The 66,591-nt window shown below is 35.5% G+C and overlaps 2 protein-coding genes across 3 annotated transcripts in view; both read right to left on the reverse strand.

Annotated features, from left to right (window-relative positions):
• LOC147406230 (TCP-1/cpn60 chaperonin family protein) overlaps positions 1-1,866 on the reverse strand; it is a 1,868-nt gene extending 2 nt beyond the window's left edge. Inside the window, exon 1 of the mRNA XM_086434198.1 lies at positions 1-1,866. This exon is cut by the window's left edge and continues 2 nt beyond it. Coding sequence (XP_086290324.1) covers positions 136-1,740 — 1,605 coding nt within the window. The 5' untranslated portion in view covers positions 1,741-1,866 and the 3' untranslated portion in view covers positions 1-135.
• Positions 1,867-12,665: 10,799 nt separating this feature from the next.
• On the reverse strand, positions 12,666-38,135 carry ORC4 (origin recognition complex subunit 4). 2 transcript variants are annotated; one of them, XM_086434200.1, is made up of 16 exons: positions 37,977-38,135; positions 37,743-37,833; positions 36,361-36,417; positions 36,131-36,178; positions 21,374-21,424; positions 21,246-21,289; positions 20,096-20,159; positions 19,817-19,888; positions 19,250-19,341; positions 19,085-19,166; positions 17,787-17,872; positions 17,581-17,690; positions 16,160-16,252; positions 16,008-16,072; positions 15,772-15,915; positions 12,666-13,086 (listed from the first exon to the last, which is right to left on the reverse strand). In XM_086434200.1, exons 1-16 carry the CDS (start codon positions 38,081-38,083, stop codon positions 13,060-13,062), a joined length of 1,233 nt encoding a protein of 410 aa, XP_086290326.1. In that variant the 5' UTR covers positions 38,084-38,135; the 3' UTR covers positions 12,666-13,059. The 2 variants fall into 2 exon arrangements, with proteins under 2 accessions (XP_086290326.1, XP_086290325.1); XM_086434199.1 differs by having other exon boundaries at positions 19,802-19,888.
• Between the last annotated feature and the right edge of the window lie 28,456 nt (positions 38,136-66,591).

Raw genomic sequence — 66,591 nt, forward strand, 5'->3', positions numbered from 1 at the left:
AAAATAGTTCTACCATAAACACTCCAAAATAGAGAAATAACAACAAAACCACTAACGAATTCAGTGAGCACACAAAACCAACAGATAAAACCCAAATACTCTCATTGTCCAAAAGAAAGTGTGTTCTAATCAAAACTACCTCACCGTAATTATGTCATCAATCTTCAGAATCATCCTCACACACTCTGTCGCAAGTGTAATTGCACTAGTACTCACTAGCAATGGCTGCACCACGTTCTCCTCCAATATATTTGTGATCTGCCCTTTTCTCACATTGATCCCCGTATTGATCTCACCTTGCGCGTGTCGATTCCTAAGCTCTGTAACAATAGTTATAGGATTCAAACCTGCATTTTCCGCTAAAGTATACGGAATAACTTCAAGCGCCTCTGCAAATGACCGAATACAGTAACTCTCCATTCCTTGCAAGACCTTTGCCCAAGCACCGAGCTGCCTAGAAAGCTCAATCTCTGGTGCACCACCACCCGCAATCAAAAACCTCTTGTTCACCAAACAGCGGATAACGCACAATGCATCATGCAAACTCCTCTCGGCTTCATCTAAAACCAACTGATTTGAACCACGAACAAGCACTGTTGTCGTCTTCCCCATATCCTTAATCCCCGTAATTTTCACAATTTTTCCACCATCACCGAGTGAAACTTCCTCAACACAATCCGCACGGCCCAACTTCTCCTCACGAAAATGCTCGATATTCGCAATAGGTAAGCAATTCAAGGTCTTGGTGATGAACTCAATCTCATCTCGTTCAACATCCTTAACCACCAAAATCTTTGCTTTAGCAAGATAATGCAAGGACAAATCTGTCACCGCATCCCTCAAAATGCTCTTCTGAATCAACAAAACATTACAACCGGTCGCTTTAATCTTCTTAATCATACCTAGAATATAGTTCCGCTCCTCCTTCAAGATCCGATCCATCTGAGTATAATCAGAAACAACAATGCTCTGTTCTATATCAGTCTTTGGTGGGGAAATCTGAAACTGAATCACGGCGATCTTGGCATTTTCCACTCGAGTCAATCCACCAGAAGAATGACTCACTTTCTTATCGAACACCAATCCTTTAACAAGCTCTGTATCATCGACCGTTCCACCAAGCATTTTAACGATCTTTACGTCTCGGAGATCAACAAGATCTGGTTTTTTCGGGTCGACGACTGACAAAACAGCATCAACAGCCAACGGAGCCAACAAAGTCGAGTATTGACTAACAACTTTGCTGTTTAACGAAGTACTCGCAGATTTCACGAGTGATTCTCGATCCGAAAGCTCGACTGGTACGGCCATGGCGGTTAAAATATCTACCGATTTTTGAGAAACTTTATGGAGAGAATCGGAGATAACGGTAGGATGGATGCCGTTATTGAGGAGAGTTAGACATTGTTTGAGGAGAGCACCAGCGATAACAACGACGGTTGTAGTTCCGTCTCCTGCAACTATGTCTTGAGATTTGGACAGTTCGACAAGCATCTTCGCTGCAGGTTGAAGAACTTCCATCTTGTTAAGGATTGTGGCTCCATCGTTGGTGATGATTACTTCACCTGAAGCAGTTGAGATCATCTTGTCCATTCCTTTGGGACCTAAACTTGTACGGACAGCATCTGCGACCGATCGAGCGGCTATGATATTGGCTTGGCGGATATCATCTTTCCTTTTGTTGTCTACGTAGCTCTCGGTCTTGGAGGATGATCGAGGTTGGATAGCTGCAGTCGCCATGGGAACGATATTGAAGCTAAAACCCTAACCCTAGGGCTTTTGTTACGTTTCTGACGAAGAGTAAATGAAGAACTGAGGAAGAAAGAGAGGAGAAAACAAAAACCCTAACATGAAAAAATGGTTTCGTTTTTATTTGATTTCGATACGTTTGAGAAGGGTAACTATAAAAGCACCCCACGAATTAGTAAGGGCAACCCAGCCATAGCCGATTTATTTTGTCTTATATGACCTGATAGTTTTGAGCTGATTTCTAGAGAGGATGATCTATGACGAGGGAGATCATCCTCTCAAAATATCTGCCTATTTCTAACTTCTAATTTCATTAAAATTAGTTTACAAAATAAAATAGATAATTTACAATTTTTGAACTTGTTTTGATGGGGTTAGAAATTTCGAAATGGATTAATTGGTGAGGATGATCTCCTCATCATATAGATCATCCTTATCCAAAATTAATTCATTCTAAAACTTTTAACGCATATAAAACAAAACAATTCGATTATGATGTGAGTTGCCCTTATTAATTCTTAGGGTACTTTTATAATTATCCTTATGAGAACTTACAAGTTTGGGAATCAAATGGACCACCAAAAGGTTCGGTAAAAGCTTTCCATGTCAAATAATTAAAAATATTCAAATTCTAAATAATTATGTAAATAAAATTGAGAGTTGATATTGGCACCTCAACTTTTACTTATTAAAATCTCAATTAAAAAATAAGAGAAGGAAAAGGTGAATATGCATTTCGTACACTGAACATAATGAAGTTCCAAGTGTGGTACACTGTTCATTTTAATTCCTAAAACATGCATTCATCATTTTATAACCTTTTTTTTTTCTTTTCGTACCAACCACAATGCACAAGACAACAATTAAATATAACCATTTTTATGTGAAAGAACATATAAAGATTCGAAGGTGTGACCCGAAGAGCACACCCAGCCACCATCATTTTTATAACCTACGAACTCGTGACTTCATGACTTTTAATATCTATGAATTCATAGATATACTAATGTATTCATTGATTATAAAAGTGACAAACTCACTCGAAATGCATGTTTTGGGATTTAAAATGAATAATATACTAAAACCAAAATTTAGACATAAGTTGACCCCAAAAAGGAAATATGTGAATGGTTGATAATAAGTAAAAGTTGGGTTGCCAATAGAAGTTCTCTCAAATTTTTTTGGTAGATTTCTCCTTTTTGGGTTTAGGATGTTATATAAACCTAACCATAATTGTAAACAATTGAAATTGTTTGGACAAGTTGTTTTGTGATGTTGAGATTATAATGCGAGCCAAACCTTGGAAATGTTTGAAGAGTGTGTATTAATCTTTAATTGGGGTGTGATATATAATTAAAGAAATTGGGATGTAACAAGTAAAAGTTGGGGTGCCAATTGCAACTCTCATTTTAAATATTTTTATAAATAAAATTGAGAGTGGCTATTGGCACCCCCAACTCGTACTTATTAGAACCCAATTACAAAAAAAGGTAAAATAAATGAATAGCTGCACATAAGTAAAAGTTGCAAGCCAATAGAAACTCTCTCGCTTTTTCTTCGCAAGATTTTTATTTTTTGGTGATTAAGATTTTATATGGGTTTAATCATAACTGTAAACAACAATTGAAATTGTTTGAACAAATGTTATAATATTTTGTAATGTTGTGCTATAATTTGAGCCAAATCATTGTTATTTTGCAGTGTTCTTTAATCTATAATTGGGGTGTGATAAATAATTTAAGAAATTAGGGTGTAATAAGTAAAAATTGAGGTGCCAATATGACTCATAAAGTTTATAATGAAAACTATATTAATTTATTTTGTAATATAAAAATAATTATATATATGCCAAGTAGTAGGTGGGATGTGCAAACTAACATGTATTACTAAAGTTAAGATTATGCATTATTTAATTTTTATAATTACTTTAAAAAATTATTTCACAAATATCTAACTTTGCATTTATATTTTATCAATTAATAGATTGTAAAGAGCTTTTTGTAATTTAAAATTATAAGGCGATTATAAAAATGATGTAACAACAATATTTTTATGCAATTTTTTAAAATTAACTAATATGATTGTATTATGAAGGCTTTTTTGTAAATTAAAATATTAACAAAAGTGATTTTGTAGATTTTTAAAGAATTAAAAACTAACTAGTTGTGGTGATAGGGGAGTGTGATTGTGATTTTATTTTATTTTTGACAAAAATGACCTAGATATGCTAAACGTAAACGTGGGAGAATTCTTAATCTTCCAAATATTGGTGTAAACAAACACATATTCAACCTTCTTTCATTATGATAGATTTATTTAAAAATATTTTAATTTAATTTTCCATGATACGAGAAATCGAATTTGAAAACCATGAAGATAGAGTAGAGACAAAAGATGCAATGTGTATCTGAAAATTGCTTTTTCGATAACTACAGGTTGGCAACTCATGCGAGTTGATAAACATTGTGCATTTGGAAGATTTATCTCATGCGTATTGGCAACTTGTCAACTCTTGAACTTGTTAAAAGTAGAGTGTTTCAACCTCTCTCTCTCTCTCTCTCTCTCTCTCTCTCTCATTCTTCTTCTTCCTATTGTTTTTTCTGGGTTTGAAAATAGGAGTTTGTGGTTTTTCCTCTTCTTCTTTCATTTTTTTTCCTAGTTTTGAATGCGAATGTTTCTTCTTCTTTTCCTTTTATTTTTTCCTTCCTAATTTTGAAAAGAGGGATTTCTTTTTCTTGTTTTTTTTTTATTAATTTTTTTTAATGATTTTTGTAAAATTTCAAAGAATTATAGAAGAGAAGCATATTTTCTCATTGATACATATGGCATCTATACACCCAATACATTCATTAATTGTGTGAGAAAGAAAATAAAAACTATCCCATAATACATCTTGTGAAATATCTTTAAATGATAGAAAGTGAAATGACACATGTTTGTCTATCAATATAGTCATTTACAAATACACATAAACCCTAACAAAAAGAAATGACATATGATTGTCTATCTACAAGATCTTTTGCAAGATATACACAAAATTCCTAACACTCCCCCTCAAGTTGGCATGTGAAGGTTTAGAACACATAACTTGCGACTTTTGAAGCTTGAATTGATCTTGACCCAACAGTTTTGTAAACATATCAACAATTTGCAGAGACTTTGGTTTGCGTCACAAAAAATGATTTCACATGAGATTTTTTGATAGCTGCAAACAATAATAAATTTTCATCACAAACATTCATATTGTATAACATTTGCAAATGCAAATGATTTGGTGTACCAAGCTGGGACATAAACTTTTGTGAAGTAAATAAATATCAATGAGACAATTATTTCAAATTGAGGTTGTAGATACGTGATTTATTTAATTTTGAATATTATCCACTTTGGGGATTTTGGAGTCACCATTATTCATATTTGAAATGGGTGTGAATGGTCACCCGGATTGCATTTTTTTTTAAAAAAAACATGTTTTTTGACATTTGATGACTCTCGTATGGATATGACTCATTTGGTCAAACTTTTAATTCAAGGTAAGGGGGTCTATTTTATGAAGTAGGAAATGCGTTAAGCACTCTACTCCATCCACCATTGGTGGTAACCTCGAACTCAGTCCATCTTGAAAATAAAAATAAAATTAAAAAAAGAATTAAAAAATCTGATATGTGTCCTCAAGTATGAGGGGCTTTGATGTTGGTTCAACCCATTGAAGGCACCCTTATTGAAAAAGGGACCCTTTGATGGTTCAAACCATGGTGGTGTGTGTGAAGGTGTGTAGAAAGGGATAAGTAGAATAAGGGAGTTGGAAGGGGTGTTCTTTTGTCCAAACCCATATTACTTCTTTGTTGACTTTCTTTGCCTTTTCTTGATGAATCCCTTTGACCTTCTTGGATTTGCTTGAGAAGAAGTTGAGAATTGAGAATTGAGGGTAATAGAGGTGAGTTGAGAGTTGAGAGTAGTGAGGTGAGTTGAGAGTTTTTTTTAGAGAGTATTTTTCTCAAATTTTCATTAAACTTGAGAATGAGAGAGGTTTTATAGAGTTTGGGAGTTATTTTTAGGGGTATGATGGGGTGAAATGAAGAGAAGTAGTAGAATGGTGTGGGGTTTAAGAAAAAGGTGTGGGTAAATTATAGATGATTGAAGGTCATTTGTGTAAGAAGGGTAAATGGGTTGGATCTTTCAATCCATTTGGGTTGAGTATTAGATGGAATAAAATAAATGAGAGTGGTTGAGAGGATGGGATTGTGTAAGAGGGTAATTAATTGGTGAAGTGAGTTGAGGGGATGAGATTTTAATTAAAAGAAGGGTTGTGTAAGAGCGTGGTTGATGATATTTTGGGAGGGTGTGGGATATGATGCCATGCGTTAAAATGGGTGGAAATGAATAGTTGAGATGAATTGATGAGAGTATGAGTGTTTAATTTGAGAGGAGGGGTGTGGGTTTATATTGTAGGTATGTGTTTTGTAAGGAATGATTAGGGTAGATTGGGGGGAGGTATAAGTTAGGGGTGTGGGTAGATTAAATTTTTTTAGAGAAAAGGTGATAAGTTGATGTGAGTAGATTATGAGTAGGTATAGGTTAGGGGTGTGGGTAGATGATATTTAGAGAAAAGGTGATGGTATAGGTTGGGGATGAGGGAGGTGAGTTGGGGTGGTAACATGTGTCCCACCTTGATGATTGTGGTGATTGGTTATGATGTTGGGTTGGGTTGAGAATTGGGCTTGGGTAGAGTGTTGGGTAGGTATAGTGTTGGATTAGGCTTAGGTTGTGGGTCGAATATGAATGGATTTGAGTTGAATGGGTTTGGGTAATGGGTAGAATAAGAATGAGTTTGGGTTTATGTTGGATTGAGTTGAAGAGTGTAGAAGGGTGATGAGGAATTGGGGTCCATGGGCTACGTGGGAAGCCTTAGGCCATTTATTGAAAGAAATAGAGGGCTTTTGGAGGTATGGGCTTTGAGGGCTCAATCCATTTTTTACTATCTTTTTGGGTATTTTGCGTCGAGCGCCCGGTCAAATTTGAGTGTCTACAGAGGTGTTCATACATTGTTGTCCAATCACATGAAAATCCCTTGAGCATTATTAACCTCAAACAACATTTGAGATAAAGCATCAAACACGTGACGAAGATGAAAGCTAAAAGACTAAGCTTAATAATAACACATGGCCAATATTTTTTATTATTATCAATGAAGAGAATACTATATATTTCCCAAGAATATAGAACTTCTTAATGTTTGAACAAATATAATAGTATCTCAAATTGGTGGTGTTGTCTTTTCGCTTTCCCTGATTTTATCATCTTTTTTTTTCTCATTTCCTTTTGAATTGGCCTCTTCAAAACCTGAAGTTTTGAATTCCATGCCTTTCACCATTCAAATTCTTAAAAATGAGATTCATCATTTTGGAGATATATAAAATATATATATATATATATATATATATATATATGGGTCCCGTTCGGCACCCTAAGTTTTACCACACACTTTAACAAACGCGTTTTGTCTTACATGGGTTAGAAGTTTCGGAATGGACTGATTTTTGGTGAGGATGATCTCTATGGTGAGGAGATCATCCTCACCAAAAATCAGCTCATTCCAAAACTTCTAACCCCATAAAAAATGATTTACAAAAAATGGACGGTCCACGATTTTTCAACTTGTAAACATGGGGCTAGACATTTCGGAATGGGCTGATTTTTGGGGAGGATGATCTTCTAATCATAGAGATCATCCTCACCAAAAATCAGCCCATTCCAAAACTTCTAACCCATGTAGGACAAAAAACGTTTGTTAAAGTGTGTGGTAAAACTTAGGGTGCTGAACATTTCCCTATATATATATATATATATATATATATATATATATATATATATATATATATTAAGCACATTACTAGAAATCATAATCATAAATTCTTCAAAAAATTTCAAATATTTGTAACATCCTCTGAATAAAGGTGTGGACATGGGAATTATTCATCTTTGAATATCTTTACCACTTTGGGGGAGGTTTTGGAGTCGCCACCATTCATATTGAAAAAGGGTGTGATAATCACCCGTAATGTACTTTTTTGAAAAATCCATTTATTTTGGCGTTCAGTGACTCTCGTACGGATAAGGCTTATCGGTCCAATTTTTGATATAGGTAAGGAGGTCCATATTTAGGAGTAGGAAAGGTGTTAGGCACCCTACTTCCTCTACCGTTGGTGGTAATTTCGAATTCTATCATTTTTTGAAAATAAAATGAAAAGAATCGAAAAGATTCGATATGTGCCCTCAAGTATGAAGGACTTTTGATGTCAGTTTAAATCATTAAGAGTACCTTTATTGAAAAATGGGCCCTTTGATAGTTCAAGTCATTGGTGGTGTGTGCATAGGTGTAGAGAAAGGGGGGAAGTAAAAGAAGGAAAGTTGGAGGGGTGAGAGGGGGTGCTTTGTCCAAAGCCCACCTTGATCATGACTTTATCTTCTTTAATTCTTCAAAGGATGAGTCTTTCTTGACTTTCCTTGACTTGCTTGGGAGAAAGTTGAGAGTTAAAGGTTGAGGGTAGTGAGGTGAGTAAAGAGTTGAGAGTTGAGAGTGAAAAGGGTTATAATTTTTTAAAGGGTACTTTTCTCAAATTTTCATTAGTTTCCATTTGTATTGAGGATGGGGGGATTTTATAAAGTTTTGAGGGTTATTTTAGGGGTAAAATGTGATGAATTAATAAAAATGAGTAGAATGATTAAGGGTTTGAGAGAGAGGGTATGTAAATTGAGGGTGATGGAATGACATTTATTTAAGAGGGGTTAAATTGATTATTTGTAACCCAAATGAGTTGGATCTTTCAACCCATTTGAATTGAGTGTTAGGTAGAATGAAATAAATAATATTTGATTGAGATAATGAGGGTGTAAGACGGTTGTTGATTAATTGAGTGTTTGGTTAGTTGAGAGGAACGAGTTTTAATTAAAAAGAATGGGTTATGTAATAAAGCAATTGATTAGATTTTGCGAGGATGAGGAAAATGGTGGCATGTGTCAAGATGTGTGGAGATTAGAGTTCTAGATGAGTTGATGTGAGTGAATGAGTGTTTGATTTGAGATAAGAGGTATGGGTTTGTAGGGAATGATGATAGTAGGTTAAGAGGAGGTATGAGTTTGTAGAGAATGATGATGGTAGGTTAGGAGAGGGGTGATGGATTGATATGATTTTTAGAGAAAATGTAATGGGGGTAGGTTGTTGGATGAAGGAGGTGAGTGGAGGTAGTGACATGTGTCCCACCTTAATGATCTTGGGTGATTGATTGTGATGTTGGGCTTGGGTTTGGGTAGATTGATTGGGCTTGGGTAGGTAATTGGGTATTGGGTTAAATAGTAATGGTAATGGCTTGGGTTTGAGTAGAATCATTGAGCTTGAGTAGGTAAGTTTTAGGTTGAGTTGATTTGAATTAGGGTAAGGATCCAATGGGCTTGGGTGATGGGTTAAATAGGAATGGATTTGGGCTTATGTTGAATGGGTTGAGGAGTGTAGAAGGGTGATGAGGAATTTGGATCCATGGGCCACGTGAGTAGGGCCTTGGATCATTTATTGAAAGAAATAGAGATTTTGTGAAGGTTTGAGCTTTGAGAGTCAATTTCGATTTTTATAAATTTTAGGCATTTTACGTCAAGGGCCCGATCAAATTTGAGTGTCTACAAAAGGATTAGCCTATTAAATTGGTGAATCGGTGATTCATTCATTAATAATAGTATATGATAAAAAAAAATTACCCTTAACATTATAAAATTATATTTTCTCCAATGTTCAAATGTTAAGAATAAGATGAGATTTTTTTTTATGAGGTTGAAGATGATGAATTTTGGTAAGAAACCCAATACATCATAGGTATTTTTATTTTATTTTTTTATAAAAAAAGTCCTGATTTTTTTACTAAATTTTCATAATTAATTAAACTAAACCTCCAAATAATGATCGAATCAAAACTTTTTAGTATGCTAGAAAAATCATCGCATTTCACCCAACAGTTTGATGGTCAACCTTCAACACTTTTTTTTTTTAAATGGGTAAGCTGGACTTAATCCAAAATCTCAAAGTTGCAAGATAAAATATCAACCAACCGAGCTATGAGTGGATGACTCACATGTTGCCCCCATCTTGGTAGACTACCCAATTCAATCCAAATTATAGAAATTAAATTATCAAATATTAGGATTTTCTCACCTTGTCTCAGAAAGAATATTTTCTCGTAAAGTAGAAAATTTTATGAACGAAAATAATTTTTCACATGAAAATGCACAATAATTCAAATGAAAATTGTATTTTCTAATTTTCTACTCACATGAAAAATCTCATCCTTACAATTCATCTTGCCAAGTAATAGATTATATCTACTCTCTCAACTAAGCTTCAAGTTATTGCCAGAAATACTACTGAAAACTTTTCCTAAGCTTACTCCTTTTTCAAAGTTGGTGTCCACTGCCTTTTTATCATATAAAAGAACTATGTAACCTCAAGGGGTGCCTAGTGGCAAGTCAAACCTTGATAAGCTCGTTTGGAAGAATACGTCAAGTGTTCGAAACCCACCAATCCCTTGGGGCTATCCTCAACTCAATCAGTTGCATCTAGGAATTTCCGAGGGGGCGGTGTGTGTAACCGTGGGATTAGTCTCACCCTATGAGTGGATATACCCAAAATGTCACATGGGATGATCTCTATGACTGATTTGCAAATAACTCCCTCAATCTTTTCTTTTATCAAAACTTATTACAACATCCTTTTATCTCTCCCGAGTCTCTTTCTCTTCACATTACAGAGGGGAAAACCCTCTCTTCTCTTTAACAATTTCTCTTATCCCCATCATTTTATCTCTACAAAAAATCCTAAAATAAAACCCATTGAAGCTCTCTCTTCCCTCTCGACTCTCTCCACAGCCATTAGAGCTCAAAACCCTAACATCGTGAAGATCCAACCATTGAAGAAGGGTTACAAAACATTGTTCGATTCGAAACCCTAACATCTTTCACTTGCGAAGTTCTTCTTTACTCTGGACTGAAGCTGCATTCGAAGAAGTCGCAATCTCCTCTCTCTCTTGGCTTCAAAGATCTCGAACAGTTTGGGCTCTCACTAAAACTCTACTGAAACCAAACTCGAAAGAAGATCAATCTCGCTCAAAACCCTACGATAACCCTTCTAAACTCTGATTCCCTAACCATTGTTTGATTTTAGCTCACCAAACTCTTCGACCTTAGGTTTGAAATGACTATCTCCTTAATCTTTGTAATGAGAGGGCTTGAATGCAAATGATTGGAGACGATGAAGATAGCTATTGTTCTGTGTTTTTTATCTATCAATGTGGGTTTGAATGCAAATTGAATTTTTTTTATTGGATTTAAATTTTAATACTTAAAGTATGAAATGCTTGTTATTCATGTAAAAATAAGATTTTGTGACAGAAAAATTCAATTTGAATTCAAACCCACGTGATAGATCAAATACTAAGAATAATAGCTAAGTCCATCGTCCCCAATCACATTGACACTCCTATAAAAAGAAATTTAAATCCAATATAAAAATTCAATTTGCATTCAAATCCACATTGATAGATCAAATACATAGAACAATTGTCATGTTCATCATCCCCAATCATTTGCAATCAAATTCACATTGACAAGTATCAGCTCCATCGTAAAGATTAAGAAGATAGTGATTTCAATCCTAAGGTCAAAGAACTTGGTGAGGGTTCAAATCGAACAATGGTTAGGAGATTAGAATTTAAAATGTTTACCATAGGATTTTGGGCGAGATTGATCTTCTTTCAAGTCTGGTTTCAATAGAGTTTCAATGAGAGCCCAAACCGTTCGGGTTCTTTGAAGCCGAGAGAGAGAGAGGAGATTGCGACTTGTTCAAATGCAACTTCAATCTAGAGTGAAGAACTGCACAAGTGAGAGAGATGTTAAGATTTCAAATCGAACAATGTTTTGTAACCCTTCTTCAACGGCTAGATCTTCGCGAGATTAGGGTTTCGAACTCCAACGGTTAGGGTTTTCTATAGAGAGAGACTCATGAGGGAAGATAGAGCTTCAATGGATTTTATTGCACTCAAAAGTTTGAAAATAAATATGTGATCCAGCTGGAATGCATGAGATCTCTCCAAAAGGGGATCTGTCCGTTGAAATGCGCCAGATCCAACAGCTTCAGCCCATCATTTTTTACCATTTTTTCGAGTCTGTCCATTGAACCCTTCCTATATATATCTAAAAGAACTATGTGGATCTCCTTCCATTTTCGATTCGCAGGACAGAAGAGTCTCCAAGAGAGTAGATAAAGTCATAATCAACATTTGGGGATAGTTCTATTAGTGCAAGTTGTATGAAATCTTTAGAGGCTTTTTATGAGGATTTTAAAGTTTAGGTGAGATTCTTCATGTAGTTATGAAGTATAAAGGTTGGGCAATTTTTGGTTCGCTTTATTTTCTATTTCCTTTTTTCTTTCATGGCTGCAACAAAGAGATTATTTGGTGATAATATTCAGGAAGCAATTTTTAAGGTCTATAGGCACTTCTAAAATAATCTAAAAAGCAACTTCTGCATTCTAGATTGTGTAGAATAAAGATGAGACGAGAGAGCCTAGAAATGGGTATTTTCCTCATTAACTGAAAAGTGAGGACAATTTCACCCAAATCCCAATAATTCTCATCCCATGCAACTTTCAACAAAAGTGAAATACCAAAACCAGCTTCAACTTCTATTCCTATTTTGATTTATGACTATTGCAAATGTTTAAAATTCAAGTGCCCAGCAAACATGCTTTTGACTATAAAAAATACACTTTTAATGGGCAGGAAAGTTATAATCCAGCCCCAAATGCTGCGTCAAACACTACCTAATCATTCAAGTTTCTTTTACTACACAAGATGCATTCTAACTACGTAGTGTAGGGGTCAAAACAACTAATTAAAACAAAGTTACAGAGAGACCAATGTTTTAAATGGAAGAACAAGATTGGTTTAGCCAAATCCAAATGTTTGGGAAAAGGCTTTGATGATGATGAGTTCCAGAGACAGAGCAGTGTTTTGCATTTATATAGCTTTTCTTCAAAAGAAGGCCAGGAGTCTTCCATATAGTAATGGGAAAAAAAATGAAATGAGTCAATAAGCAGACATGACAAAATCTTACTTTTTCAACGTTTAGCCAGCTTTTCATGATCATGAATGTGTAGAACTGCACCTATGGAAAAAAGAAAGGTGTAGAACTACAGCATGGTATTACTATCTTCAACCTGCATATTGTAATAGCTTTCGAGTCCGCATCCATTTTCTACTTCAGCTTTCACGATATTAATTTCTGAATAAGTGCCTACCAATATCAACAACAACAAAAAAATCATTAAGAAATGAACATCAAATCCCTTTTCATAGATATCATTCTTAGTTAGAGAAATATCTTAAACCAATTTAATGACCAGGAAACCTCAAAATCCTTGGAACCTCATATTTCATACAATAATTGTGTAAGATTTCAAGCAGTACCAGATAATCTTCAACAAGATACAGATCATGGTCAACGTATAGTGTGTGTGTGTGTGGGTGGGTGGAATACTAAATGGTACATGATCATGACTCACATGGAGATGATTCAATAGATGATTTTTTGGGGACCATCTTCACCAAAAGACAACTAATTCCAGCATTCTAGCCTTATAAAAAAGTAGATTACAAATTGAAAAGATGTTGGACTATCCATTTCATAGTTAAACACTATTTGACAAGAGTATAAGTTTCAAAAAGGATGATTTCTTGCAATTATGATAACCATGGTCAACAAAAAATTGGCCCTTGTCTCATAATATATTGAAATTATGATCACCGAAAACATGCCCATCTTGACATTTTTAGCCTTTTTAAAACACTGGATTAGAAGTTACAAAGATTCCAAACCATTTTGTTTGTTAATATCTACATGTGATGGTATTAGGTATACACTAGAAAAGGGTTGGGGATTTCAGAAGGGACCCTCTTTCTGAGATGGTATCCATTGAGATCATCTTCACAAAAAATCAGCCATGACTCATCTTATGTGGGCTCCATGAAGGTGTCAGTGTATCAACTGATCCCAACCTAGTGCAGGCACACTTGATTAGAAAGTCATGGGATTGCATTTCCCATAGTGCAACCCTGCATAGGAGATTCCCAGTTGTAACTTGTAAATTCCTTTGCAACCTATGCATTGCATGTTATTGCAACCAACAAAAATCACTCTAATGCATTTAGTGATCTTGCTCCTAGGGTGGAATAGTTTGAAATATTTTTTAGCACAAACTCGTAAAACTCACATGAAGATGGATCAAGGGATTTTTTTGGATAATCATCTCATCATACATATCATCCTCAGTAAAATCAGTCTTTCTCGAGACTTCTATCCCAATCAAAGTATCGAATGAGGTGTTCAAAGTAACAGTGAAACAGTGGTATAGAATATTTTCAACTTGTAATCCACCTTTGGCAAGGGTAGAAATGTCAGAACGTATTGTTAGAAACTTGATAATGATGACTAAGAAAAAGTGAGTGAAGAAGACAGAGACAACTCTTAGATTTCGTGATGAATGTATGGAATGCAGATACTTATCTAATTGAATGGTTGAGGCATGTAGAAATGCATTTTTCTAAAGCGAAAATTCGCCCATAGATCTGTAGATGTATGCTCTCCAAGACACAACAACCCACACTCCAAAGGGGTACTCTTGTTGGAACATCACAACGAACTTTGACACAATTGAGTGTTCTCCAAAGCATAGTAATAGTAAATCGATAACATCGAGTAGATGTTGTACTTGAGATGAAGAACCAAGAAATTTAAATAGGAGAGGAAGTGGTTTTCCAAACGCTCATCAAACCCCAAGTTCGAGTTCACGTCTATCTTGAGCGCTGGTTTAGAACAGACATAAAGAGAGAGAGAGCAACAGACAGAAAATGGTCATAAAACAGTTGTTGAAGTTGGTTTTTCAAAAACAAAACTGAGTGAAAATGGTAGGCAGTTAAGGCCCAAGTTCAAGACCGACCGACACGGCCTGGCGCGTGTGTATAGTGTTTTGCGTGAGATGTGCAATGCCAGCGCACTCACACTAAGGATTTTCGAAACTTTGGACCCAAACCACACGTGGAACTTTTGGATTTCCCTCATAGGCCCCCATGTGCACGTAAGCACATCTATAACCTCTTTTATGCTTTTAAGGTCAGTAGGAACAACTTCAATCTATAAGTTGGTTCCTAACTCTCTTCCTTTCCAATGTGGGACTAAACCAAATAAGAGAACAAAACAAGAAAACCCATTGTAAATGGCAAAACAAGAGTTTTATATATTCACTCTCAAGAAACATATAACCTTATGTATTTCCAACACATATTTTGGTCAGAATGGTTCCAATGGGGTAAAGGTCATTTCACCAAAAGAAACACGAATCGGAGTTTGAAGAAGGGGAAGGCAAAGGAACCCTCGACCCGCAACAAATAAAGGAGGACTTATTCAATCACATAGTTTGATATCCTAGACTATGGTACCCTTGTGGAAATTTATTTGAGTGTATTGAAATGCCCAATGAACCGCATTGGGCCAAGTCATTTAGGGGCAAGCAGATATTTCTAATCCTAAATGGAATGTAACAACGTAGAAATCCATATGTAAACATAGTATCTATTTACATACACTTGAATGATCCCTTCTCATAATGAGAATGTACATAACCCTACTTTGGTTTGGTCTGGTATGGAATGAGCCTATAATCATGGAATCGACTCAATCATTAGATTATAACTTTATAATCCCAGTCCCTTCCCATTATGGGTGGAAAGGGGTCAGCCATAACTAGAAGCTAAAAAAGGGTATCAGCCCATAACTAATCTCCATAAGGGTCTTCTTATGAAAGTGTCAAAACAACCTATCACAACCCACATATACGTACATATATCATTAATTGCACTTTTAATAATTGAGCATCGTAGTGCTCTTCCACTGCTATAATATTATTTACTTCAAGCCACTTACCGGACAACAAGGATTTGCTTTTAATCCCTGATAAAGTTCGTGGAATGAGATTAGTAGCTTCACTGGACGAAATTCAACAGACTGACTCTGTCCTTTGTTGTCCATAAAACAGATTAGTTCACATTGTAGAAGATGTTCAAAGGCCTGCAAAAAATAAGCAACATTTTGAATTTATCTTGGAAGCACTTGGAAAGAATACCTACTTCAGATTCATCTTAGCATATTACTTTACACACCCGCAAGCAAACATTCCGTGCATAATAATCAGAGGTATGATAAGAATCATGTATGCCTTTGTACTCTGCCATATTTTACAACCAATCAGTCCAAGAACACTGAAAATAAAATAACTATAGAATAAGAACATTAAATAAAACTAAAACCTGACCTTTCATGATAGAATTGAAGTTGTATGAGTTTTGCTCTTTAACTTCCAATCTCTTCATGCATACCAGAATATAGAGTTCTAAAACGGAACAACCTGCTCAAACAAGTCCAACTTGCAGTTAGAACCCACTAACATTTCCAAAGTAAAATGTCCATCCAGTTATTCTCATGCATTCTGTAAGGTAAATTCTAATTTACATAAATCATCAAAGGAAGCATTCCATCAGAAGTTGTATTTGGAAGAAATTTTATCTCTGCGGTGAACTTCAGATTGTGAGGTCACAAATGATCCAGAAGCCCTTGGAGCTCAACAATCCTTCAGATTGGATAGTTGAAGCTTCAACCTACATGGGGAGACTGGGAGAGAGGGTATTGGAAATCATTCTTTAGACAACTCTGCTAGAATTAATCTATTTTAAAGGCATAGTGGTATTGGAATCAATGAGGATCCCACTGAGGTGCCATTGATTTGTGGAAAACATATCACTTGGACACCTTTGCCAAAGAGTTGCGATTATCATGTAAGGGTGGCACAAGAGAAACATCGGGGCTCGTCAAAATTATTGGTGACAAGAACATAGGTGCTAGGAACACTCTTGAAATTCAAGAACCAAATCTAGTACAGGGTGGTAAAATAGTAGATGTTCCAAGAGAGATGAAAACCATTTGTAGATTAATGGGGGAGACAACAACAATTGTGGCAGTGGAGAACACATTAAAGAGAAATTGTAGTGCTCTCCGCTCCCCCCCAACCCACCAAAAAAAATACTCTCAAGGTATGAAAGCACATCTGGCGATTTAGACAAATTATTACATATCCCTTCTTAAGATGTTGGTTTCAATGGCCAATCACTAAAAGTATATCTAAAGAGATGTCTAATAGAATTGGACATTGATGCAGAAGGGTGTGCAAATGATTGCAGAGGTTGGGGGCATTGGGCAATGGACATCAGTCCTTATGGAGGAAGATTGTTGTTTGAAAAAAAATGGAATATTTCCTAGACAGTGGGATAGAAAGGAGATAAAGTTGTTAAAAGGAGTTGCTGTGTGGAAGGGGATTATGGAGGTGTGTGAGGATATCTCAAGGGTGTTTCCTTTAAGGTAGGAAATGGGGTCAAGATCACATAGTAGGTGATGTTGGTGGGTAAGTTATGTGGAGTTTTCCTTAGGATCTAAAGAGTACAGACTATTCCCTAGTGAAGGCCTTTTCGTGGGAAGATATTTTTGTATAAGAAATATTGACATTATGTGATGCCTTTCCCACATAATGGATGCAATAGACAATACCAGCTAATCAAACAATCATTCAACAAAAAAACAAAAGACCTGTACAAGTAGGATTAATGGATGCAGTAACAAAAAACTAAAAAGCACCCCAAAAGCAGAAAATGTAACATTCAGAAAATCTAGACATCCATGAACCTTGTAGATTTTCAAACTTGGGCTGCCTCTGGATCCTCAAAACTGCAGTCTTGAAGTTCTCAAGAGATAGGAAACCGGACTCCAAATCCATATCAGAAATAGCCCGAAATCTGGCAACACAGTTCCCACTTGTTAAGCTTAGCATAGAACAGTACAATTAGACCTCAATGCATAATGAGTGTCCAGATGCAGCAAAATAGACTTACAGAAATCTCATCAAATTCTTGACACTGGAATCAGCATCTATCAATGTATTAAGAATTTCCGTGAATCTTCGATCACCTAATATACTCTGTAAATATGTCAAGGACTAACTAATAAATTTAAAAGGATAGATCCTTTAAGATCCATCAGTGAAAGGATGAGTGTACCTCAGCAACTCCTACGGTGCCACAACAACTAACATTTTCGGGTAAGATGAGAAAAAAATTAGTCGGATTGTTCCCTAATAGGATAGAAGTTTACATCTACAGCTTCTTTTCAAAAGAGTACACAATATATTCAGTACATATACTTGTCAATAAGGACACGAGGTGTCAGAGATGGCAACCCTGCCTGACATGCTGACATGTCTACAGAATTCTACAATAATTTGAAATATATGCTATAGTATAAATATCATTTTGAGAAACATAAGATATTGAAAAATGCAAATCAAGATACAAACTTATACATAGATAGTCAATATTGCCAGGAGCATTAAATGCATTGTAAAATAATTTAGTGAAGAACAATAAAAAAGAAAAAGTGAAATCAAATTACGATACATTTATCTCCTTACCAAATAGAACTAGATTTATAATATCAAACAATATAGTTGCACATAACAACAACAAAAATATGTGCGTGGAGGATGGAACAGACCAATCAGAAGTCCTTTCTTTACAGTTTATAGAATCTTTAAAATATAGGGTAACATGGTATTCTGTGTCATGATTTGTGTTGGGATGTGTAAACACCTAACATGTTCGATACAGCAAAAAACCCTCAAACTTTAAACTCCTTTTACACGTGTGTGTGTGTGGGGGGGAGGGGTGGCGCATGTCTTTGCAAGAGGGTTTTACAACAGTGCCTGGGGTCATACCTGTCATAATAAAACTATAACTTGCCCCTAATATGGCAATAGATATTCTATCAATTTTAGGAAAACTGTTTAACATTTAAATATTATTTTGATATTTTTCAAAATTAAGTGTAATGTACATCAGGATTTTATAAAAAATATATTGAAAATGTAACTAGAAATTAGAAAAAGTATGCAATCAAGGTCCACCATCTTTAGTCCAAGGATTAATGTTATTTCAAACCTTGGTTTTCAACACTTCGGAGTATCATCTTTCTTTGTTGGCATTTTCATAAATATTTATAATTACATTAAAAAAACATCTGACCAGAATGTTCAATTTGAACAAAACTCCAAACGTATGTAGAAGCAATTCAGACATGAAAAGAGAAGTGTCTATGGAAAAACAGTCATTCTAAGGAAAAGCAAAGGAAAGGATACATGAAGCCGTTCATTGAACTCAAGTACATACTCATGAGGAAAATTTGAGTCTGCTGGCAAAGTTAATATGTATTCCAACAATCTGCATAACAATTAGGCAGAACATCAAGATACAACCGTACAAATCAACAATTACTAGGTCAAAATAAAGAAAAAAAAAAGTACCTCTGTATGTCTCCCTTCGTAGGAGGAAGAAACAAAAGCTTCCTGTGTGAAAAACGAGATCGTACTCTCTTTTCTAAGAGCTGATCTGCATCCTGCACCATATGCAGCCTGCTTCCTCAGAAAATACAAGGACACAAAATTATAAAAAACATTCAGACCATTTATTATTCCCAAAAAGAGATCTGCAGCTCATATCATTCATTAAATGTTATGCACATACAATCTAGGTATGAGGGTTGTCAATTTCGACTTCAGTTGATCCAAGTCAATTTTTGACTTAAGTGTTTCAAAACGATTGATAACAATCTAGGCCGATTCATCACCATGAAGTAACCAGTTCTATCATGCTGCAATGACAAATATCCCCCATCCTTACAATTAATGTGATAAACTACTTGAAAACCATTGGGAAGTATTGCGCTCTATAAATTCGATTTTAAATGAATGGTCTCTATCAAATCGGATTACTTAAATTTTTATGTTGTTCCATGTAGGACTCAAATTAAATCTTATAACTTAAATCATATCCCGCCAAGTTTTGAAGTACTGTACCAAGCGACAACTCACACCAATGACTACAGCTTGTGATGTTACAGATTGCATTGCATCTAGCAAGCTATAAAGTAAACGCTGCTTTCCCTGAAGAAAAAAAAATAAATATCAAACGGTAAGTGTAAATATCTTAACAAGATATTTTCATATTCATGATATTGGTAATTTCAGAATTTTCCCACAATTCCAAAAAGAGGTCATTGCTCAGGAAATAAAACAAATGATATAGTGTCAAAATTTCAGTGTCCGATAGCCACAAAGGGAATTTGAACAGAATTGCATATTAAGGTATACCTGAGCGAAGAGATCAAACTTATCCAGTATAAAGATGATAGTCTTATGAGCTAATCCACACTCTCTGGCAAAAAGAAAGGTGATTTCAAACAAGTCGCAAGAGAAACATGATCAGCCATATACTTAAATAAAAAAGGGTAAATGATGACAGTGATGAGTAATTGTAACCATCCACTACACATGGTCATTAGAAACCATTTAAAACACCCGACTCTCCACAACACACATCTTGTAACAAATGCATATTAACTTTATTTACATGAAAAAAAATATCAAGCGAAATAATCGCTTGAGCATTTATAATTTCACCACGGTACTAGATCCATGGTCGACACCGATCTGTTCGGCCATGGTCTCGGGCTATGCTTACCGAAATCCTCTCATTTTCTTTCCTTAACTCCCTCTTGCAATGACTCTCCCTCGTGCCTTCTATAAAATCTCTCTGTATGCATATATATAAATATATAATACCTCTTCAATGAGGTTCTTTGGTCAAACTGCAAGGTCCTACTTCGTATGTTGCTGGAAGACATCAAGACAGACCTGATCTGGTAGACTAGCAAGTCTCGGGCCTATTCCTCATTGTGTAGTGCCCATGCAGCACTCAAGCTAATCTCCTCGATATACCTTAAGTCAACCTTACCCAATATGTCCCAAGGAGTTACCCAAATTCACTTAGGTACTCACACAGACTCAAGAAAATGCATACAGTTTTGGAACTCTTGGAAGCTTGAAAAGTATGAGTGCCTGCTCAAACTCAAAAAAATAAGGGGATGCAATAGTGATGAATTTCACAGGTAGTTGGTGACCACCAGCAAGGCGATTGGATGTTTTTGGTCATCAATCAGCATTTCAATATATGAGATGGAGGAATATATTAAATGTAACAAATCGCACATCCCTAATTCCAAGGAACATGTGATTGAGGGAGGTGACAGAGGATAAGTTATTGTAACTGTCCATCACATATGGTTACTGAAACAATTTAAAGCTCCCCACTCTGCACAACCCACATCTAGTAACCAATGCATTTTAACTTTATTTAAATGAAAATCCTCAAGGGAAATGATCCCTCAAGGATTCAGAAATAGAACTCATAATGCAAAAATAGTAGACAAAGATTACATTTACCATAATTATTCCCACTCACCGCAACATGGCTATCACAAACTGGGTGTTATCATCAGCTGAGGCCTGCACAAGCATAAATTCTCCTAAAGATTCAGTTCCATATCTAAAATGTGCATTAGAAGTACCAAAAGAAGCCTATGTGCTTACCACTTTTGAGAATAACAATTGATGTTCCGAGCATAGTCGACTAGCAATCACCTAGAAGATTCATATGCATTTAAAAGAATTTATTTCCTGGAGGATAAACAAAAACAATAAATCTTTTCTAAAATTTGAGGAGAAGCTCATCAACAACTTCACAGAATTGAAATTAAAACCTAAGTTTCTTCAATATATAAATATATGTCAGTGCATTTTTGTTAAAGTGTCAGATTTTTTGTGAATATCAAGCATTAAGACATTTTGAAAAGATGGGTAGTATTTTAGGAATTTGAAAAATAAATACTCTTTTACAAAATTGACAAATTGGAATAGTCCAAAATTTTCAAGAGGGGTCAATTTTCAAGAGAGTTAAGTTGAACTACACTCCTCCTTGATAGCCTCCTACATTACCATGCCAACTCCATCATCCTTGGCTTCCATGATCCATTATGTTTGTTCTTTTTACTCCTGTAGTATCAAGATTGTAACTGTACTTGTTCATTTTTCATTCTTGTCATAGATGTATAGATGATATTATTTTTCAATCTTGCAAAGCCAATAGCCATTGCTTGATAGTGCCAAACAGTCATTATATTTTAGTTTTCTTTTTTCCTTTTTTCTTTTTCTGGGATGAGTACCCCCATTATTTGTCAAGTTCGTACGTATTTCTGGGTAGGTGGGCTCTAGAACAATAAATAGATATGTTCTTGGCTAGGGTTTTCACACTTGGCAGCAAAGATTGTGAAACTAAAAAGGGTTGATTATTTGGACCACCTCACCACTCTTGATAGATCTATTACTACTTTTGGTAAGGTATCCTGCCAATATAGATAATTTAAGGAACTGAAACCACTAAAGTATCATAGGTTTTTGCCTTCCATGAAATTTTTTGTTAGAGATAACAAACCAAGTATTTTAGTGCATATATGGCATATGTAGACAACTAGATATGTATTGGTGCACATGGCTAAATCCACATGGTAGGTGGATACACACGCATGGCATATTGGTGGCTTTCAATAGCATTTTGTACTATTCATGTTCAACATTACTACTTCAATAAATAGCTAGAGGCTGAAAAAGAAGACAAAGGATCTTTCCTTGGTCCTCCAATCATCTAAATAAGAAGACCATCAATTGATGATCCTTTACAAAGAGACATGTAGGGATTTATGATTTCTCAAGTGAAATACATTTACACAAGATAAGCATGCCCCGAAATTCCTATTTTCACAAATAATTCTACAAATAACCATCCGTCGATTGCATCAATTCAAACCCATCATCTTCACTACTGCAAACAACCATCTTAGCATTGTGACAACCATGCTGGTTTAAAATCTTATTTCATCATGTTGTTTCGATTTTATGAAAAACTAAAAGAATATTGAAACATTGGCAGAGACATCACTGAAACATTTTGCGGCATTTGATACATTCTGAGACATTAATTTTATCATTTAAAGAAGTTTTCTAGAGGAAACCAAGGTCAAGGGGGGCATGTCATTCGTTTGAAGACACATGGGTATCTCAAATATTTACAGAAACACAAAGGACATTTGGTAAAGAATAATGCTGAAGTAACCTCAGGCTAGAACCTCATATCTCACTTCTTGACGTGAAAGTGTATGGGAACCATAGATGCTTTTCATTGAGATACGAGTGAGAAAGCATCTATGATTCTTATCCACTTTCACATCAAGAAGTGCGATATGAGGTTCCAACTTGAGGTCACTCCAGCACGACTCTTGTCTAAATGGCCCAACCTTCCGCAGGAGATCGAGGTCAAGGGAATGTCATCACTTTGAAAACACACTATGATATGAAAACCAACGATGAGAGAAAGAGAAAGGAGATGAAGAATAATGATTTAGGGAAGGTGGAAGAGAAAGTAGTTGCCCTTGAACTCTGACGATCCAAATACCTCTCTCTCTCTCTCTCTAATGAAATCAAATCAGGCAAAATTGAAACCTAAATGTATCCATTTCGTACTCTTATCGTCTCGGATTGGTAACACATGTGGAATGTTATTCCCATGTCCCAGGTTCAAATCCCCTTGAACCCAACTTCACTTGTGAACCAAACCTATTAAAAAGAGGGGAAAAAAAGAACGAAATAAAAATCGAGACGTCTCGGCTGATACATTTAAAAAGAAAAAGAGATTTTGAATCACGTTGACAACCACAACAAAACACATACATTCATACATATTTTTAACTCTCCCCTTCTTTAGTTTTGGTCTATTCTATGGTATAATTCACCAATCTTTCACAAGAAGCTCATACACAAAATCTTATGTCTGAAAGCTAACTTGAATTTATTTCTCAATCTAAGTTTCTTGTGCTTGATCTAAAGCCAAAGTAATACACATCATTGTTGGGTTGATCATAGCCAAAAACGTGTTGCAGCCACAATATATCAAGTGCATCCTGACAATGTCAACCAGATCAACTCTCCCCCTTTATGCCTATGAAAAAAATGACTTAGTCATTCAACAAGTCCAACACTCTGTGTAGGCAATACACGCTCAATACCGTGAGTTGCTCATATGGGGACCAGAGACCAAGCACTCATTATGTTATGCATCATATCATAAACACTTTGTTAAAATTATCATAGATAACGTGGATGTCAATTCCTCAAGTACCTATGGCCCATATCATACTCACCCCATTTGGGAAATCATGACACTGACTGTGTCGATCACACTAAAATGAATTGCACGCAGGGCGGATTTACAGTGAGGGCAGTTGCCCCAACAAGACTTTATAAAACCTTAAGGAGTAATTAGCAATTTATAATGAAAATTTGATTTCCTAAGAGTTTGCCCCCACAAAAGTTTTTAAAATCTCTTATTGCCCCCACAAGAATTTTAAAAACCTCCATAGGTTATTAATAATTTAAAATAATTTCTTAAGAGTTCGCCCATACAGAAATTTCTAAAATTTAAGACTTTTGAATAATTAAAAAAAAAAAATTGAAGAGATCTTTACTTGGCAAACCCATCTGTTGCACTTTTATTACAAAAACTCCCTTCATCAAGTTTGTTAGTGAACAAGCCATCCTTTGTGAATTAGGCTAGCATGACTAATTTAGTAAGATTTTAAATCTTACTAAGGGTTGTTGGGCCTGTATGGATTATCAAATTTGCAATCCAACACCACAATCTTCTAGATTTCATGGAAAACATCGATTCAAAAGAAAAAAAAAATTGAGCCTAATCAAATGTGTTAAAATAGATGGTTACCAAACTCCCAAATTTCAAACTAAAATTCAACAGTAAAAATTAACATTTTTTCAAAGTTTTTAGAATTTTTTCCTTTATAACCCTGTGGCAATATATCATGTTTTTGGATGCCACAAATTGATGTAGTTAGGATCCACTCCACGGTATGTTATTGACACATAGCATTTATACAAAATGTTAACATTGTTTCCACACAAAAAAAAACAATCACTAATCTAGTAAAAATTAACATTTTTTCAAAGTTTTTAGAAAATTTTCCTTTATAACCCTGTGGCAACAGATCATTTTTTGGATGCCACAAATTGATGCAGTTAGGATCCACTCCACGGTATGTTATTGACACATGGCATTTATACAAAATGTTAACATTGTTTCCACACAAAAAAAAAAAAAACAATCACTAATCTATATGCATAAGTTTTCACAATTGTTTCTAATGAGTTCTCATATTTTGATCACAAGTCAGTGGTAACCAAATCTTGGAATGGGGATCCATGTCATAAAATTATTGCAAATACATATAGTAGAAGTTGATTTTGGTAGATTTTATAAAATAAAATTTAATATTATTAATAAGTTCTTAGTTGCCCCCACATAGACAAAATCCTAGCTCTGCCCCTAATTGCACACACAAGCACCCATGACCCTAAACCTATTATGCATACACAACTACACAAATAGGATGAAATTATTGAACATTAGGGTCTGTTTGATTGCATGGAAAATGTGTTTCATGGATTTCCAAGTCTTTGGGAAAATACTAGGTGGATGGTGGAAACCCTTGAAAAATGGATTCCATTGCTTATTCCTAAGAAAATAACATGGGAAGAATGATCAGAGAGGGGCCGAACGAAGACAGACGTGGAGTTGGGCAGAGGCGTAGTACAGGTGTAGAAAAGTGAGGAGGAAAAAGAAAAAGAAGAGAGACATAAATAAGGAGGAGCGGAGGTGGAGAGAGGATGAGAAGGAGAATTAAGAAGATACGGAGAGAGGTGGCTAGCGACGTTGACGTTTGATTGTGGTTACAGTGGTGGTGATGGGAAAAAAAAAGATGAGGAGATAAAGGTTTTGATTTGGGGTTGGATTTTATTTTCCCATGGGGATAAGTGGGAAATGAGCCTTTGTTGGATTTTTAGATTAGGGTTAAAAATCATTTTCCATGGAGTAAGTACAAGCCTTTGTTGGATTGTTATTTCCCATGGAAAATCATTTTCCCTCCCCTTGCCTTATTTTGAGCATCACTTATTTTATACACATATCCTGATTAAATGCTACATGTAACATGACATCACAACTCCAACGTGTTATATTATTTATTTTAAAACATTTACTTTTGTTGTTTTATTATTTTTTTAAGACCAAGAATTGTACAAGTATGCGATGCCATGTAAATAAGTCGATGTGGTAGAGATGGGGACTACATAAAAAATTTGTAAAAAGACGATCACCATGGAAAATACGTACAATGTGTGCCCCCCCATCCCGGTAAATTATTTTTCTTTTGGGTTCTTAGGAGCAATCACAAAAGATTCTCTTGTGGGATTCCCCTATTGTATGTTACCTTCTAATATTCTCATTTTTGTGCTACCTTTAGTTGCAAATTTAACAAACCACAATGTCAACACTAAGTCGTCTGCAAGCACAAGATGAAGGATAAGCTTAAAGGATGCCTATGCCATTCATATTTAGACACCCAACAAAGGCATATTATCTGACACCTTGTTGGCTCCACAATAGTCAAAGCAAGACCCTCTCAATGGAATAGTGTAAATATATATGAAACAAGGTTGTAAATCAATGCTAACGATTATGGCACTTTGGGAATATTTCACGAATGATTGGGGAACATCAGATGTGGCTGTCATTCACTTTTGATTTTCAACTTGTGAAATTACATAATCAACATGACCCTGGTCCTTAGATTGTTGCATTGACATAAATGGTGCTTCATCAACTCAGGTTCCATTTTGAGATAGCCATTTTGCTACACATGGAACTCGATATGGATCCACCCTTAGATTGCTATAATCCTTGTACATATTGTTTATTCAAATAAGGGTTTCACTGGAGATCACTACCTTGACATAGCAACTCTTGATCGATAAAGGCTATGCCATAATATCACCATATAATCATACACAACACTTTCATTTATCATTGGGCTAATTTGCTAAGACATAATTTTCCCTGCTTTCCTTTTTGAAGACATCCCTTTTCAATAGGTAGCTTACTATATGCCACAAGCCACAACTTTTTATGTATCCATTTTCTTTCCGAGACAGTATTCCAACCTAAGGAGAATGGCAGACACATTACCACTCAACATATTTTCAACGTTTACCATCTTGCGTCAAGGTCTTATGACTCCAGGCCTGAATTTAAATGTTGAAGTGAAGTAAAATGCCACACCTTTTACACCTTAATAAATTCCTCCTACATGCAATACCGCCTTGGGGCAAAGCCGCATTTTGGCAGAATTCTACCTTAGGGTGACATCACTTTGTGGCCAAGGATCCTCAAAGCAAAAACTACTCTTATGATACCATTTTGCCTCAGAACGAAGGCTACTACTGTAGCACTATTCCACATTTGGGAGGAGTCATCCTTATGACACCTTTGCTTTAGGTGCTTAACAATCCTGTGGCATACTAAGCTCAAAAAAATTGGCCAATTCACCCAAATGTCAATGATATCACTCACTCCTAAATTTTCCATGCTTCAAGAGAATTTCCACTCTTCCACTAAAACAACCTCCTTACTCTAGTGATGTAGGACATCTACAATTTTAGTTGGGAAGTCTTTAAGTATTTTCATAATTCTAGTAGGATTTATTTCTATTTTGTAGTTCTAGTAGGATTTCTATTTTTTAATTCTAGTGGGATTTCTATTTCAACTTTAGGAAATTTCTATTTTGTCTAGTTTCTAATTTTTTTTTCAAGTTTCTATTTTTGTCTAAATTCGTTTTTATTGTTAGAATATAATTTAGAAGTGCTTAGAATTGTCCAAATTGAGTTATTATTCAAACTGAAACTGAAATGGGTTAAGAATAGGGTGTTCGAGGTCATTGAAAGGGGTAAATGTGGTGTTTCGTCCATGCTGTTAAAAAGAAAAGAGGAATCATGGCTCTGCAATGCTCTCGAGAGAGCATGTGTTTCCACAAAGGAAAAACGTCTTTGAAATCTACTTTGGAAGGTCAGAGTCTTCTTGCTCTGGGAGATCATAATGAAGCTGGTAGGTTTGTAAGGATCCATGTCTGCTCTGCAAAAGTTTGGGAGAGGTCAATAGTAATTCCATAAGGCTTTGAAGGTAACAGTGGGTTGAAACTGGCTTCTGATCTCCGAGATTTGCTGGGTCCAACAAAAAGCATTGAAAGAGAAGGTAAAAAGGGACTCGATAATTCTCAGATTGTTAAAGTTAAGGCTAGGCCTTTTTCTAAAGATCTACTACCAAAAGGAGTTATATCTACCAAATGTTTCGGTGATTGGAAGTGAACTGTGATTTGCGATGTCGTGGTTCATCTTTTTACTAGAAGTACTTGGACAAAAACTTTAGAAGATTTGTTGGCCTACAATTGAAAGTGGTCAATCTTACAATGGGGCTCGAGGTGTGTAGTGGTCACTGATGGCTTGGATTCAGTTCAAGCTCTTTATAGAATGAAATCCTTCAAGATAAATGGGCTAGAAATCTCCTTCACTCAGTGGTTTGCTAGCATTAACCAACTACCTCTGGTTGAAAGGTGGTACGTGGATCTCCATTGTAGGGCTTTTGTTTCATATGTGGACCACTTAGGTCTTCAAGGAGCTCGGAGGTTAGTTGGGAGGTCTCTTTGAGGTTGATAGTAACTTTTTAAAGCTCAAAGACTTAAGATTCGCCAAAATCAAAGTGGGCTTTTGTAGAAAGAAGATACCCATGAGCTTGAAGGTATCCAACGATGGGTTTGAGTTTCGGGTTGGCCTGTTAGTTGAAGGAGAAAGAAGGTTGGAGGAGAATTTCTCTTCGTTGTATGCAGATGCGGGTCCTTGTGAAGGGAAAAATTGATTTTCAGGCAAGGTTTCCTGACGGAAGCTTTGATCTACAGGCCCTCAAAAGGGAAGGAGAAGGTTGGAGAAGACAAGCCTGGGTGTAGCATTTTCGACTTGACAAAATCAAAAGCTCTTCTTTTCGAAATTCAAAATTCAAACTTAACTTTTTCTCCGAGTCGTTTGGATTTTCGGGCAGACCTTTTGGCACGTGGAACTGAAAGTTTAAGGATTGTTCCCATGTGGCGGACTCGTTGGAGCCTTTGGAAACTTGTACTGATATGGTGGTAAACTTCATCGAACATTTAGTGGTTGTAGGTGTTAAATACTGGGACTGCACCTAGGCTTGGGTTGAGTATATTACCGGAAGAACAATATCATGTTAACTTGGTTCCCGTTTGGGAGGGGCCCAACAGGCACCAACTTTCTGCATCCACCCGATCACATCTTCCTCAACCCAACTCTTTGGAGGCCCAAGAGGCTTTGTTGAAGACAAGGAGACTTTGTTGGAAGTCGAACTGGGCCAGGTTTTTCAGTTCTTCTCTCAATCCTTCAAACTATCGATGCCCAGCCCATTTCTCTTCAAGTTCTCAATTCTTCTGAAACAGAAAGTTCATTCAATGTGGGGGATGCTGGAGATTCTCTTCTAAGGAGATCAGTGGACATAACGATTGTAATATTTTCAACTTCACTTGAGAGTAGACTTGGTCACTCTCTCGTGAGTAGTTTTGGTTTGCAGTCAGAAAGGTTGACTTTCCTTATCTTCTTCTCACTTTGCTTCACCGAAACTTGGGTTCCTAGGCACATGTTTAGATGGGATGCTGATCCATTTAGCTTGGTATTTGCTAGAGGTGTAGAGGGTAAGGAAATTAGGGATAAAGGAGGTGAAACCTTTTCCATGCCATCTCTGGCTAAAACCGTGAGTTCTAGCTTCAAGGGTGGATTGTGCAATGGGACAGATGTTTTAGATTTCGATAAGTGGGCTTTGGTTCCAAGGGAAAATAAAGAAGATGAGGAAAGTAATAGTCAGCTAGCTGAGTTAACAAAAGACTTTCTCCAAAATATGCTAGAATCTAGGCTGGAAGTGCGCATGTCTATAGAAAGGTGGGGGAACGAAGATGTTTTGTTGTTGGAGGTGGCTTTTCGAAAGAGTAAAGAAGTTTCTTGGCGTATGAAAAAGTAGATGTTGGTGCTAAGGAGTTTCCAACGCAGAAGGGGATTTTTGTAGAAAATAAATGTTTACGAATCATGCAACCCTTATGCATTCGAGATCAAGTTGTCAAGGAGGATTGCCAAAAAAAGTTAAAACCTAGGCTGTCAAAGGAGGTGGGAGATTTGAAGAGGTCGCTAGCTTTATTTCCAATGAAAAGCAATAACGAAAGGAAAAAAGGGCATAGATCAAAAGTTGCCAATGTTGATTAACATTCTGAGCTGGAATGTAAGAGGTCATAATGATAGATCAAAGCGTGCCTTAGTTAAAGGTGTCATTCGGTAGCAAAATCCTCATCTAGTCGCCTTTCAAGAAACTAAGTTGGAGCAAGTTGACTCAAGAATCATTGAGGAGCTTTGGGGGGCCAAGATATAGGTTGATGTTTCCTACTCTCACTTGGAGCCTCAGGAGGTATTATTCTGTCGTGGAATTCTAATTTAATTGAAGTAGAAGAAGATTTAATAGGTGTTTCTCTGTCTCAGTCCTTTGTAAGAAAGTAGGGGAGCATAATTGGACCTTGGATTTTGGCTCAAATTGCACCTTTGTAGCATTGATCCCAAAGGTGTCAGGTGTGCAAGATATCTCTGATCTTCGTTCTATTAGTTTGGTTTGTTTGGTTTACAAGATCATTGCAAAAGTTTTAGCTTCAAAACTCAAACTAGTGTAGGAAGGTATTATTGGGAGATCTAAGGGAGCTTTCGTAAGGGGAAGACAGATATTAGACGAAGTTCTTATCGCCAATGAATGCATTGACACTCGTAGGAAGCAAAAACAAACTGGACTATTATGCAAAACAGACCTTAAAAAGGCCTTTGATCATGTTAACTGGAGTTTTTTGAGGTGTGTTGGTTCGGATAAGGTTTGGCTCAACTTGGATAAACTGGATCATGAAGTGCATCTCTTTACCTTCCTTCTCCATTCTGATTAATGGATCTCCCGATGGCTATTTCAAAGGAAAGAAAGGGCTGAAGCAAAGAGTTCTTTTGTATCCTTTATTGTTCGTTTTAGTGGCCAAAGACTTAAATAGAATGATCTCCAAGGCTATTGATTTGGGTGAGTTGGTGGGATTTGACACAGGAGCTAATGATCCTTGCATCTCTCATCTTCAATTTGCAGATGATACATTAATGTTTCTAAAAGCATCCAAGACGCAGTTTAGATTTTTGGGTGGCATCTTGGGTTGTTTCAGAGCTATTTCTGGAATCCCTATAAATCACAGAAAGAGCAAAGTGTTTGCAATAGGCGAAATCTCAAATGTGGATTTATGGGCTGCTTAATTTATTTTCAAGTTGGAACTCTTCCCTCTACCTATCTGGTCTTACTTTGGGAACGACAGATAATAGCATAGGTTTGTAGGATCCGGTTATTAAGAATGTTGAAAAGCGACTTAGCTTGTGGAAGGCTCGGTATCTGTCGAACGGGGGTAAGTTAACTTCTATCAAAAGCTCCCTAGTTAGCATCCCAAATTATTTTCTTTCTCTATTCTCATTACCGAAAAGTGTGGTCAAAAAATTGGATAAATTATGAGACTTTTATTGGAATGATAAAGGAGGTTCAAGAAAGTTGCATCTGGTGAATTAGGGGAAAATGTGCATGCCAAAGAACCAAGGGGTTTGGGTTTGAAGAGATTTGGGTGGATGAACTTTGTGCTTCTTGAGAAATGGTTGTGGAGGTTTGGCAAGGAAATGAATGGTTTATAGAGGGAAGTCATAGCAAGAAAATTTGGGGTGAAAGAATTTGGGTGGGAAAGCGGGGAAGCAAAGGATCCGTTTGGGTGTGGTCTTTGGAGAGGCATTCTTAAAGGATCGTCAAAATTTCATAAAAGAATAACCTACAAGGTCGACAATAGTTTGGGGCTTCGATTTTGGGAGGATCTTTGATGGGGAGATATTCCTTTGGTGGAAAAAATCCATGCTCTTTATAGTCTTTCCTTGAAAAAATGGGTTAAAATTGCTTCTTTCAGAAATGGAGATAGACAAGATCTAGCATGGGACTTTAGTTTAGAAGAGGCTTCAATGATTGGGAAGGGGAAGAGCTTGGAGAACTGTTGAGCTACTTAGAGAGTGTGTTTTTTGAGAATATTGCCAAAGATAGAAGGTTTTGGCTAGGAAGTAAGAATGGCAATTTTATTAGTTAGCTCGTTTTATCATTCTTTACTTGTTCCTAATTGAACAATATTTCTTGTTTCAGTCATTTAGCGTCTGAAAGCTCTACGAAAATCTCTTCCTTTGTTTGGTTAGTGGCTCTGGAAAGGCTCCCCATAGTAAATCAGCTTCAGAGAAGAGGTTTCATTCTTCCAAATTCTTGCTGCTTATGCTAAAAGGATGGAGAGTCAACGGATCAGGTGTTGCTGCATTATAGTCTTGCTAAACAGATTTGGGATCATTTTTTAGGGCTATTCAGTTTGGTGGGTTGCTTCCCAAGTGACATCCAATCTCTTTTTGAATATTGGATGTATTGGGGGATCTCATTTAGAGAAGTGAAGAGGATTTTGTGGAGCTTAACTCTCTTTGCTATTTGTTGAGGTTTATGAAAGGCACGGAATAGTTGCATCTTCGAAGACAAGGAACTCAACTTACAAGATTTAATTTTCTCCATTCTTTCAACCATTTTCTTCTGGGGAAAAGTGTTTAAAGTTTTTAAAGGGATCTGTTTTGAGGATCTGTTGGTTAGAAGGTATCGTGTTTGTAGCTTAACATTAGACTAGCTTTCTTCTTGTTTGTTTTTTCTTTGCTGTTTTTTAGGAGTTCCTACTCAAACTCCTTGTAAATTCTTTCTTCTTCTTCTTTAATAAATCTTTTACCTATAAATAAAAAAAATTGGTATTATATTACAAATATATTAGAAAAGTACATTTTAGTATTTTAGAAGGTTTCTAAGTTGTTATAATGAAGTTATCTATTCAATTAATTCAAATCTTTTTTGCATTATCTTAATTAATTTTCAACTCTTTACTTTATTTTTTTCCAAGCTATTGCTTGTTTATCAATTAAATCTATTGATTTACACGGTTCCATTACATCAAGTAGTATCAGAGTTCTTGCTATGATCTACAAAATATGGTTGGTGAAGGTGATTTTGTCACAAAAGCTTGCTTAGAAATTCAATTTGAGAGGTTTGAAGTCAAAATTATGGCTAAGTTGGAGTCTCTTGTTCAAGGCATGGTTCTCAACATCTTTTTTTTTAAAGGTAAAGAAATTTATTAAAAAGGAAGTCAAGATGACCAACCGCAATAACAAGAAAACAAAAACAACAACACAAAGCCAAAACCAACACAAGATCCAAACAACAAACACCCTATAAGGAACACAAAGAATCCCACTTAAAGACAAACTCCTCAAAAAGAATGCCTTTCAAGGAAACATCCAATTTGCACCAGTAATAAAGCAAACCCAACACCATCAAAATCATGTCGTCGAAATTGCTCTCAAGGTCCAAGAATATTCTCTTGTTTCTCTCCTTCCAAATGCTCCAGCAAATAGCAAAAGGGATCAAAGTCCAAAGAGTCATTTTCCTACCAGTGAAAATGTTATAACCGAAACTCCAAAAAATAGAAGAAGAGTAAGGAAAAACACATTCCAGATTGAACAAGCCGAGGAAGTGGGACCAAATTTTGGAGGCAAAAGGACAATGAAGCAACAAATGATCAACAGACTCCCCATTATCCTTACGTAACCCCCAAAAGTTCGAAGTAATGACACCCCTTGAGATAAGATGGTCTAAAGTCAAAAGCTTATTCGAAACTGCTAGCCAGGCAAAGAAAGAGATTTTAGATGGAATCTTCAACCCCCACACTATTTTATAAGGGAAGAAATGAAAAGAATGGGGTTCAAGAGTGTTTCGGAATGAACTTAATGAAAAACTTGTATCCTTGTTGCAACTCCATTCCCAAGTATCTTCTCCTGATGGATCCAAACAGTGAAGGTCTAGAACCAAATATATATCAACAAACTCTTGAAATTCCCAATCAGTAAGCGCCCTAAGACCCAGGTCCCAAGATGTACCACTTCCAGAGAGGTTCAGGAAAAAGCCATGATGGGCATATCCTTTTTTGAAGACAATTTATAGATTGATAGAAACTTATAGGATAAAGTTCTCTCACTACATCATCTATCTTCCCAAAAACGAATGTTATCCCCAATACCAACTCTAAACGCAATCCACCATCTAAATTTGTCATAACCTTTAGTGATACCTTTCCACACTCCACAACCATACGAAGACTTCACTTTGCCACTCTCCCACCCTAGTCTCCTTTTGCCAAACTTAGCCTTAATAATCTTAGGATACCAATTAGTGAGATCAAATCTACTAATTTTCAAAGTCCTACCCAGAATTTTAGTCATACCAAAATCATACTCTCCCAAATTGCATCCCATGTTCCCCTAAACCCTCAAAGCTATCCGCCACCACCTCCTCATCAAAATCTTCCAATAATTCCCTTCCCCAACCCCTCCCAAGTTATCTGTCAATTAGAATATCCATTATGAAAGAAATTCCACCACATACTAATTTTATCTCGGGTGTTAATTTTCCTAATTATCCACCTCATCAAGCGAGCCATAAAGTGACTATGGACGAGTTGTACCTTAGAGAAATTGTTAAGGAAAGTATGATTGCATACATTATGCCAAGTTTATTAACGTGAACGAAAGAAGGAATTTGGCACGTGCACATTGACAGTTGTGTCATAAAGGAAAGTTTGAAGATCGGACATAACTAAAAGTGGATTAGAACGAGAGATAAATGGAAAACAAGGGAAAAACTGCCTTCAAGAAAGACAAGTTTTCTCAACAAAAGGGGGCCTAATGTAGGAAATCTACAATTTTAGTTATAGTCTTAAGAAGTTCCCTAATTCTAGTAGGATTTTTATTTCAACTTTAGGAAGTTTCTAATTTGTTTTCCAGCTTCTATTTTTGTCTAAATTCGTTTTTATTATTAGGCTATAATTAGAAGTTCTTAGAAGTATCTAAATTGAGTTATAATAAGTTTAAAAAGTTGGTATTATATTATAGATAAATTAGAAAGTTACTCTTTAGTATTTTAGAAGGTTTATTAAGTTGTTATGATGAAGTTATATATAAAAGGGGCTTCAGAAACGAAATTCAATTAATTCAGTACATCAATCCCATTCTCTTTTATTCATCTTAATTAATTTTCATCTCTTCACTTTATTTTCTTCCTACCTATTGCTTGTTTATCAATTGAATCTATTGATTTATACGTTTTCGCTACGTTATCTAGACCACAAAAATACTCTCTGAAACACCTACCAATGGCAAAAAAACACCATTTGAATTCAATCAACCAAGACTAAGGCTACAACTTGGGCGAAATGGCCTAGGCTCAACCTAATTGATGGACAAGCCTAGGCCAAGTTATGTAGAACACAAGTTAAACTTGGGTTAGAACAACTCAACCCAGCCCTAATTCGGGTTGAGGGCTCGAGCAACCCAACTCAACCCGATTCAGAGGCTATGTAATAATATATAAATATTTGTATATTAATTATACATTTTTATTTATTTTTAATTATGTCTTGCTACATATACTTGCTATAAGGAAAAAAATATATATATATTTTTTTTAACTTTACTTTTATTCCTATGGGTTGCCTATGACTATATCACATTCCTACATCTATAAACTGGTAACGTTGTATTTCTTGTTTATTGATATAAAATTTATTTGCTGCACAAAACAAAATTAGGCTTGTTCAAGTGCCCAACCAACCCAAAACTACCAAGCTTAGGCTAATCTAAGATCAACCCGGGTTTAGAAGCTCAAGCTCAATGCTTGTTTGAGTTGAACTCGGGATGAGGGCTCTACTACTTGAGATGTGCCCGGTCTACCCCTCCAACGACACAACCGTTTTTTCCACAGCAATCTCTATTTTTGTTTCTTGCAGGATCACCACCCAAACTTTCACTATTACTACATAATGGCTTTCTTTCAAGCCCTTATGGCACATGGCATCCTCAAGTAAGTTTTCACATGGCATAAGGAGGAACTTTCAAAATACATCAACTTCATCAATCATTCATCATTTAAATGTATCCAATAAGTACGTTTCTTACAGGGAAAAAAACAGCACTTAATCTATGAAACAATATACGGTGACTTATGCATAGACTAAAGAATTTGTTAAAAAAAAGATTTTGCACTTGTATAAAATAGGAGAAAGGAGCATGTTGTAGCAAAAAACTCAAAAATATCACAATGACTATAACATAGCCATGGTTCGGACACCATCAGGACTAGGAAGAAAGATAGACTAGCAATCCAACCTTTATTGCATAGTTGTCATCGTTGTGAAGTTCTCCATCCAATTTGACCTGAAACAGATACTTAAAGCCATCACTTTTATTTTATATTTTCATGAAAGCATCATGAAGCTCACAATGTTAGCTGCAAAACTATTGATATTGAGAAAATCAGTTCTCACTGAATGAGCGAATTAAATTCTGGCAATCACGATCACCCACGAAGCAAGAAACAATCTCAAATAAACTCATACCTCTATAATCATATCAGCATGTTCAGCTTTTAAATCTCTAATAACAAGATCCAACACCTAAAAAATCAACAAACAAACAAAAAATTAAAATAAATAATTTTTTTCCATAATGAAAACAGATTTAAGAGTGACGTTCCAACCCCTCACTGGAGTGGAAGGGTTTTTCCTACAAGTGGCAGCTAAGGTAACGAAACCAAATGGATCATGACATTTTGTCACTTTCTGATGTCCTCATGTGGTAGGTTCCAGCCCAATATCATTACGCCCCATGGAGAAAAAAGGGCGCATCTTTGATTTAAGTGGCTGCTACATATATTGATAAATTCAATGAAAATATCTTTGATGGGTGGTTCACCTCCTTTACTCTTTTTCTTTTCTATTATTTCTTGTTACCATTCAAAGTAATCAAAGGGTTGTTTCTCTATGTTAATTTTGAGAAAGTTTTGCTCTTAATGGAAGTTAATAGGGCAATGTTTCTATAGAAACCTTCTATATAAGTGTGCTCTCTTCGCTGTTAAGAACAAACAAATACCAGAAACTCCAACCCTTGGAATTTTAGACCATCATTTTCCTTTCTTCCTCCATGTATTGCTTATTCTTTGAGGATGAAGTACATTGTGAGCTTGAATCCTCATGTCATAATGCTGCAAAGATGAAAGATAGGCTGTGGTATCTTAGGAGGTAAAGGACCAAGGCCTAAACCCTGAGGGAGCAAATCTCACCTGAACGACAATGTGCATAGCACATGCCTCAGCCGGATTTGGTTCCAACGTTGCTCGTCTTATTTGTTGCTTTGGAGCATAGACTACATTCGATATATGTATTTTGGTATATCTGCTGAGATGCTTTCGGTTTTTATTGACAAGTGGCTAAATCTTTCAAGATTATTATGTGACACCTATTTCATTTATGAGATTATAATTAACCAGAATATCAGCGACTACATGCAATTGAACTTCAAGTTGTCATGAAATCACAGAAGCAATTCTACTAATAGACATAACATAAAGTCAATCTTTAGAGTAAGATTCACATGAGAGAAAAAAAAAAGATTTTTCATCTTTACGATGTGATCCTACAAACTCCCTTGTCCAACAATCTTTATTTATGGAATCCCTCCATTTAAGGCTTCCACATATTATCTAATGATAAACCTCCATGCCTATTACATTGTGGCGAAATAAATCCATGTTTAACGTCATCAAATTACATAGTTGTTGTTGGTTTTTGTCGATGAGTGGTTAAATATTACAAGATTATTCCATGACATCTATTTCAATTGTGTAATTTTGATTTTCACAGACGGAGTTCATAATCAAATGGGAACTTGGATTAGGCGATGTCATTCATGGCATAGCAATTAAAGATAAAATAAAAAATACCTCCATTTTGCCACAACCACGGGGACCAAGAAGCAAGATTGAGTTGTTGCAGCCCTCATTGAATGAATTGGAGATAATGAACTTCAACTTACTGAAATTTCATAATAAATAAACATATTGAGTTTATTCTTCCATAAATTCTCTAATGAGAGAGACAAAATGAAACAAGAATAAATTAAAGGGGAGTGCAAATAAGGGTAACAAAGAGAGAGAGAGAGAGAGAGAGAATCACACCTGTAATTGGAGTCTAGTGAATTAGAGAAAGCTGAGAAGGCAAGATTAGGATCACATCTGCTTCGTAGATGGATTAGGGTTTTTACTGCTGAGTTTTCTCCTTCCATGCTTCTCAATTTGTTAACTCTGCTCACACCCTCACAATCGAAGAAATGAAATTGGCGGGAAAATGGAGGGAACGGTGTTTTTATAGATGGAGTGGTTTCAATTACCAACAATGTCCCTCATTCATGAAGTAATTTACTAGCTAGGTAAACCGTTTGGTGTTGGAGACCGAGATGAATCGGACGAGTCATCATCTCCTTTTGAACGAATCGTATGTGGCAACTCGAGCATTCATAGAGAAAGGGGCGTTTGGGCTAGTAGAAATTATTTCTAAAATTTGATTTTTATATTTAAAAAAATCTACAAAATTATAATTTTTCTAAAATAAGGGTTTTAAGTTCAAAATAATGGAATAGATTAAAAACGATGGGATGGAGTCATGGAGATAGAAATTGAAGAGCTTGAAAGGGTTGATTTCAAAAAAAAAAAAAAAAACAGGGATTTTAAGTTACTGTAGAGATGGAATCTGGTGATGCCTCGATCAACTCTTCTCTACTGAACTGAAGTAGCTCCCATGTTCCTCCTATAAGCACCGGTGTGGTACCTGCCAATAACCATCCAACGCTCAAGTTTGAGTTGCAGAGAAAACGATAGTCAATAAGCAAAAAAGTTCGAACCCCATTTCCTTCATTGATTCCTCAATTTATAAATCCTTCTTTCAAATCAAGGTTGCCCCCTTAATCGGAATTTGATTACGGTGAATCCCTTGATTCTAAGGAATCTAAATGAAATATGAATCTCTGAGAGTGAGTCTAAGACCTTTGGGAGATCTCTTCCGAGATCTTAGGCCTCAATATGGTGCATTCCAGAATTATGCAGATCTTCGGATCAGGCCTGCCCTCCTAAGTAGATCAGGTTTCCATTTGTGTTGTCTTGCTCTATTCGCTAGGTTAAATATTACTACCCTGTTGTTAGGCAGGACTAGATTTATTGGCTCACTCAAGGTACCACTTAATTGGCTTGGACATGTGTACGGTCTAGATAACGTATCATTATTATCCTCTACATTTACCCCCTCTCGAGGATATGCGAAATCTCGTCGTCTTCTCAAGAAACATCTCTGGTTGGTTAATGTTATATCCATCATTATTTATGTCGTCAACGTATCGATGCATTAATTGTAGCATCATTTCAAATCTCTTTAAACGGTTGAGACGAATCGTCTCTCATCAATAGCCATCCATGTACCCCACTAACATCTTTACTAAACCCAAATGCTACAACGGTTAGGCAAGGATGAGCTATCCTCCGCAGGAACATGTCCTCATTCTTGCCCTACTCTCGTTACTTTCCCTTTCTACTATTTTTCTTCTTTCGCGTATTCATCTTCTAGTGCCTTTTAAGTTTTTCAAATTTCAAGCCATTTTTACCTCTTTCACTCTAAAGTAATTTTTTCCCTATCTAACTTCTACTTTTCTATAATATGTAATTTTTATTTCCTCAATGGCCATGAACATTGCTCGATTACGTAAGGACTTTTTCATCCCCCCTCTATAACTGTTAGGGTTTGCAAAGACCATAACAACCCTGATGAATGTCGTTAGGGAAAGATCTCGGTTTACGCCGACCAAATTAAGGTTGGCCTAAGCTTCCCTCTCTCTCCCTTCGTTAGGGATGTGTTGAGCAAGATTAATAGGGCCCCTGGCCAGATGTCAAGCAACTTTTACTACCTGGTGGAGAAGGAGAAGGAATTGGGGATAACCCCCAATGACCTTTTCTCTAGGTATAACCTGAAGGCCATTCCCCAGCACCTTGGGTACTACTCACTGTCTTCCGAAAGTGCAGTTGCTGCATTGGTACCATCTTTTCCCAGTACTGACAAAGGGTGGTACAAGGACCCCCTGATCATCTTTGGGGACTGGGAGTTTGGCTCTGGTGTCTCTTGTGAGGTATTTAGGGTTCCTCATACCTTTTAGGTTAAACCATGTATGTAGTTTATCATAGTGTTTACTTCTGTTACACTTTAGTCGAGCAAGTCAATTTGATCTGATCTTGGCTCTTTTTGTAGATTCATCTGCCTTTTCTACTGTAGAGGCTAGGAAAGAGCAGCACAAAGCCGCTAGAGATAGGAAAAAGGTGGTAGTGGAAGTCCAAATGAAAGTAACCGAAGGGGTGATCGAAAAAAAGCAGACATATCCTTTTCTTTCTCTCCTACCTCAACTACTTGCACGACATGCTCCTAATAATCAGGCCGAGCAAATCGTAGAGCACACACCCTTACCCATTGCTCTTGGACTTTTGTTTTCCTCTCCTCCACTTCCATCTTCATCTCTTCTACTTCCCTCTTCTCTTGTACCAAACTCCCCTTCTGATGTCATGAATATTGACCTCTCGGGTTACTTCATCTCCCTTTTTCGTCTCACCAAGGCTACCACATACCCTGGCAAGCAAAGCAAGAAAAAGAAAAAGAGGAATATGTTTTATCATGACAGTGTACAAGCTACTAGGGTTGAACATGTGGCTACTAGTATGTAGGCACTAGGGTTGAGAAGGAAAGGGTGAGTAACAATGGTTACCTAGTAGGGAAGTAAACAATTTTTGCCAATAATCTCTCCTAACATGAACGAATAAATATATTGAATCATTTTGAAATATGCAAAATTTTACAGAAGAAACTACGATTAACTGGTACATATAACCAGGGATAAACAACTAAACATTTTAAAACTTACATTACACCGATTAGCAGTACTCACTATAACATTCTCTTTTATACAAGTCTAATTGATCAAATAAAAACATTAAACATGCATTTCATTTTATATATCAAAATAAAGCAACAGACACATAATACACAATGGTAGAGTAGTGGAATTAGAGAGTTGGGATTTACGACTAGATCACTCCTAGTCGGGACATGATATTTCATAATAAAATAGTAGTTCTTGATTTTGTGGCTGGTCTCTATTTACCACACTTGCGGGACCATTTATCCAGCTCAGGCTGGTCGTTTGACGTGACCGTAAGCAATAGGTCCCTTTTTTATGTGTCAGAACGTTCGACTATTATAGATTGTTAGTGATTTGACTAATCATCTTCGTCTATGCCTATCAGGCGTGCATGTGATTCCCAAATATACAAACCATTCATATATGACCACCCTAACATTACAAGTTCACTGGTAAAGATAGAGAGGAATAACCCGAATTCCAGTTGTGACTCTACTCTCATACGCGTCCCATACCACGTATAAGTTTGGTGGTCCCTACCGTACATCCTATGATAGTACACCACTCCGGATGATATGACGCACTATCCCTTCAGGCATTCACAAACTCTTTAACAGCTCACAAAATAACTACATATACATATTATTTTCATTTGAAAATAAAAGAGAAATTAACAATACAATGTTGAGAATGGATATCCAGTTTCCTACCATGCAAGTATGGTCACCCGACTTAAAATAAATAATAGAACGAAAAAGTAAACAGTGCCTCGCGCTAACAGAAAGTAAATAAACATGCAACCAGTAACATTATCCCTGGATATCCGTTCACCAACCTACACACAATACAATAATGTAAAATGCAGACATCACCTCTCAGGTGTGACTCTAATATTTTACTGTTTCATACTCTTTTTCCCTTCTTTTTATTTTTACCGTTTTCAATCTTTCAAACAAAATATCTACTTTCTGATATTCATCAACTCAATATGAATTCATTGAATATTAAATCATTTTTCAAACCTTAAAATTCATTTTTTTTTAATTAACTTGAAAAATTACAAAAATTTTATCAACATGGGGTCCAAGCAGTGTACAGAACCCAACTGGCCAACATAAAATCCGGTGAAATATCCTACCCATGTATAACTTGTTATAAAATACAATTAAACATATCAAATATGAAAGATCTGACGTGAATTTGAAACAACGACAAAGAATTATATATTTTGGATATAACAAATTTTTGATAAAATCTAAATGCAATTTTCATAAATATACGATTACTAATAGAAATTGAGAGTTCCTTACTATCTCTATGCGAAAGGATTGAAGTGTGTGCCCGTAAATCAAGACAAATGACACAAAAATCAAGATGAATTGAACTTCGAAGCGATTAATTTTTTAATCTGACCCGGTGGTTTCGAAGATCTCAATGTCATCGTCCTTTCTCCCTTCTACGGCGGAAAACGATTTGACCTCGAAGTTGATGAAATCCGAGGTCAAAGTTTTGAAATTTCCGTATATATATATATACGGCTGATTTTTAACGTTACGGGGTGAAAAAGACAAGAAAACGGAAGGAACTTAAGTGGGTTTTGTAGATGTCGAAGCTGCGGACAATTTTCTTTTCTAAATGCAATTTTCATAAATATACGATTACTAATAGAAATTGAGAGTTCCTTACTATCTCTATGCGAAAGGATTGAAGTGTGTGCCCGTAAATCGAGACAAATGACACAAAAATCAAGATGAATTGAACTTCGAAGCGATTAATTTTTTAATCTGACCCGGTGGTTTCAAAGATCTCGATGTCGTCGCCCTTTCTCCCTTCTACGACGAAAAACGATTTGACCTCGAAGTTGATGAAATTCGAGGTCAAAGTTTTGAAATTCTCGTATATATATATATATATATACGGCTGATTTTTAACGTTACGGGGTGAAAACGACAAGAAAACGGAAGGAACTTAGGTGGGTTTTGTAAATGTCGAAGTTGCGGACAGTTTTCTTTTCTACATTGGTCGTCGAAGGCGGACCGTTCGCGATGAATCTGTGGTTGAAGTTTTGAAGAAAAATGAAATTTTCGTTTAAATTCGTTGGCTGGTCTTGGACGGGTTGGGGATGATGAAGAGTAAAAAAGATTAAAATTTTATTTACATAAAGTCTTGGGACGAAATCGGTATTTTGCCTATTGTTCCGTTCGACAATAACTTGACCATCCGGACTCCAAAAATGACGAATGAATACTCTATTTCGTCTAATTTTCATTTCGGATCTAATGGTATGATTAATTTCTACAAATTCTGTCTCTAACAAAATTTACATTTTTGACATAAGGTGACCCCTAAAATTGACGTCATTTTCATTTTTAATGATAATTCAACTTTCTGTGCTCCAAAAATGACAAATAAATAGTTCATATTTAATAATTTTTCATTAAGAATCCAATGGTTTGATCGAATCTTAAAAACTCTTATTCTAGCAAAAAATCATTATTTTAGCCTGGTCCGACTCAATAATCGAGGATTTTGCTATTTTTCTATTCAGACTAGTATTTGAGCTTGCTTACAGGCTAAAGTATATTTTTTGATCATTTTGAATCCAATGGTGAGGTTAGATTCCATTAAAAATGATCAGAAATATCCTAAAGTTTTATCCCTAAGTCCCACTTTCAAGATGTTCTCAAAATTCTATTATTTATTATTTATTTTTTCTTCGAGATACGAATCAAAAACTCGGGGTTTTACATTCTCCCCCCCCCCTTAATAAAAAATTTCGTCATCGAAATTAAAATCATACCTTATCAAGCTTTGTTGCTATTCCATTAACACGACATGTATAATTATCTTTTATTCTTAGTCTCAAGCCAATCTCATTTATAACTCGTAACCTTATGTCACCTACATTGCGTCACCTCAACACATTCATTAATTAATTACTCCAATTTAAACTTATACTCCAATTAATCCATTATTTGTATAACCCTAAGATAACAATCAATTCACCTTGTATCACTTCCCCACCAATGTCTATCAACAACAATCCTTTCACATATTCTCTATTCTTTATTTTTATTTATCTCATCAATTACATCATCTATTATGTTTTACTCATACTTGCTATGAATATTACTCCTCAATGCATAGTCTTACCGCAAACACACCACTATCTTTATATTCAATTCAATATTACATTTTCTACTTATTGTGATATTTCCTCAAAACCTTTGTCATAACCTTTATAATTTAAAATCTTATTCGAAGGGATAAATCATACATCCCATCAACTCTAATTCGAGATATATATGTACTTCCCATTCTACCTTACATCAACCATCCTACTCTTCTCCTTTAAACACATCCAATAAATTATCTTGTAAATTAATTACGTGTGAAGGGTCTGGCAAATACTTCTTCAACATGGACACGTGGAATACATTGAAGGTTTGCTCGAGTTGCGGTGATAGAATCATTCTGCAAAACACACTTTCTTACTCTACTCTCAAAATTACAACTTCTACTAATTATTACTTAAATATCATTGTAATATCGATTAAACCTTATTCATTTAATTTATCTTACCCACATCACACATATTTTCACTTACTACATAATCACATCACTAGCCTTACAAATCGCACTTGTCTTCTCACACTTTACAACTATTATAACACCTATGTTTTGTAGGTTCCTAAATGATCTTCTAAAAATCTCATTCTTTATTTGCAAGGCCTCCCAATAGTATAAATAATTTCATTACTCTACCCGTATCAGTAGTTTCTAGCTCTAGCAAGTGTGCAAACTCTCAGCAGAATTATATGATCTAGAGGAACCAGCATTGAATAGAACTCTACTTTTTAATATTATAATTAAAAATCGTACCTTCCAAAACTTCGTCGGAGACAGGTACTTTCTCCTGGGTCACAACCCTTGCTCGCAACTGTGATAGAGAGCACTCTCTGCTAATATGTCTCACCTGACCACATACGTAACATGTTGACGATCCTGTCTTCATAGATCTCTGTGAAGTGGGCAGTTGGTGAACTGGGGTCTGTAGGCTCTGAACCTACCTTGTTGGTTTATTTGGCCCTGTTGGCATCATTGGAACTCTAGCTGCTCTCAATGATGGGAGAACCCTACAACTCAGTAGTGGAGGAGTTATATATTGTGGATATACATTGATCCGGAGGTGGGAGGAAAAGAAGTCTAAGATCGACTAATTTGCCTCTTGGAGGTCTATAACTCCATCTCTCCCTGCTTTACCCTCTAAGCTCAACTCATCATATCTCTATAATTGGTAGTCTCAATCATCGACCTCCTGCCCCTTATGTAGGATTATAGTCTTCTAAAGAATCTACGGGCTTTCTATAGATCTGTCAGGATAAGCTTGAGTACATATCGTGACAACCTAGTAAACATCATATCATAGTCTGTAATCGATAGATTATACTACACTAATCTCAAAAACTCCTAGTGCTTGATTTTTCGAGTAGTCTTAGATATAAATCTATCAAAAAACATATTTATGAAGTTTACCCACTCAAACGATCCATCTCCCAATACATTCCTCTCAAAATGTTACTAATGACTGGCATTCCCTTCCAATTGGAATGTAGTCGTTGTCACCCATTGATCTCTCAGGCACTATATGACACTCAAAATCTTTCAGGTCTTCAAAACCCACTCATTGACCTCAACTAGATCGGAAAAACCCCCAAATCTTGGTGCACGTTATCGTTGGAAATTCTACAACCACATCCCTAAATTTACCTGTCCGTTGGGCCGGGGAATTCTCTCATTCTTCAAAGGCCTGACTTGTAGTAGTAGTCCCTAAGGTAGAATAGTATTTGTCTCTTGCAAAGAAATCCAGTGCTTCTTCATTTCTTGGAATTAGTGGTACACTTTGCAATTTGTGGTAAGTCTTGTACCATTTCCCACTTCCGATTACTACTCTTGTCTGTTCGAAGTGGCACAAGTATTGAAATCGCCTCGACCCCCGACCGTCCGTTAAATAGCGGATATGGGTCCGATTTACGTATCTCGAGGATTTTTAAAAGAATAGAGAGTTGCCACATAGTTTAGGTCTAGGAACCAAAATTAACTCCAAATGGATATGGGTCAGTCCGTGGATCAGAGAGATGGGTAAGGGGTCAGGTTACAGGTTTCAGAAGGTGTTAGGCACTAAACCCGCCTGATCAAGATGATCAGTCTTTACTGCGATCCAAAAATATTCTACGGTCAACACTCAATGACTAAAAGTCAAACTAGGGTTCAATCATCATCAAATCGCATTGGATTTACTAAACAAATCTTATAGCTACGAAAATTACACGATTTCTCGAATTTTGCATTAAGAAAATCCACGATTTAATGAAGCCTACATGGCACCAAAAATTAATGGATCAATTCGATCATATTTTGAACAATATGAAATCGATTTTCAATGCCACGTATATAAGATTAGTGAATTAGCTCATTGATGATATTTTATTAAAGAAATTCGATTTTTGAACCGTTACATGCATTAAATTAGTGAGTTTTTGAATCCATAAATTTTTTATCAAATAAATCTTGATTTTTGAAATTTCACGTGTATTAAAATCAATGAGTCAACTCACATGCCCGATTTTATAGGAAATCTCAATTTGAAATATTCAATGCATACAAAAAATCAGTGAATCAACTCATGTGTCCATTTCGTGGGAAAATTCAACTTTAGATTTTCAATGTACAAAACTCAGTTATTCAACTCGATAATTTTGATTGAAGAAATTTTTTTAATTGTCACGTGCATCGAAATTAATGAGTTAACTCACACATTTATTGATAAAAAAGATTCGATTTTTAAATTGTCACGTGCATAAAATTAGTAAGTTAACTTACAAATTATTAATCAAAGAAATACGATTTTTTTTAGAGTTGCCACGTGTCCTAAAATCAGTGGGTTAACTCACAAATTTTGAGTTGCCGCGTGTCCTAAAATCAGTGGGTTAACTCACAAATTATTGATAAAAAACATTCGATTTTTAAATTGTCACGTGCATAAAATCAGTGGGTTAACTCACAAATTATTAATCAAAGAAATATGATTTTTTTGAGTTGCCACGTGTCCTAAAATCAGTGGGCCAACTCGTTATTTAATTTCATGGGAAATTTCGGTTTTCAATGCACATGAAAATCAGCGAGTTGACTCATTGATTTTCCTTGAGAAAATCGATTTCTTAATTTGTCATGTATTCAAAAATTCATGAGTTGATCAATTCCAATATTAATGAGTTAACCCAATTTGATATTAACGAATTGAAAAAAATCAATTTTTTTGATTTTTCATGTATTCAAAAATTCATGAGTTGATCAATTCCAATATTTGCGAATTGGCTAAAAAAAATCGATGAATCTACTTGATAATATGAACACCCAATGAGCCGATCCACCAACTTGATATATGCGAGTTAATTCAATCAATCTAAAAATGGACGAATCGATCCATTAATATTTCGGAAACTTAAAAATTGTCATTAATGCCACATATACCCCAAAAATCCATGAATTAATTCGGAGGCATTTAAAGAATGAAATCGAGAATAAATAAATAAAATGAAAAATAATAAAAAAAATAGAAATAAATAATAAATAATAAAAAATAAACAAAACAGAGGCATAAAAAATACTCCTAACCTATCAACATGCAAAAGAATAAAACATGAACAAATTAACAATATACATATTTTCCTACCTTATTGATATGTAAAAATAAACAAAAAAAACATGGAAACACACCCTAAAAAAAAAAAAAAATCTTAACAACACCAATATATGCTAAAACAAATAAACGATAAAAACATAACTCTTCTACTCCTATCGGTATGCATGGACAAATAAAAGAAAAGAAAGGAAAATTTTCTCCTTATTATGCCAATACATCCAAAGAAACATGCCATGAAAATAAGGATGAAGCAAGAACGAAAATAAAATAAATTACCTATTAATCGAAGAACGACGAATCAATTCCTTCAGGTATGACCCGTAGACTTATGAGCACTTGCAGTAGGGAGAGAGAGAGCAATGGACTGGGCGTTGGGCAGCAATGGAGAAGATGCAGTAACGATTTTTCAACAGAAAAAACTTGAGATGTTGCATTTTTTTTTAAAAAAATAAGGCAGCCACTAAAAAATGTCTTCAAAGGTTGCTATTTTTTTTTCTGTTTTATGGTGGCTCTACCATAAAACATGAGAGAGAGAGGGAAGAGAAAGAGAGAGAGAGGTGGGAGAGAAGGTGGAGGTATGTGTGGGCTGTTATGTATGGAGCATTGCTGTTTTTTATTTATTTATTCAAAAGTCTCTTTTCTTTATAAAAAAAACATGGGACAACAAGGTTTATGGACAGATTTGGAAGGAAGGAGATGAAGAACGTGGTTGCTACCTATTGTGGGGTGATGAGAGCCATTAGAGAAGGGAGAAGAAGTTGTAGAATTTTTTTAATGTATATGGAAGGCAGCCAAAAAACGTCCCTGTTTTTTTTCTTTTTTTTTCCTCTTTTTTTTCTTTGATCATAGTGGCTGTATTTATTCAAGAGAGGGAGAGATGGAAGAAGAAGTGGGGAAGAAAGAGGGAGAGAGGGGTGAGAACGTTGGGAACAGTTATGGGAGAGAATGGGGAGTTGGAGAAGGTGGAGAAGAAGAAGTTGTTGGGGAAGAAGGAGTGCCCACGTTTATCTCTTTTCCTCTTTTATTTTTTATTTTTTATTTATTTTTTTCTAAGAATGGGGGTGGGGATCCTATGTTATTCGTACTACGGTAATGTACTGTCATTGAATTTTAATTGGTTGAATTTTTTATTTGAGCTTGCATTTTGGATTTGTCAAATTTTTGGATTCCGATTTAGGTTGGTTTAATTTCAATTTGGTTCGTTTTGAATTTCGATTTGAGTTTTAATTGTTTAATTTTAATTTAAATTTTGAACGGCTTGATTAATTTAAATTTAAATTTTAATTTGACTTTGAATTTTAATTGGTCGGTTAATTGGATTTTGATTTAATCGAATGTGTTTTAATTTGTTGATTGCACTTTGATTGGTCAATTGATTTTAAAATTTTAATTAAATTTTACATTTTGATTGGTTGAATGATTTTTAATTTGATTTTGATTTTGGTTTTGTATTTTAATCGCTTTATTGATTTTTAATTTAAATGTAATTTTTATTTTGTATTTTAATTAAGATTTAATTTGATTTTACAATTTTAAATTGATTTAAATTTTAGATTTTAATTGGATCTTAGTTAAATTTTAGTTTAATTTTCAATTTGAATTTTATTTTGGTTTAATTTTTTTATTTGATTTTATTTTCCTAGGGATCAAGGTCTCTATGTTGGAGTTGGATGTTAAGGGGCGTTTTGGTCATTTTTACGATTTTTTACGATTTTTCTTGAATTTCTCTGTTTTCATCAGTTTGAGTCCTGTTAGACTTGAAATGACATTCTGAGTGCAATGGAGGTACTTTCGAGACTTTTCGGGGGTCCAAAATTTATGAGGGGTATTTTCGTCATTTTGATAATTTTTTACAGATTTATACGAATTTATCTGTTTTCATCGATTTGGGTCCCGTTAGAGTCGAAATCACCTTTTGAGTGCAATGGAGGTACTTTTAAGGCTTTTCGAGAGTCCAAAATTCATGAGGGGTATTTTCGACATTTAGGTGATTTTTACAAATTTTAGTGTGAGATTTCTTTAAGTTCCTGTGTGATTATTTCTAAGTCTCAAAGTCATATTTTCCTAGCGTAGTGAGTTCTCTAAGTTGTCAAAGTATGTAGCGAACCTAAGCGTACGTGCTTGCTAAGTCGGTCGTAAGATGTAGCAATCCTAAGCGTGCATAAATTTCTATGTCGATTCGTGACGAGTAGAGGGGATGAAAAGACTAGAAACAGAAGTGATCAAGCAGTACTCACAAACCTTCGAGTTCTTTTATGCTCATCATTAGGAATCCACAACAGTCGGCTAACAAATTGTCGAATTTGGCAGATGCAAAAATGGGGTGTCTACAAGTACGTTATCAACTTTATTGAAATCTGGTGGCCTTTTTATTCACTGAATTGGTTTGTCTAGCATCTTTTTGAGCCAAGCATCCTTAATCAGTTGACATCGATCTGAACATTGCTCTTTTTTATGTCACATTCATAATATATCACAACTCTTTCTTCCGATTGATTTAGTAGTATATGTTGTTGTTTCTTATAAAATTCTTCTATCTATTGAGTAGGTATGTCTATAATCTCACTCCTTATGTATGGTATTTTTTCTATGAATTTGCTAGTTTCGTAATTGATTGTCTCTTATTAGATATTTTTTGTCTTTCTTCTATTTGGCTTCGAAGTGGTGGTGGTTGTATTATTTATATTTTCTCTTTGAACTTGACATAAGACTCGACCATCTATCCCATAAATGCCATTAGTTGTACTATCGGGTCAGTGGTCTGATCCAAAATCTGTCTCGTCTCTGTTGCGTTTCTGCCTCCACCTCGTCCACTCCTCTCGCTTGTTTTTATTCGTAATAAGGCCCTTATCAAAATAAGGCTAAAACCATTCTTACGTAACGATGAATTGCTATCGTAGCCTGGAACTTAGTAATGGATTTCATTTCCATTACTAACAGAACAAACCTAGAATCCTATCCTAGGCTTACTAGGCTCTATAGACTTCTAGACACGGAAGAACTCGTAATTCTAATATGGAACTACTAATGAGCTCGGATACCGAATTCCTAGTGACACTCTATGATTATCGTTCTAATATCTATAATATCAGCCAGCTCCTATAAACATAGCATATTTATATCCCATACAAATCTAATGTTATGCTTTGATACCATCTGTGGCGCCACGCCAAACGCTAACACAAAGTCCCATGTCAAATCTTGAGGTACTAGGTGGCGCCTCAAAATTTCAACATGGTCCCTTCTGTTTATGTTAGTATTCCATGGCGATCAACCTGCACCTGATAATCGACATACATTATCTTGCATATATACATCAAAATATAATACAAGCGGAAGTCTATATACATCTAATAACGTACGATAGATCATAGTACAGAAGTGTAAACAAAATACAACCTTATACAAAACTCTTTACTCTAACAGAAGTCCTAACACTCAAGACAAAATCCATAAGACTACTTGGAGGAACTGACACCACTGGGGGGGTATAGCCCCAGTACTCAATAGGTGACGAACTCTGTTTGTTTATCTGACCCACCAGATGATCCTCACTCGTGCTCTATACCTGCCTCGTCAAGCTCTGAATCTGAAACTTAAAAAAAATAGAGAAGGAAAGGGTGAGTAACAATGATTACCTAGTAGGGAAGCGAACAATTTCTGTCAATAACCTCTCCTAACATGAATGAATAAACATATTGAATCATTTTAAAATATACAAAATTTTACAGAAGAAACTACGATTAACTGGTACATATAGCCAGAGATAAGCAACTAAACATTTTAAAACTCACATTACACCGATCATCAGTACTCACTATAACATTCTCTTTTTATACAAATCTAATTGATCAAATGGAAATATTAAACATGAATTTCATTTTATATATCACAATAAAGCAACATATATATAATACACAATGGTGAAGTAGTGGAATTAGAGAGTTGAGATTCACGACTGGATCACTCCAGTCAGAACATGATGTTTCATAATAAAGTAGTAGTTCCTGATTTTGTGGCTGATCGCTGTTTACCACACTTGCGGGACATTTATCCGGCTCAGGCTAGCCGTTTGACGTGACTGTAAGCAATGGGTCTCTTTTCGATGGGTCAGAACGTTCGACTATTATAGATTGATAGTGATCACTGACTAATCATCTTCATCTGTGCCTATCAAGCATGCATGTGATTCCCAAATATACAAACCATTCGTATACGACCACCCTTACATTACAAGTTCACTGGTAAAGATAAAAAGGAATAACCTAGATTCCAGTTGTAACTCCACTCTCATACGCGACCCATACCACGTATGAGCTTGGTGGTTCATACCGTACATCCTAGGATAGTATACCACTCCGGATGATATGACACACTATCCCTTCAGGCATTCACAAACTCTTTAATAACTCATAAAATAACTACATATACATATTATTTTTATTTGAAAATAAAAGAGAAATTAACAATACAAGGTTGAGAATGGATATCTAGTTTCCTACCATGCAAATGTGGGCACCCGGCCTAAAATAAATAATAAGACGGAAAAGTAAACAGCGCATCGCGCTAACAAAAAGTAAATAAACATGCAACCTGTAATATTATCCCTGAATATCCGTTCACCAACCTACACACAACACAACAATGTAAAATGCAGATATCACCTCTCGGGTGTGACTCTGACATTTTACCGTTTCATACCTTTTTTATTTTTATCGTTTTCAATCTTTTAAACAAAATATCTATTTTCTGATATTCATCAACTCAATATGAGTTCATTGAATATTAAATCATTTTTCAAACCTTAAAATTCATTTTTTTTCAATTAACTTGAAAAATTACAAAATTTTTATCAACATGGGGTCCGAACAGTGTATAGAACCTAACTGGCCAACATAAAACCCGATGAAATATCCTACCCATGTATAACTTGTTATAAAATACAATTAAACATATCAAATATGAAAGACCTAGTGTGAATTTGAAACAACGAAAAAGAATTCTATATTTTAGATATAAAATTTTCGATAAAATCCTAAATGCAATTTTCATAAATTTACGATTACTAATAGAAATTGAGAGTTCCTTACTATCTCTATGCGAAAGGATTGAAGTGTGTGCGCATAAATCAAGACGAATGGTACGAAAATCAAGATGGATCGAATTTTGAAGCGGCTAATTTTTTAATCTGACCCGGTAGTTTGAAGATCTCGATGTCGTTGTCCTTTCACCTTTCTACAACGAAAGACGGTTTGACCTCAAAGCTGACGAAATTCGAGGTCAAAGTTTCAAAACTCTCGTATATATACGAGTGATTTTTGACGTTACGGGGTGAAAAAGGCGAGAAAACATAAGGAACTTGGGTGGATTTTATAGATGTCGAGGCTGCGGACAATTTACTCTTCTACGTCGGTTGTCGAAGGTGGACCGTTCGCGACGAATCTGAAGTTGAAGTTTCGAAGAAAAATAAAATTTTCGTTTAAATTCGTTTGCTAGTTTTGGACGGGTTGGGGATGATGAAGAGTAAAAAAAAAATTAAAATTTTATTTATATCAAGTCTCGGGACGAAATCGGTATTTTGCCTATTGTTCTGTTCGACAATAACTTGACCGTCCGGACTCCAAAAATGACGAATGAATACTCTATTTCATCTAATTTTTTTATTTCAGATCTAATGGTATGGTCAATTTCTAAAAATTATCTCTCTAACAAAATTTACATTTTTGGCCTGAGGTGACCCCGAAAATTGACGTCATTTTCATTTTTGATGATAATTCTACTTTCTGTGCTCCAAAAATGACAAATAAATAGTCCATATTAATAATTTTTCGTTACGAATCCAATGATTTAATCAAATCATAAAAATTCTTACTCTAGTAAAAAGTCATTATTTTAGCCTAGTTCGACTCGGTAATCGAGAATTTTACTATTTTTTTGTTCGAACTTGCATTTAGACATGCTTATAGGATAAAGTATGTTTTTCGATCATTTTGAATCCAATGATAAGGTCAGATTGCATTAAAAATGATCAAAAATATCCTAAAATTTTACCCTTAAGTCCCACTTTCAAGATGTTCTCAAAATTTTATTAGTTATTTTTTCCTTGAGATACGAATCAAAAACTCGGGGTTTACAAGACTGGTCAGCTTCTGTATGGAGACGACGAAGAAAAGGAGGAGTAGGACCACAAAGTCCCTATCCCCTCTCTTGATGTGGACTACTCAATATGAACAAGCTAATTCGGGCGAACAACTCCATTCGAATTGGAGAATGAAGGTCTGCCAGTCCCTACTTAAACCAATGCTCATAAGCAGATTATGGCTCTTGCTCAGATCATTGATCTTGATAAGACTGAGCTGGTAGACGAACCCAACCCTATGAAAACATTGTTTCCTCCCTCTAATTCGGACCCTCCTACCAAAGGCTGACTGTCTCTACTCTTGTTACTTTTTCATTTTCTTATGTACTCTCCCATTTTTGGGACTTCATTGTAATCATTTTCCATTATCAATGAAATTTTTTGGCTTCACATCTGAATCTTATCTTGGGCAATAAACTTTCTTAATGAATTTTTTTCATATGGGTAATATTGCTCTTCACTGCAACTTATACACCACTACAACAATCTTACTTTTCACAACAACTTATACTTAACTGAACCATTGTAGTCAATGAAAATTTTTCCATGTGAAAAACCTTGCACTTTACCCTAACACAAGTTTGTTCTGATCTTTGCATTCTACTTCTTCCCCCCCAGGTGCTATCTCAGATTTCTTTTTGTACCTTAAGTAGCACCTTTTTGTGAGGGTAAGTGCATTATTCCAAGCAGTGTAGATCACTTAGAGCCTTAAGCCATACAAGTCTGGAATATATGCTTTGCCATTTTTGACCCACCAACATGTTCAACTTATGGATGTTATCTCTTGAGATTACATGTATTTCACGGTCTAGGCGACTCTAGACCGGTAATGGTGGACAAATAATTTCCCCTTTTGGCTAGTTTTTATAACTTTATAAGGGCTTTCCCAATTTGGACCTAATTTCCCGTTGTTCGGCTCTTTTGTATTCTGGAACACTCTGCGCAGTACTAACTCTCCTTCTTTGAACTGTATGTGGCGGACTTTCTTGTTGAAGTATTTCTACAACTTATGATGATAGCTTTTTAACCTTACCAGTACTACTTCTCATTTCTCTTCAAGCAAGTCAAACTATACTACTATCTATTTGTAGTTCTGGTCAGTCTGAACCATCTTTGATCGAAGCTTGGGGAAGCTATTTTCTGTGGGTATCACTACCTCCATTTCATAAGTCATGGTGAATGGAGATGACCATGTAGAGGTCTTAGCAGTTGTCGTGTAAGCCCATAATACCCCATGCAGTACTGCTATCCACCTACCCTTCGCTTTTCCCAACCTTCTCTTTAGTATGTCGATAAATACCAGGGGTGCAACTTAATTTGGTTCAAACTGAGAATCGAACCAAACCATGAAATTTGGATTGGTTTGGTTCGGTTTAAACTAGTACCGGTTCGGTTTTGAGTTTAAAAAACAAATAACCATTGAATTCAGTTCGGTTCTCGGTTCAGGCAATATAAAAAACCGAATTAATATTAATTTTATATTTAATTTTTAATTTTTACAAAACCTAAATCCTAACTCTTTCGTTCTTTCGGTTCCCTCTACTCTCTCTTTCTCTCATCTCTTGCAATGAACGTGCGGCTGTGGGTTCAACTCTGACAGCTAGTGGTAATCCCTCCCTTCTCTCTCTCTCTTTCTCTCTCATCTTTTGTAATTGTGTAAGACAATGCAACCATGCAGGCATGCGGCTATGGGCTGCATCTCAACTCCGACGGCTGGCGGTTCATCGCTCTCTCTCTCTCTCTCTCCATTACTTTTGGTCGTAGGCTTAATGTTAATGGGTTGAGTAGTTTACCCTCTCGATACTCTAAATTAACTTCAAAAAATCCAACAAAATATTGGAGATTTGGGGTTGATTAGGATTTATTTCGATTTCATATTTTTGTAATTAGAAGGCTCAATCTACAAAGAAAAAAAACAAATGCACCTTATCTTTTTTTTTTTTTTTGCTTATTTATTAAAAGATGTGCTCAAAATTGTAGACTATTCATTTTAATTTTGAAAATCATAAATTAATTCTTCTCCAAACAGAAACCACTGATTCACTATTTTTGAAATTAAAATATTTTACATAAGTAAGAAAAATTACTATATAAATCATAAATATTTTCTCGTTACAATTTTAATAAAAATTATTTTAAAAAAATTCCGTCTTATAAAATAGTTTAATTCCAAAAATTATAATTTACCATTTTCAGAATTTACCATTTATCTAATTGAATATTTCATGAAAAAATTAGTTCATGATTAACCATTCTATTGGAGTATTAATTCATGTTGAATGTTTTTTACTCAATTATTTTGAATCTTTTGATGTATATTGGGATTTAATTAATATATTTTTCTTTTTATTAGATATCAAGTATGGGAGATAAAAACACTAGCAATACCAACATTGAATCAGTTATTGTTTTTACTCTTGCTATTTCTGCTATTACTGGCACTATTGCCTCAAAACCTAAGGTAAACTCAACTCACAAGAAGTATTATAGAGCAAAATCTGATGTTTGGAATCATTTTGCTAAAATTAAAAATGATAATGGGGGAAAATAAAAAAGAGTTAAATGTAATTATTATAGTTCAGATTATAGGTGTTCGAGTGTTAATGGAACTAGTACGTTAAGGAAACATTTAACTAAATGTCCCAAGTATCCTTACACTGATGACAAGAGGCAAAAAGTCCTATCATTCCAAATATTAGGACTCGAAGGAGATAATAACCTTACCTCTTGGAAATTTGACCAAGAGTTATGTGGGGATGCCTTTATGAGAATGATAATCATTGATGAGTTGTCCTTTAAAGAGCGCGAAAGTTTTCAATATTTTTTAAGTGTACTTACAATTGTATGCAAATGAAAAGAAGAAGTTGAAGAATGTATTGAATACTTCTATCCAAAGAGTCTCTCTTACTACGGATTTGTGGACTTCTTTGCAAAACATTTCATACATGTGTCTCACTACACATTTCATTGATAAAAATTGGAAACTACATAAAAGGATACTTAATTTTTATGTTATTATTAGTCATAAAGGTGAGGTAATTGGTAAAGTTGTTGAGTTATGCTTGTTTCAATGTGATATAGAGAATGTGTGTACTATCACGGTTGATAACACAAGTTCTAACGACATTATCATTGGTTATTTGAGAAAAAAAGTTGAACAAAAGGGGTGGTTGCATTCTAGAAGGTGATTTTTTTTACATATGAGGTGTTGTGTACATATATTGAATTTGATAGTAAAAAAATGAATTAGTAATATGCATGATTCTATTAGTAAAATCCGCGGGACTGTGAAATATGTAAGGAGTTCTCCATCAATAGCTCAACAATTTAATAAATGTGTTAATCGAGAGAATTACATGTAAGAGTTCTTTAGTCTTTGATATTCCAACTAGGTGAATTTAACGTATCTTATGTTGGATACCAATATAAAATTTTAAAAAGCATTTGAGCGGTTAGAAAAATAAGAATCATAATTTGAAAAATAACTTATAAGAAGGCTTCCCACTGAAGATGATATGGAATTATACTCAAATATTGACTAAATTTTTGCAAACTTTTTATGATGCCTCTAAATGAATGTCGGGTTCTCTTTATCTCACTATTAACTCTTACTTTCACGAAGTTTGCGTTATTGAAAATATTATTTCTGATTAATCTAAAAATCTTGATCCTTGCTTGAGTTTTATGACAGTGAAGATGAATGATAAATTTGATAAGTATTGGGGGAGTATTGACAAGGTAAACAAGATGTTATTGGTTGTTGTAGTATTGAATCCTCGTTATAAGTTGAGATATGTAAAATTTTGTTATTCAAAGGTTTATCCACTTATAAAGGTTGAGGAATTGACTAAAAAAATAAGGGAAACAATTAACCAAAATTTTCAACATTATCAATTTCTCGACTCAATTTTAGTTGTGTTTTTTAAATGATTATACTCAAACTTTAAATGAGATGGAAGTTGATCAACTAACTAGTGAAATTAATGTTCAAGTCAAGTCACTTCAATATGAATTTCTAAAGAACTTGGAAGAAGAAGAAAGTGTGAATTACAAATCAGAAGTAGATAGATACTTAAAAGAAAGTATTGAAAAGCAAGACAAATTTTAATGTTTTGAATTGGTGGAAAATTAATTCTTCTAAGTATCGCATACTTTCTATGGTGGAACGAGATTTGTTATCTATTCCGATTTCCACTGTTGCTTCTGAAAGTGTTTTTAGCACTGAGGATCGCGTATTAGATCAATATTGTAGTTCTCTAACCCCGAAGTTGGTGGAATGTTTAATTTGTGGGTAAGATTGGTTACGTGCTTCACTAATTCCAATTAATGTTGAAGAGATGTTAGAAGAACTTGAAGAAATCAAGTCAGGTAACTTTTATTTTTTATATGATTTTATTTTATTTGTGAAGTTCTTTCATTTTTGTTTTCTATTTGATGACAATTTATTTATTCTATTTTTACAGCTATTACAAACGATTCTGAACTTCTTGATTGAATTACAAATGCCTCTTCATTTGTATTTTTAAGTAAATTGCTCTTCCATAAATTATTATAATAGAATAATTTTTTTAAATATTTGACTTCATATAAATAACAATGGTGTTTTTTTTTAAGTTTTACATTTAGACTATCGATTGGAGCATGAAAGAAGATGGAGAGTGGCTTATTTTTTTATATTATGTTTTACTTTTTTGATTATGTATGGTTGCTAATAGAACTGGGGTGTCATTGTAAGCAAAGATTGATTTATTCAGGATAAATTATATGAATGTATTGATGTGATATTTGGATTTTGGACATTTTAATAGTTGATATACCATTGTTAAAGGACTTGTAGAGTTGTAGTTATCAAGGATTTTAATCTTTGTATTAATATCACATTGATCTCCTTGATGTTAGTATATTTCAAAATTTTAATGTAGATTTGGCTCGGATCATTATTTTGAGGATGGGGTTATAAAGAAGTATATTTGCTTTATATATAGATCTTGACTTTGCTTTAAAGAAGGTGGGTTCTGATCATTTTTCACCAATAATATTTATTGTGTATGCTAATATGAAAATTTTGTAATTTTGATTGTGGAACAGAAAATATTTGATCTGCTTGTACAACAGATTGGCATCTAGAAAGAGTGATTATGCCTTTCGGGTTGGTCTCAACATGGAACAAGAAGCGTGGAAGCAAATCACATGATCATGTTGACTCTTGTATGTAATTTTGTTATTGTTGTTGTTGTTCTTATTGATTCTCAATTCTAAAGATGAATAAGTGATAAACATTTTCCAGGGATATATAAGCCTATGGAATGTTAGCAACTTGAAGAATAAATTCCATCTTCAAAAAGACATAATGAATCATTTGTGTTCATGCTTAAGGAAATGGAAGAAGCAAAGTGTTCATTCAACAATGAGAATTTGGTTGGAAAAGGAGGATTTGGGCGGGTGTATAGAGGAACTTTGCGGTCGAGGGAGGTATATAAGTAGCTTTTGAGAAACATTTTTGATAAAATTTTCTATGACTAGTAATTGAATTCGGATAACAAGAAGTATGGTATATTAGATTAGCTATGTATGTCATCAATCATGCTTCTTTTATCCGAATTTCAAACTATTACTCAGGTTCTGTTTGATAAGTGTATTTTTTTTCCTAGATTGAAAGGTAAGTATGTTTCAACAATCTTCTTTCGATATATTTGCATACCACCATATCTATATATTGTTTTCTATATGAAGGTTGTGACAGTTAAGAAAATGGAGTTGCCACCTTAAAAAAAATCAGAAAGTGAGTATGAGTTTCGTGTAGAAGTGGACATCTTAAGCAGACTTAATCATCCAAACTTGGTTACTCTGATTGGTTATTGTGATGATGGGAAACATTGGTTTCTAGTATATGAATTCATGCACAATGGCAACCTACCAGATCATTTAAATGGTTGGTTCTTCACAACTATCTTTAGCATATATTGATTTGTGTTAGTTTGAGTTAATTCTATCCTTCATTATAATCAAAACCAAAAGGATATGTCTTCAATTATTATATCGAAAAAATGCCCCATTTTTTTTTTTTGTGCTCTTAAAGTTTCAATGTTGCTTGAATTTCATTTAAAATTTAGTATCTTTAAAATTTTTCTTCCATATGTTAACATGTAGTTATAGTACATTGCTTTGACATAAAATTCAAATTGCCCCACATAAATTTTCCTACTGTAGTTGTATTGAATGATCTATCCAATTAATCTTCCCCATTGCTTTATCTTGGAGATTGTTTATATGTCAATTCTGGTGGTAAGTTGACTTACATATATGATTATGTGAAGTACTTAAAGTATTTCTCTTAGTTCAATTGATCAAATGATTGTCTTGAACCCAAAGCTTCAAATGAATCATGACATGAGCCTAGAGTTTCAAGCATGAATTTGTAATTTCTTTCATAATTTATAAGAAATTTGACCATGGGTATTAAAAATTCTTCTTTCACGCATCAGGTGTGCAAAAGTACTAGCAATTTATGATTTATATTCATGCCAAAGGAATGGTAGTAGATGATGAGTATGTAATTATGGGGTCTGCCAACATAAACCAACGATCTTTGGTTGGTGACAAAGACACAGAGATAGTTATGGGTGCTTATCAGGCTCATTACACATGGGTTGTCAAGAAAGAAAATCCACGAGGCAAGGTTGGTGATTTTTTTTCTTTCATGTTCGATTTTTCTCTTATTATTTTTTGGCATACTTGTGGTATTTGATTGTTCAAAGTTGCTTTCTTGGTTGAATAAAAAGACTGTTGCAATGACTAATGAGTAGTGTGCCTGCAGATATATGGATATAGGATGTCACTATGGGCAGAACATCTCGGTATGTTGGATAATCTCTTTAAGGAGCCTCAAAGTTTGGAGTGTGTGAAGAGTGTGAACAAGATAACTAAAGAGAACTAGGAAAGATACAACTTTGTGTGCCCATCTTCTTAAATACCCATGATGTTGTAATGTAACCATTACATGATGTAATTTTTAGGTGTATAGTAAGAACAATGCAACACCTTTTCTTTTTTGCATTCCCTCATGTTTTACAAATAAACAGGACCAATGTGATTGGAAATTGAAACAATAATTTCTAGTTTTTGAAAGAGGTTAGTCATGTTTCCTTTGAAATGGTAACAAACATTTGTTGTTATGGATGTTATTGCATTGTCACTCCAAGGTCTGAACCTTTTATGATCATTAGAATTCATGCCACACAAATCTTGAGGACTATCCAACCATCTATAAGATATGAAAGAGATTTTGATTTTTGGCACTCCTTTTGTCCTCGGCTTTTAGGTCTTGTGCTTGGCCAAAAAAATGTACTTGTTTTTTCTTAATTAATTAATGAAACTTTTTGGCAACCCATGGAACCGAACCGAACCAAATCGAATTAAGGTCAGTTCGGTTCTGATTTTGCTCAAAACCGAACCAACTCGAACCAAAATGCACCCCTAATAAATACTTTATTCGTGCCTTCAACTTGATTGATACCCTATGGATATTGTGGAGAGGGGAACAACTGTTTTATCCCATGTTCCCTACAAAATACCTTGACTTGCTCACCCGAGAACTGTCTCCCATTATCTGACACTATTATACGAGGCAAACCAAATCGATAGATTATGTTCTCCTAGATGAATTTCTGAACTCCCTGCTGGCAAATTCTAGTTAGAGGAAGTGTTTTTGTCCACTTAGTGAAGTAATCTGTTACCACTATCAAGACAGTTAAATTTCTTGGTGCTCTGGGTAACGAACCAATCAAATCTATCCCTCATTGCACAAAATGCCATGGGCTAACTATGAGATTTAGCTGAACTGTTGGTTGGTGGATGATTCTTGTATGCATTTAGTAATTATCACAATGCTTAACATGCAGGGCAACATCTTTCTATAGATACGGCCAAAAATACCCTTGGAAGAGTATTTTATGCGCCAACGACCTTGCGCCTAAGTAATTGCTATAGTCCCCTTCGTGGATTTTGCTTAACACTTCTTCCAACGTTAGGTAACATAACAGTGGTCCGCCCACAGATTTCCTATACAACTTCCCATCCAGGAAGGTATAGTGTTCCGTTATGGCTTTTACTCGTCAACATCAGGCAGTTGTCATGACTGAAAGAAGGTAATGATTGGATCCATCCACCCCAGATCCCTTGCTACTACTACTAGGTTGACTTGTTCAGGCTCGTCAATCAATGGTCTTTTTTGGTAATCGAGTAGGAGTTCTCTTCTATCTCGTCCTGCCAGCATTAAAGCTATGTAGGCTAGCGTGTCTGCATGCCTATTATATGTTCTATGTATGTGCTCTACCCTTACTTCCCCTACTTAAAGTATAACAAATTTGATCTTCTCTAGGTAGAGTTGCATCTTGGGATCTCATGCCTCGAATGTTTTGTTGACATGGTTGACCACTAGCTGTGAGTCACTGTAGACTGTGGCTTCTCTGACTTTCAACTGTCAACATGTTTAAATCGAACATCATTGCTTTGTACTCTACTTCATTATTTGATGCTTTGAATCTTAACCTGACTATTTTTCCAGCCTGGTATCGTCAAGGGTGAGTACTACCAATCTGATCCCAAAACCTTCCAGGTTTGAAGACCCATCCACTAAACCTTCCATCCTGGATGGTCACTTGGTCCTTAACCTTTTTCTGCATTCTTCAACTCTTCTATCTGCAAGTCTGCCTTTTTTCCTTTATTGGGAAGTTAACTATGAAATTCATGACTACTTACCCTTTCAATGAAACCCTGGGTTTGTACTCAAGCCCAAACTCTGCCAAGTGCACCGCCTACTTTGCCATTTTGTCTGACCTTTTCATCTTTCCCAAAATTGACTTCAATAGGTACTCAGTAAGTTCTTGAACCTTATGTGCCTAAAAGTAAGGCTCCAGTTGGATAATTGTGTAGACTAAAGCTAGGCCCATCTTTTCAATTCTAGAATATCTATTTTCTACATCTGTAAAGGTCTTGCTAAGGAAATAGAGGAGCTATTCTACTGTTGCCCCTACTTAGACCATGACTGAGCTGAGTCCGCATTCTAAAATAGCCAGGTACAATCTGAGCTCCTTCCTAGTTTTTTGTTTTGAAAAGATTAGGGGTCTTCCTAGGTACTTTTTCAACTCAGCAAAAATACGCTCACATTTCTCTGTCCATTCGAACCTTGTATTTTTTCATAGCAATTGGTACAAGGGTCTACATTTGTCTAAAGACCTAGTTATGAATCTGTTCAGTGCTACTACCTTACCAACTAGCTTTTGAACCTATTTTTGTGTCTTAGGAGAAGGCATTTCGAGTAATGCTCTGATCTGGTTTGGGTTGGTTTCTATTCCTCTCTTCGTGATCAAGTAACCTAAGAATTTTTCCAATGTTAACGTGAATGAGTATTTCCTTGGGTTGAACTTCATCTCAATCTTCTTTACTCGTGAGAAGACTTCTTTCAGGTCTGCGATGTGGTCTTCCTTCTTTTTTACTTTTCACTAACAAATCATTGATGTAGACTTTTGTAGTTCTTCCCAACATGTCTTTAAAAAGTTCCGCAACCAACCTTTGGTACATTGCTATTGCATTCTTTAGCCCAAAGAGCATGACTTTATAGCAGTAGAGTCTTTGTTCGATGATGAAGACAATCCTCAAAGCTGAGTTGAATCTGATTGTAGCCAAAGTAACCATCCATGAAGGACAACCTCTCATGACTTGAATTCCCATATACCAATTAATCAATTTTTGGCATTGGAAAGCTATCTTTTGGGTAGGCTTTATTCATGTTTGTGAAATCAATGCACACCCTGACCTTCCCATTCTTCTATGGCACTACCACAATGTTGGAAATCCCGTCTGGAAATTATACTTCCCTGATGGACCTTGTTTTGATCAACTTGTTTACTTCATCACTTATTGTTACTCTCAGATGCGGTGCTAACCTTATTGGATTTTACTTTACTGGCTTCATGCGTTGCGCAACGTTCAAATGATGGTAGATTACTTCAAGGCTGATTTTGAGCATCGTCTCTATCGACTAGGCTAAGACATCCCTATTCAGCCTCAAACAATCTATTAGATGCATCCACTTTTTCGAATATAATTCAGCCCCTGCTCCAATCTGCCTTCCTTCCCCTATACCTATCATTTGGATGTTCTCCAAGCGTAGGGTTCACTCTGTTCAACCTCCCCCCACTGTAATTGTTATTGCTGATTTTTTTCTTCTACGCACTTCTCTTGGCCCAACGTGCACACCTAAGCTGCCACTTGGTCTCCTCTAACATCCCACATCCCCTGAGGTATTGGGAACCTCAAGACCTAGTAGTATATCGACGGGACAACCCTCATCTCATACGTCTTCCATCTGCCAAGAATGACTTTGTATGAATAACTTACTTCAACGACCATGAATCTGGCCATTAAAGTCACATGTCCTGCCTACATGGGCAATACTATTTTCCCCCTAGGACTAGCTTGTCTTCCCATCAAATCTGATCAAAGGAGCTTTCAATTGGGTTAGTATACTCCTACTCAAGCCCATTTTTTGGAAAACTGAGACGTAGAAGATGTCAACTAAGCTGCCATTATCAATCAACGCCCTTTTGAGTGCAAAGGTGCCAATTGGAAGGGTGACCACGAGAGCATCATAATGCAGCCTTACCACCCCCTCCAAGTCTTTCTCAGTGAAGGCCACCGCATGCTCTCTATATGGTTCAATCTGTTCAGTAGGCTAGCTCTTAGTCATGTAGAAGTGCATAAAGTGTTTTGCCTCCTTCATTCTTGTCCTATCCTGACCTCCTGGGCTCTTGCTTTAAGACAACATGAATCACTACTGTCTTTCCACAAGAAGCTGTTCTCGAAGACGATTTGGCATTTTTTTCCTTGGCAGGTCTCCTAGGAAGTCTTGTTCTGTCAACCTCTGCAACAGACTTCTCAAAACTTGGTATTTGTTTGTGGTATGAGCCCGTACCTTATGATATTCGCAGTACCTTTCATCCTATTTTATCTGATTTCAAGGAAGTGTCGTTAACAAATCAAAATAAGGTTCTGTCTCCTGTCCTGCTTAGGCTGTACTATCATTTTCTTCTGTTGCAGCAGCTACTATTTGCTAAGCTTAGCCATCATATGTATTACTTTACTCTTTTCGATTACATTTCAAGGATTGTCCTTTAGTCAGATATATTTTTTTGCTTTTTTGAACAGTTCACTCAACTTTTTTGACCTCATTTTCACAAGAGATCTGTATAACCCTGAGCCAGGTGGTAAGGAATTCCTAAATACCACCACTGGAGTCCTCTCATCATAGCTCTCTAGGGCCATGGCCTCTTCTCTAAATCTTTTTATAAATTCTTTGAGGCTTTCTCCTTACTGCATTCTCATGTTGAGTAAAACATCCACATCTCCGCTTATTTTCCTGTGGTCAATGCAGTACACCACTAGGTAGTGCAGAGCTCCTCAAAAGATGTTATCATCCCACTCGACAACTTGTGAAACCAGGTTAGGACGTTTTCCTGTAGACTAGAAGAAAACAGTCTGCACATCAAGCTTTTATTTCCCTCCCACAGTGTGAGCATCTGTCGAAAGTGGAACAAGTATTCGACTGGATCTTTTGTTCCCAAGTAGGGTGTGAAACGTGGCTGTAGATACATGATTTTCGATTATGAATACCACTTCTATAAATGTTTGGAGTCGCCACAATTCATATTTGTAAAAGGGTGTGAATAGTTTCCTGAGGTACATTTTTAAGAAAAGTGCCATTTTTGGCATTTAATGACTTTCATTTGGATAATGTATCAATCAAATTAAGATTAAGGGTAAGCGGCTCGATTGGAGAAAAGGGAAGGTGTTAGGCACATTTTTTTCCCCACCAAGTGATGGTAACCTAAAAAATACTTGGCCATTTTTGAATAAAAATACAAACAAAATAAGAGTGCCACGTGTTGGTAACTTGTACCCTAAGTAGGGATTCGTTATTAGCTTAGAGTATAGGGAACATCTCATCGAAAGAGATGATCCATATAAAAATTTAGCCTTGAAACAACATGTCTTTTAAAGAGCGTTGGCTATAGTTATGAGCCCATTTTCATGAGTTGAGAAGGATCCGAATACCAATTGTCTCAAAATAGTTTAAAAGGTTTAAAATCGATTTTTGTTTTGAAAGTAGTTACAACCCCTATACTTTTACCAAACCGAAGTTCGATCTACTAAAGATAGGGAAGGGGGGCATTACATCTTAGATGCCTTCTAAAATAAAAATTAAAGAGGAAATGCGATAGTAAAAGAGGGATATGGAGAGGATAGAAAGAGAGAAGGGGGGGTATGTATTCTTTTGACCCACTTTGAAGTCTTAATGCTTCTTTCTTTCCTTCCTTTTTCTTCTTATATGTCTTCTTCTTTGAGTCCTTAGTGAAATATGAGAGTATTTTTCTTTAAGATTAATGTAAGGGTATGAGAATGAAGTAGAAGAGAGTTGAGAGAAGATTTTTTTTTTTTTTTAAAGATTTGGTACCCATTTTGAAAGGTGAGGGGGGTATTCATAGGTGTTTGAAGGTTATTTTAGAGATATAGTTGGGTGAAATAATGGAAGAGTAGAGAATGACATGGGTTTTGAAGGTGAGAGGTATGAAATTTAAAGTTGGGATGAGAGTAGTTGTGTAATGAGGGTAAATAGATAATTTTTATCCAAATGGTTTGGATCCTCCCCAACTCATTTGGGTGGAATGTTTGGTGAAGTAAGATGATGGGTGTTTGATTTAAAAGAATAAGAGTGTAAATGAGTGGTTTGTTGATGGAGTGTTAAGTAGGTTAAAAGGGAGTGGTGTTTAGGTTAGGAGAATGGGTTGTGTAAGGGATTAATTGATTGGATTTTGAGAAGGTGAAGGAGGTGGTAACATGGGTCAAAAATGAGTGGATATTAAATGTTTAGATGGGTTGATTGGAGAAAATGAATGTTTCATTAGAGAATAGGGGTGTGGATTTGGTTTGTGGAGA

Source organism: Akebia trifoliata, chromosome 3 (assembly GCF_017979445.1).
Source record: "Akebia trifoliata isolate Shusen 1 chromosome 3, ASM1797944v1, whole genome shotgun sequence".
NCBI classification, from domain to species: Eukaryota; Viridiplantae; Streptophyta; class Magnoliopsida; order Ranunculales; family Lardizabalaceae; genus Akebia; species Akebia trifoliata.

Bases quoted from the DNA above. Each gene is read 5' to 3' on its own strand.
- ORC4 (XM_086434199.1), bottom strand. From the start codon at position 38,083: ATGGAAGGAGAAAACTCAGCAGTAAAAACCCTAATCCATCTACGAAGC. The intron at 36,179-36,360 runs GTATGAGTTTAT...TATCTGTTTCAG, and splicing joins ATGCTGATATGATTATAGAG to GTCAAATTGGATGGAGAACT. The intron at 19,889-20,095 runs GTATACCTTAAT...TTTTTTCTTCAG, and splicing joins AGTTTGATCTCTTCGCTCAG to GGAAAGCAGCGTTTACTTTA.